Source organism: Cibotium barometz, chromosome 30 (genome assembly GCF_041138505.1).
Source record: "Cibotium barometz isolate CiBa-2024 chromosome 30, ASM4113850v1, whole genome shotgun sequence".
In the NCBI taxonomy this organism is placed as follows: domain Eukaryota; kingdom Viridiplantae; phylum Streptophyta; class Polypodiopsida; order Cyatheales; family Cibotiaceae; genus Cibotium; species Cibotium barometz.
The window spans coordinates 39,038,102-39,110,190 of record NC_141075.1 but is presented as its reverse complement, the minus strand read 5'-3'; the positions used below and the strand labels follow the sequence as shown (position 1 = coordinate 39,110,190).

General features: G+C 42.6%; 1 protein-coding gene across 4 annotated transcripts; it reads left to right on the top strand.

The window, feature by feature from the left end:
* Window positions 1–37,363: 37,363 nt before the first annotated feature.
* LOC147621468 (exosome complex component RRP41 homolog) lies at window positions 37,364–61,038 on the top strand. Of its 4 annotated transcripts, none has more exons than XM_086824572.1 (5): window positions 37,364–37,955; window positions 38,064–38,257; window positions 38,381–38,466; window positions 59,595–59,711; window positions 60,022–61,038. In XM_086824572.1, exons 2-4 carry the CDS (start codon window positions 38,200–38,202, stop codon window positions 59,709–59,711), a joined length of 261 nt encoding a protein of 86 aa, XP_086680698.1. In that variant the 5' UTR covers window positions 37,364–37,955; window positions 38,064–38,199; the 3' UTR covers window positions 60,022–61,038. The 4 variants fall into 4 exon arrangements, 3 of the variants coding, with proteins under 3 accessions (XP_086680698.1, XP_086680697.1, XP_086680696.1); XM_086824571.1 differs by having other exon boundaries at window positions 59,595–59,735; XR_015269889.1 differs by having other exon boundaries at window positions 37,364–37,668; window positions 59,595–61,038.
* Window positions 61,039–72,089: the final 11,051 nt, after the last annotated feature.

Genomic DNA, 72,089 nt, shown 5'->3' with positions numbered 1-72,089 from the left:
GAAGCTTGGTTGGAGCTCATTTGTTGGATTAAGAGCTCATTGAAGTCAATTATCAGTCATTTGCAGGTTTACAGAACTGTCTGCAGAAATAGAGTCCCACTAATCAAAGCATTAATCCCTACCTGTAGCAAATTAAGCTAATTCCTTTGGTACAAGCAAGGAGCTATGAGTTGCTAAACTTTTGATTCAAAAATTTTTGAATTTGGATGAGATTTGAAGAATCTATGAGCTTTTTAGTGACTGTTGGTCACTGACATATGCAGAAATAAGCAAACCAGAGAGACATTTTTTATTGTAGCTCACTCAACTTGAAGAATTTGGTCATTTCCGCTTAGGAGCACTTGGAGAAAAGTATTGGGAAGCTAAATCATACCTCAAACTTTGATTTCAACAACTTTTTGAAGGATTAAGGATCATTCTTTGACTGGTTTTTTTACTGGTTCTCTGGCGAGAAAAAACCAAAAAATTTCAACTAAACTTTTTTGAAGTGTAATGCCTTGGATGGTTGAGATACATGCATTGGAGAGTGTTTGGAGGTAAATGTGTATGCAAAACACATATTTGAAGCATTTTACAAAGGATTGAAGTCTTGGACAGCATTTGCAAGTGTGACATTACAGGGTACATTTAGTACATTGTTTCGAGTACAATCTGTAAGCAAACATGGGAGATGGTCCGGTACAAATTGTTGGAGAGAAGCTTGACAGAACTAACTTTCAAGTGTGGAAGTTTCGAATGAAGAGTTTTTTGAAAGGCAAAGGTTTATGGAGTCTCGTGTCGAATGAAGACCCGGAGCCATTTCTACCTCCTCAACCAAATAATGCTCAGTTGGTGGCTCACAAGCAATGGGTAGAGCGGTCTTCGAAAGTGTTGCATTACTTTTCAATATGTGTAATAGATGCCTTGCTTATTCACATCCAAGATGCAAATACACCGAAAGAAGCATGGGATATATTGTGCCGAATGTATGAGACAGACACTGGTGCAAGGAAGATACAACTAAAGCAACAGATTCACAGTGTAACACGAAGGAATAGGAGTATACATGAGTATGTTCAGGAAATCAAGGGTTATGCAGATTCACTATCATCAATTCATGCTCCAATGGATGATGATGATTTGGTTTCTCTCACATTGCGTGGCTTAGGTCGGGAGTACAAATCCTTTGATACTTCCATCTCAGTAAGGTTGGGAGGAATGCCAGACTTTAATGAGCTTGTGTCATTGCTCATTGTGGAAGAATTAAAGCTTGGACTTGGTGGTATGAATATTACAGGTGGTGCATCCTCATCCAGTAATGATGAGCATGCAAGGAATCAGGCTTTTTACTCATCTAGAGGCTCTCGAGGCAGGGGGAGATTTGCCCCTCGAGGCCGGAGGACGTGGTTGGAATAACAGGTCTACTCAACCACAATCAAATCAGAATTTTCAGAATTCACAGTCATCATTTGGACCACGTGGAGGTCGTGGATTTCAATCCCATAGGGGGAGAGTTGGAACAGGTGCTCGTGGTAGAGGACGATGGCAAGGTCCTCAACAAAATTTGAATGGAATTGAATTTCACTATTGTGGCAAACTTGGACATATGGCAAAAGATTGTTACAAAAAGCAGAATGATGTCAGGAATGGAAGACCACAACATGGAAATTATGCATCTACTAGTAACAATGATGGGAGTTCAAATCATCTTTTTGCAATGAAGCACATTATGGGGACAATGGATTCTTAGAATGCTGGAGATGAGTCATGGTATATGGATTCGGGTGCCTCAAACCACATGACATGTCATGGTGAGTGGTTTGAGAAGATGCAACCATTGGGTACAAATGGTTATGTGGTCACAGGAGATGATACTCAGCATCTTATAACACATGTTGGCAGTGTGCCTTTGAGGATGCATGATGGAAATGTGAAGAATATGTCAGAAGTGCTATATGTACCATCCATTACAAAGAATTTGGCATCAGTAGGCCAAATGGTTGAGCAGGGACTACAAGTAAGATTCAATGAGAATGGCTGTTTTGTGGAAGACTTTAAGCATGGCTGTAGATTGATTGCCAAGGGCAAGAAGGAAGGTTGTTCAAATTGGATGCAGGTATACCAGAGTTGAACTCAGCCATGTTTTCTAAAAGCAATGGGATTGTGCAAGACATTGATATGTGGCACAAAAGGATTGGACATGTCAATATACAGAGATTAAAGAACATGCAAACAAGAGGCATTGTCAGTGGATTGCCTAGATTCAAATATGATGGACATATGCATGTTTGTGAAGCCTGTCAGTTTGGAAAGCAGGCAAGGTTGAGGTTTCCTAGAGAAGGAAATATGAGTAACAGGCCACTTGAGATAGTACATAGTGATGTATGGGGTCCTGCACAAAACCCATCTATCAAAGGCAGTCTATACTATGTGACATTTATAGATGATTTCAGCAGGATGACATGGATATACTTTCTGAGAGAGAAGAGTGAAGTGTTGGAAAAGTTCATGGATTTCAAAGCTCTTGTAGAAAAGCAATATGGCTGTTGGATTAAATGTTTGAGAACAGATGGAGGTGGTGAATACACCTCAAAAGCTTTTGAGCATTTCTTGAGGAAGCATGGAATAAGAAGACAGTTGACTTGCAGGTATACACCTCAGCAGAATGGTGTGGCTGAGAGAAAGAATAGAGTCATATGTGAAGTGGCAAGGACAATGCTCAATGAAAAGAGCATGCGAGATTACTATTGGGCAGAAGCATGTTCTACTGCAGTGTATATACTGAACAAAACACCTACAGCAGCCATTCATGGTGGAAGCACGCCAGAGATGCGGCTTACAGGTTACAGGCCAGACATTGGACATCTCAAAGTTTTTGGATGCATAGCTTATGTACATGTGCCTGATGAAAGAAGAAGGAAGTTGGATCCTAAGGCAGAGAAATGTGTATTTGTTGGATATGCACAGGATCGAAAGGCATACAAATGTTATAACCCTCAAACTAGACAAGTGGTCATTTCACGAGATATGGTGTTTGATGAGCTTGCTAGTTGGTACAAAGCAAAAGATGAGGGAGTCATTGAGTCACTTAAGGCAGATGTGCGCCACAAGCAAGTTCTAGTTCTACTACTATGTCTGGGCCAGCAGAGCAGAAGCTGAGAGTAGCAGTGTACGTCCATGGTCAGGACGTTTGAGGCATGAGAGTGTGAGCACTGGGAGTAGTGCTATGGATAAAGGAAAGAAGAAGGTCGAAGGAATTGGAATCACAGGTTATGAGTCATCTAGTTCAGAGAGTTTGGATGAGGAGCTTGGCATACCTATTTTATGCACACCTGGTGCTAGGCAGCAGGACAGATATGTGCCACCACATGCTAGAGTTACAAGTGTATAGAGTGACCCGCATGCATTGCGGAGATCCCAGAGAGTCAGATATCGAGTTGACAGATTGACATATCGAGATTTTGCTATGCACTATGCATACATGACATCTATGGTGAAGCATGTGGAACCTACATGCTATACAGAGGCTATTGGAGAGCATGTATGGGAGAAAGCCATGGATGAAGAGATGGATGCTTTGGACAAAAATGATACATGGGAATTGGTTGAGTTACCACAAGGAAAGAATGCAATTGGTTGCAAATGGGTGTATAAGGTAAAGTGCAAGTCAGATGGTTGGTAGCCTAGAGAGACATAAAGCAAGGCTGGTCACTAAAGGATATGCACAAACTTATGGTCTTGATTATGATGAAAATTTCAGCCCAGTGGCTAAGATGGCTACTGTGAGGTCTATCATTGCACTAGCATCACAAAAAGGTTGGGCTTTACATCAAATGGATGTAAAAAATACTTTCTTGAATGGTGAACTACAAGAAGAGGTGTACATGCTAGAAGGATATGTACATCCAGAATATCCTACTTTTGTTTGCAGGTTAAAGAAAGCATTATATGGTTTGAAGCAAGCACCTCGTGCTTGGAGTGACAAGATCAGCAGATATCTTGTCAGTATTGGATTTGTGGTTGGAAATGCAGACTCTTCACTTTATGTGAAGAAGACACATGATGGTATCGTGATGATAGTCATTTATGTTGATGATTTGATTATCACAGGTGATTGTGGGAAAGGCATTGATGAGGTTAAGGCCTCTTTATGCAAAGAGTTTGATATGAAAGACCTTGGTGATTTAAGGTTCTTTCTTGGCATTGAGGTGATAAGAACAAGCAAGGGTATATGGCTGGTGCAAAGGCAATATGCACTTGACATGCTGGCAAAGTATGGTATGACAGCATGCAAACCAATGTTGACACCATTAGAGCAAAACATGAAGCTTAGGGCTGATTTGGGTGATGAGCTTGATGATATCACCATGTACAAAAAAATGGTTGGTAGCCTTATCTACATGACCATTACGAGGCCAGATCTCAGCTATGCAGTTGGTTTGGTAAGTCAGTTTATGCAAAGTCCTCGTAAACCTCACTTGGATGCTGTGACGTATTCTGAGATACGTCAAAACTACCGTGCATTATGGTCTTTTCTATGAGGCAGGAAAAGACATGCATGTCTATGGATATACAGATGCAGATTGGGCCGGTAGTGCATATGACAAGAGGTCTACCATTGGCTATGTTTTCAGCCTTGGTAGTGGAGCTGTGAGTTGGAGCAGTAAAAAGCAACCTACAGTTGCTTTATCTACCACAGAGGCCGAGTATCGTGGAGCAGCCATAGCTGCATGTGAGGCTATGTGGTTGAAGAAGTTGTCAAGTTACAGAGTGATATGAGAGTTGTCATTCATTGTGACAACATGAGTAGTATTCAGCTTGCTAGCAACCCAGTTTATCATGCCAGGACCAAACATATTGAGGTCCACTATCATTTCATCAGAGAGAAAGTGCTAGATGGGCATGTTGATTTGACATATGTACAGACAGATGAGTAGGTTGCAGATATCTTTACCAAAGCACTTGGTAAGGATAAGTTTGAGTATTTCCGTACTAGATTGGGAGTCCTAGAGATGGACATGTCGAGCTTGAGGGGGAGTGTTGAAATGTCAAGCTTGTATACAGCTGGAGGATAGCACATGGGTGCTGATAGAGTGACAGTATGGTAGATGGATATCATGTGGTGTGTTTATGACCGCGTCTAGCTGGTCATGTGTAGTGTGGACATTACATTAGGTTTACTTTGTAGTGTGGACATAACACTATGTTGTGTTCTCTTTTGTGTGTGTGAGAGAGATGATGACTATGGCTTCTCTCCTTCTTTATGATTGATGAATATGGATTAGGGTTTGCTTCTCTGAAATGTCAAGCTCGTATACAGCTGGAGGATAGCACATGGGTGCTGACAGAGTGACAGTATGGTAGATGGATATCGTGTGGTGTGTTTATGACCGCGTCTAGCTGGTCATGTGTGGTGTGGACATTACATTAGGTTTACTTTGTAGTGTGGACATAACACTATGTTGTGTTCTCTTTTGTGTGTGTGAGAGAGATGATGACTATGGCTTCTCTCCTTCTTTATGATTGATAAATATGGATTAGGGTTTGCTTCTCTTGTGTGTGCTCCCTTCTTCTTCTGTTTTTTATCATAACCACCCATGACTAATTATCCATTGATAACTCCATGCTATAACCTCGTAGTTGGCCGGTGTATTCCGAATACCATCTGGTACAAACAAGTCAAGTTTTTCAACACTACTATCCAAGATGTCTGAATTTTATAACACCTGACACAATGGGATGCAGGGGATAAAAGAATATATCACTAGGGTCTGTTAGTACTAAATTCCCCCAAAGAATACCCATTATTATAGTTGGGTTTGCATCTCATTCTGTATTTTTCTTAATTAGTGTTAAATCACCTAAGCTGAGGTCTTTAGATAAGTTTATTTCTTATTGAATTAATGAGAGGGTTAGTGTGGATAAAAATAGATTTAGAGTTTGAGAAGGGGCCCTAGGAGTTATTGGTAATAACGAACCTATCTCGGAGGCTCATTCAATCAGTAGAGTCTCAATTTGTCTAGCAGCTTTTGTCATGAACTTCTTTCTCTTATAGCAAGTTGGTGCTCCAATTCTCGAGTCTTTGTCTGACAGAAGAGCTGATATTACCAATCGTCAAACCATTCTACCTGCATCCAAGTCCTCAAACCTTCGTGTGGTAGCTTCTTGTGCTCTTCTCGCCGATGCTTCCAAACCTTGAGCCTCTTCAATCCTCTGAAGTCTTTTGTTTCCAACCCTTGACATCAAAGGCTTTGGCGAAATCCTTCACCATCCTAACTGCTTCGGCCATGGAAACTAGCTTGGCATTCTTGACTAAAGTATCCAATGGCTCGTTCATTCCCCGAATGAACCTGGCCATCAACTGCTCTTCATCCAATTGAGGGGAATATTTAAGGAGAAGGGCAAAATCCTGATGGTACTCTTCAATTGTCCGGTTTTCCTGCTTTAGTTCCAGGAACTCATTCATCTTAGTTTCAAGAAAGCCTGGGGGACAAAACCTCTTTCTAAGGTAAGCCTTGAGATTGATCCAGGTTTGGGTATTTCGGTCGAGATGGTTTGTCTCGCAGTGATTCCTCCACGCAACCCTGGCCGTTTCCACAATCTTTAACCTGGCAAGAGCCATCTTGCTTCTCTCATTGTAGCCAGTTACATCGAAATATTCCTCCATGGCCTCAATCCACTTTTTTACAACTTCACCTAACTGTTCCCCTTCACCCTTGAAGGGACCAGGCTGTGAACTATGAAGAGTTTTATGAACATCCAGGTCGAGCTCTTCTTCATCGAGTTGGGGGTTAACATTTCTACCACGACGACCTCGATCCATGTTCCTATCAATACGAAAATTCTTGTTAAGTCTCTTTATTTATGATTCAATCTGATTTTTTATTCAACTGATTTCGAGGTTCTCTAAATAGGTCGGCTCCCCACAGAATCAAGGGATAAAGATACTCATATAGAATGCATTATCAGTTAACAATTCATTCAGAATATCTCATTCATATCTTTAACACAATAATGGTCCATCAGACTAATGTTTTCCATCTGAACAGTCCTCCATGGGAATTTCAATTTTTCAGATTTTTAATTTATCATCCCTTCACTTGATCCACTGAACAAAAATTAATAGTAGCAATCTGCTAGCACAATCCACTAATCTCATAGTAGTGATTGGCTGAAGTTATTAACATCATTCCAGTTAAAAACATCATCACAGGGACTCGTCCCATTCATCCTCATTGCGGTTTCGCTCAATTACTAATTTACAAATTTCAGTTTGAATATCAAATTGTATGAATTTTATCACACAATTACAACCTTTTAGTGCTTCTTGATAAATTTTTGACAAATTTGGCTTCTTGATAAATTTTTGACAAATTTGGCTTCTCGGTTGATCCTTATTAGCCCAATAGCTCTGATACCAACTGTGACATCCCTGTCCCCACCGCACAACAATTTCAGGGGTGCTAGCAGTAGTAGTGCGGGGCAGGGTCCCACACTCGGGGCCTTGTCCACGGATATCCCGACAAGAGACTAATCCATCGGTTTTTCCAAAACCGAACCCGAAAAAACTTCCTTTGCCCGAAAAGCACGAGCGATTCCACCAGGATAACTTTTCCCTAATGTAGTCAAAAGCCTTAACTAACTGAGCTCATCTGACCGAACCCGTAAGTCCCATAGTCAGATCAGGGAAAAAGACTATACTTGGATCATAAAGACCAACGCTTTTTTCCTCATTGAGAGGCATAACCGTTGATTATTTTCCATAGAACAATTTTTGTCCGGGATTTACTTCATCTAGCGTACTACAATAGAAATTGAGTCTCATTTTACGGATCCATCAGTCTAGCCTAACCCCATCCAGTCCCATGGGTTAGCCAACCGCCCACCCACTGTAGTGATGGGATCCAATTTAGAATTTGGTTGGGTTTTGTCCCAGGTACCAAGGAAAAGAGTTCCCAGGCCCACTAGCCAGATGTTCATGCAAACATAAAACTAGCCACACCACTTACACCCCCAATATGAAATTGCCTTTTTTTCTTAGCCTCAGCTATCTTTAAAAACAATTCTTTAAAGAAACCATTGTGTCACTGATCACATTCCTCAAAATCCCTGGTTGAATCCTTATTCCTTCAATCATTCCTTCATCGGTGTACTTATCGCATCATTGGCAACCAGAACGCTCACCACCTATTCACACAGGGACCTTTTCGATAGTTCCTAGCTCATAGTAACCGACAATATATTCACATAACAAAATGGAATCTCCATGGAAGATCAGCAAGATCAACCAACAGATCCATATAAAAGAGCCATGGACTCATCCGTTGAGGACCAGCAAGGTCAATCAACAAGATCCATGCCCGGTTTCAGAAAACAACTCTTACTCCGTGTTCCAATATCTTCCATGATGCACGTGTGGGTATCTTCGGCGACCCAAAGCTCGAGCACCATATGGTCAGCACCCTCTAGGATCCTTCGCAGGTCACCTAGCGCTTCACTCATAGGCCGCTTCCTTGGTCCCTCATCCACCGTATTGGAAGCTCACCATTTAAATCAAACATAGGCTGGTCAAGACCTCGGCTGACCTTGCTGCACGAGACGTCCTCCATTGACTCTCTGTCCATTAGTTGCAACTTTAACAGTTAGGTCTCCACGACCTTAATCACAAGACGGTCAAAATGCTTCCCCAGCATTCTTGCTGCACGACGAGACGTCCTCCATTGACTCTCTGTCCATTAGTTGCAACTTTAACAGTTAGGTCTCCACGACCTTAATCACAAGACGGTCAAAATGCTTCCCCAGCATTCTTGACATAAAACAGTCATTTACAAACAGGTTACAAATACAGTTTCTACTCGTCTTTCCACATTATTCCACATCAATCCATGTTACTTAACCCAAATCCAAATCATATGCATATCCATTCTTAACCAGATACATCATTTTCCATCCCATCCCATCAGATTCATTCACTTCACATAACATCCATTCCTAACTTTCTTAAATTACATTACGTCTCATCACATCCATTTCTCATTACATCTCATTGATTCACATCTTATATCATTCATTCACATTCTGATTCACATGACATCTCATCTCATCCATTCACTCATTTCGACGTCATATCCATTCACATACATATTCGCATTCATTATTCCACATACACATCCACATTCGTACATCCACATCCACATCTACATCCACATCCACATCTACATCCATACATCCATTTTTACATCTACATCCATACATCCATTTTTACATCCACATTCATACATCCACATCCACATCCACATTCATACATCCACATCCACATCCACATTTACATCCATACGTCCATTTTCACATCCACATCCACATCCACATCCATACATCCATACATCCACATCGACATCCACATCCACATTCATACATCCACATCCATACATCCACATTCACATCTACATCCATACATCCACATCCACATCCAGATTCATACATCCACATCCACATCCACATCCACATCCATACGTCCACATTCACATCTACATCCATACATCCAAAACCACATCCACATTCATACATCCACATCCACATTCATACATCCACATCCACATCCATTTCCACATCCACATTCATACATCCACATCCACATCCACATCCACATCCATACATCCACATCCACATCCACATTCATACATCCACATCCACATCCATACTTATCACATACACATACATCCTTCACATTTATACATCTACATCCATTCTTTCACATACATATATCTACATCCATTCTTTCACATTTATACATCTACATCCATTCTTTCACATACATACATCTCCATCCATTCTTTCACATACATACATCTCTATCCATTCTTCGTTCAATTTCATCTATCTGATTCATTTCACATCCTCATATCTATTTATAGAATACAAGAGAATTCTTATTTTTGATATAAGATTTCTTTACGCATCTATTTATGCATAAATTCCATTTTAAGGAGAATAACATTTTCGAAATAAAAATCAATCTTTTATTTATCTTCCTATGCATAAATTCATTTTAAATGAGGATGACACTTTTAAATTAAAATTCAATCTTTTATGCATCTTATGCATAAAATCAAAATTGATGAAAATAACTCTTTTGAACTAAAAATAGATTTCTTTATGCATCATTCTATGCATAAAATCAAAATTGATGAGAATAACACTTTTGGATTAAAAGAAATTCTTTATGTATCTTTCCATGCATAAATCCAATTTAGTAGGAATTACACTTTAAGAATAAAAGAATTTCTCTTATGCATCTAATTTATGCATAAAATCATTTATGATGAAAGTCACACTTTTAATATAAAAAATATATCTTTATGCATACAAATCATTTATGATGAAAATCACTCTTTTAATATAAAAGAATTTCTTTTATGCATCTAATTTATGCATAAAAATCATTTATGATGAAAGTCACACTTTTAATATAAAAAAATATCTTTTATGCATATGTTTATGCATACAAATCATTTACGATGAAAATCACTCTTTTAATATAAAAGAATTTCTTTTATGCATCTAATTTATGCATAAAAATCATTTATGGTGAAAGTCACACTTTTAATATAAAAAATATCTTTTATGCATATGTTTATGCATACAAATCATTTATGATGAAAATTACTCTTTTAATATAAAAGAATTTCTTTTATGCATCTAATTTAGGCATAAAAATCATTTATGCTGAAAGTCACACTTTTAATATAAAAAATATCTTTTATGCATATGTTTATGCATACAAATCATTTATGATGAAAATCACTCTTTTAATATAAACGAATTTCTTTTATGCATCTAATTTATGCATAAAATCATTTATAATGAAAGTCACACTTTTAATATAAAAAATTATCTTTTATGCATATGTTTATGCATACAAATCATTTATGATGAAAATCACTCTTTTAATATAAAAGAATTTTTTTAATGCATCTAATTTATGCATAAAATCATTTATGATGAAAGTCACACTTTTAATATATAAAAATATCTTTTATGCATATGTTTATGCATACAAATCATTTATGATGAAAATCACTCTTTTATAATCAAAATAACAATTTCAATATGCTTCCTTCTATGCATAGAATTTAATTCTAAAGAAAGTAACACTTTTTTAATAAAATATTTTTTAGTATGCATTTTCTTATACCTAGGATGAAAATTAACACTTTAAGAATACATATACGATGGAAATTACTCTTTTTGAATTAAAAAAGTAAAACTTATTTTTTACAATTTTAGAAAATTTTGCCATAACCTCCTTTGTATGGCTGACCATTTTTTAATTTTTAATTCTCTAAAATTAATTAGAAGTTCACCAAGAGTATTTAAATCATTCTAATGTTAACATTTTCTACTTATCAAAGAGAAACATTATGAAAAACTTGATTTTATCTATTAATCATTCATCTAGGATAAAGAATGGTTGGATTTACTAAAGAAGAGAGGGGAATGCCTTTTTTCAATGAGGCATAACATCATAATCAAAACCATAAAATGAAATAGAAAAGAGAAGAATCTCCAACTTACAAGGAGAATTTGAGAGCTTTCCTTTGGCTTGATGGTTTGAGGGATCTACTCTTGTTTGAAACAAGAGTGGCCACCAATCTTTAGAAGAGGGAAGGTCAAAAACTAATGAATTATGAGTAAGTTCACAGTTTTTGGCACTTGGGAGAAGCAGGGTAACAGTGCAAAAAACACTATTAAGCTTCAAAAAAGGGAAAGATTTCTATTTATAGGAAAAAAGTGAGTCTCTAACCAAGCAAAATGATTCTAGAATTTTCCAGATCAATTTGGTCAATTTTGACCATTTTTAGGTCAGTTTAGCTCACTTTTTGGATCTAGTTGAAACAGGAGAGAGAAGAGATAAAAATATCTCATTATTTGGGAATTTAAAACTCTCCCACACATGTGAAATAGACACCTCCTTCATGAGGGGAATTCCCCCATACTGAGGTTTCAAAAATGCATCATTTCTTTTAAATATCTCTCTTTTATTACTATTAACCTTGTCCTTAGTCAACTCTTCATCTTATGTGAGTATTTACTCATTTTTGGGAGATTTTCCTTTTATTTCTCCATTTATCTCCTCCCTACATTTGGATGAACCTTATTGGTCCATAGGAACCTTAATTTAAAATTTTGAAAAAATCTTGACCCCTAGGATAATGCCTCTTGAACAGATTATACTTAATTTCTAATGCACCTTCTGAAAATCTTTTTGAACTTCTGTTTCAGGGGAGCTTATTTTAATAAGATGAGATATTTTTCCATCCAAAAATATTTAAAAATTGAATTACCACTCTCTAGAAGATTTTCTCTCTCTATGCCAAAACTGGTAAAAACCAGATCTTTTATATTTTTGAAGAGGGATTTGGTTACAGGGAAAGATGCTGGACATCTTGAAAGACTGGGGAGGAGGAATCTTACACCAAGGATGGCGTCTGCATAGGTCCACACAAGTCAGTGTGTACCAACTCCAAAGGTTTTAAATCTCGCCTGGAAGCATGATTTGAAAAAGATTCCCTATGCTGCTTACCATGAATGCAAGAACTACAGCGTCCCTGCTTGCTGCCAACATCTGGCAAGCGAACCACCATCTGGTCCTGAAAAGCTCACCGCAACGAAGTGGCCAAACTGAAAGTGCCACAAGTCACCAATCTGAGAGCCAATGAGGAGAGTGCTGAGAGTTTGTATATACCATTCTCCACTCCTCCTTTCCAAACAACCTAGCTAGTCTCTTGGTCTCATAGAGCAATAGAATGCTCCTCAAACTCCACCCGGAAGCCCATCTTGCAAACCTCATGCACTTACTATAGATGAAAACCAAGTGTGAGGACGTAAAGAACACGAGAGGAATGCTTCCCCCCTCTGCCATCGAGAATGATCTCCATCCGGCCCTCACTATGAATCGGTATGGTGCGGGTAAGTCATCGTTTCTATGCAGAAATTTGTTTTAATAACTGCAGAGAAAGACATATTGGTTGTGCAGACATTGTGTGTGCTCTGCAAGGAGGTCAACAGTTGCCATTGGGTGTATGTATGCACATTGAGGTCACTGGTTATGACATTTGAGTGTAGTATAGTACTCAAATGTCACTGGTTGTGACATTTGAGTGTAGTACAGTACCGCTGTAAAAAATATAGCAGTTTGTGTAGGACAAACCACCAGAGTGCTGTTTGTGGTAAATTTGTGTGGCATAAACTAGATTGTTGCTGAGAAGCTTGATAAGAACAACTTCCATGCTTGGAGGTTCAAGTTGACGAATTTCCTGATGGGAAAGGGTAATTGGGACTACATAGAAGGTGAGCATGAAGAGGCACCCGAGATACCGGAGATCAATCCGACTGCTGTGCAGATGTGAAAGACTTCAAGGATTGGAACCAAGGAGCTAGAAAAGTTATGTATTGGCTCTCTATCAGTATACAGGACACCATTATTGGGCACATACAAGTCCCCCAAGGAGGCTTGGGACACCTTGGTAAAACTCTATGAAACGAATACCAAGGCACGAAAGACACAGTTGAAGAATGAACTTCATACTGTGGAGAAAAAGAGTATGTCTGTGAATGACTATGCATTGAAGATCAAGGGTATTGTGGAATCCCTTGCATCTATTGGTGTTTCAGTAGATGATGATGATAAGGTGGAAGTCTGTCTATGTGGTCTCGGGCCACAATACAAGGCGTTCAAGACGTCTATAAAGACTCAAGAAAACATTCCCAATTTCATAGATTTGGTGTCTATGTTGATTATAGAAGAGAAGAGCTTGGGTGAAGACCAACAGTCTTCACAAAACAAAAATAGTTCAGAGCAACAGGCCTTCTACACAAGTTTAAGAAGAGGACAAGGTAGAGGAGGCCATGGACGCAGCCAAGGAGGTGGTCGAATAGGTAATCAGAATTATGGCCACAGGAGTAGCAACAACAACAGTCCCACAATTCACAACAACAACAACACGCAAGTGGAAGAGGCCAATTCAGAGGCAAGGGGAGTCAAAGAGGTCGTGTGGAAATTAGCAAAGGCAGTATAACGATACACGTGGATGCTTTTATTGTGGTAAGCCTGGACATGTGCACGCAAATTATTATAAGAAGCAGGCTGACATGCAAAATGGAAAATTGCAGCAAAACAACTATGCATCCTTGAGTAGAAACAATGAGGATAATGAAAGGTTGTTTGTTATGCAGCATGTCGTTAATGCCATGTCTGAAAATGTTGAAGCAACACATAAAGACGATGTATGGTACATTGATTCAGATGCTTCAAACCCCACATGACAAGTCATGGGGAGTGGTTCAAGGAGATGAAAAACCTTGAAAGACCAAGTTTTGTGGAAATAGGGGGGATGACACTGCTTATCCAATTGCCCATGTTGGAGATGTGCCATTGTCTATGCAAGATGGCAAAGTGAAGTACCTTGCAGATGTACTTCATGTTTTGAACATAACAAAGAATCAGGTTTGAGTTAGCAAGATGATTGAGCATGGTTTGTAGGTTCGGTTTAACCCTGGTTGTTATGTTGAAGACTTTAAAGACAAGTGCAGGTTGGTTGCAAAAGGCAACAGAGTGGGCAGAATGTTTACATTGAATGTAAACATGCCTCAAGTGAGTGCTGCGATGTTTGCAAATGATTCAGGAATTGTTGCAGTCACAGACATTTGGCATAAAAGAATTGGACATGTGAATGTGCAGAGAATGAAGTCTATGCAGACTAAAGGAATTGTGACAGGGCTGCCAAAGTTTAAAGTTGAAGGTATGTAGAAAATATGTGAAGCATGCCAATTTGGAAAGCAAACAAAGCATGTATTTCCACGTGACAGAAATGTGAGCAGAAATGCACTAGATGTTGTGCATTCAGATGTATGGAGTCCTACGAAGACCATGTCTATGGGAGGCTACAGGTATTATGTGACATTTATTGATGACCACACAAGGAACGTGTGGGTATACTTCATGAAGGAGAAGAGTGAGGTGTTCACTCATTTTCAGAATTTCAAAGTTATGGTTGAAAAGCAAACAGGGAAACATGTAAAGTGCCTAAGGTCAGATGGAGGGGAAGAGTACTCCAATGAGTTCTCTAAATTTTTAAAGAAGAATGGTATTCGGAGAAAGTTTACATGGAAATACACTCCGCAACAAAATGGAGTTGTTGAGCGAAAAAACAGGCACATTGCTGAGATTGCGCAAGCATTGATGGGAGAGAAGAATTTGCCGCATAGCTATTGGGTTGAGGCTGTTTCTACAATAGTTTACGAATAAGACTCCAACTGCAGCCATACATGATGTAACTCTAGAGGAGAGATTTACTGGCAGAAAGCCTGATTTGTCTCATCTGAAAGTCTTTGGATGCATTGCATATGTGCATGTGCCAGATGAGCTGAGATCTAAGCTGGATCCAAAAGCTCAAAAATGTGTGTTTATTGGATATTCCCTTGAGCAAAAGGGATATACCTTGCTACACGTGAGTTGAGGGGAAGCAAGGATGTTATTTTTGATGAGAGGAGCAGCTGGTATGCTGCTGAAAAAGAAGCTGTTGGGGCTGATGTGAGTGGAAATGTGGTTGCACAGAATGCAAGTCAGCAATCACAGTCTTTGAGTGGACCAGGAGAGTCCTCATCTAGTGGTTCAATGATAGACCATGGAGTAGGCTGCGTCATAATACCAGTCCTGCAAATGTGATTAGTACATCACATAAAGGCAAAGAGAAAGTGATTGAGCCCCTTAGTATGCCTGACATTTCTGCAGGGCATTCTCATCTTGATGGAGAGTCTAGTGGCTCAGAGATGAGCCTTGATGAGGATATTGGGATACTAGCTATGAGAACACCTAGTGCAAAGAAGGCTATGGAAGCCATGAATGTAAAGCTGCAAAGATCTGGGAGAGTGAAGAATCCTATGCAGAGATTTACCTGTGATGGTTATGTGGCACATCATTATGCATACATGGCAAAAGTTGTGCGGGTTGTAGAGCCCACATGCATTGATGAGGAGATGGATGCACTATATGGAAATGAGACTTGGGATTTAGTGCAATTGCCTGAAGGCCAAAAAGCCATTGGATGCAAGTGGGTGTACAAAGTAAAACATAACAGTGATTGAAGCATAAGCAGGTACAAGGCTAGCCAAAGGATATGCGCAGACATATGGCATTGATTATGAGGAAACTTTCAGCCCATTTGCCAAGATGGCAACAGTGAGAGTTGTCATAGTAGTGGTTGCGTCAAAGAATGGTCTTTACATCAAATGGATGTAAAGAATGCATTCTTGCATGGGGATTTGCAGGACGAGGTGTATATGTTGCAGCCACCTGGTTATGAGGATGTGAGTCACCCGGAGCATGTTTGCAGGTTGAAGAAAGCCTTGTATGGCTTAAAACAAGAACCAAGAGCATGGTCTGACAAGATTTCTGAATATGTTGTCACTATTGGCTTTCATGTAGCCAATGCAAATTTCTCGCTGTATGTGAGACACAGTGATAGAGGGGTTATGCTTGTTGTCATCTATGTAGATGACCTGATCATTACGGGGGACCATGATGCAGAAATCTTTGATGTAAATATCTTGCTTAGATAGAAGTTTGAGATGAACGATTTGGGGGAACTCAGATATTTCTTGGGCATTGAGGTGATTAGGTCACCACATGGTATTGGATTACTACAGAGACAGTAAGGCTTGGACATGTTATCCAAGTATGGTATGACAGGCTGTAAGCCTATCTCAGTGCCATTGGATCAGAATGGCAAGTTGAGTGCAGATTCAGGAGAGATTTTGGAGGATCCTACGATGTATAGGCACATAGTAGGAAGCTTGATCTACATGACGATCACCAGGCCAGATTTGAGCTATGTTGTTGGGTTGGTGAGTCAGTTTATGCAGGTTCCTCGAAAGCCGCATTTGGATGCATTGAGATGCGTACTGAGGTATGTGAGGTCTACTTTGCATTGTGGACTATTTTATGAAACTGGGACAGAGATATGTGTACATGGGTACACAGATGCTGATTGGGCTGGTAGTATCTCAGATAAAAGATCTACTAGTGGCTTCATGTTTTCTTTGGGGAGTGCTGCTATGACTTGGAGCAACAAGAAGCAGCCTACGGTTGCTCTATCCAGTACTATAGAGGCTGAGTACAGAGGTGCTGCTGGGGCAACATGTGAGGTAGCTTGGTTGAGAAAGATACTTGCAGATTTGGGTCTATCAGTGGATAGACAAGTTGTCGTTTTCTGTGACAACATTAGCATATAGAGGTCCACTACCATTTTGTCCGAGAGAAGGTTTTGGCAGGAGACGTTGACCTTGTTTATGTCAACACACAGGATCAGGTCGCTGACATCTTCACCAAAGCATTGGGTACATAGAAACTCCGCAGATTCAGGGCTTCGCTTGGTGTACATGAGATGGAGTTGAGCTCGAGGGGGAGTGTTGAGATATCGAGCTCATCTAGTGAGGCGGTGGACCCGCCTAGGGGATACGCCCCACACTTACACCACTGGCATGGTTGGTGAGATCCTGGGTGATATGCGGCCAGTGGGATGAGAGGCTGTGCGACAGCCATTCTAGAGACTGGCATAGATATAGCACCAGCTCATTTAGTTGGGTTCACACTATAGAGAACCCTAGTATGTATTTGGTTGAGTACCTTTTCATATGTGTGTACTCTTATCTTTGTATATGGTGTGTTGAGTGTTGTGTGAAGAAGAAGAAGAAGATTTTCAGCCTCTCACCTTGTGTGTTCTCTTTTAGGAGAGTGGGATCATGGTATCTTTTTCTCATCAACCCCCACAGAACTCTCTTTGCACCATTGTGTCTTAGATTGGTTGAGATTGTGAGGTCCCTATTCCCACCGCGCAATGAATTCAGGGGTTCTAGCATAGCAAAAGTAGAACTTCTTGCGCGGGGCAGGGTCCCACACTCGGGGCCTCGCCCACGAATATCCGGATAAGAGACTAATCCATCGGTTCTTCCAAAACCGATCCCGGAAAAACTTCCCTTGCCTGGAAAGCACGGGCGATTCCTCCAGGATAACTTTTCTCTAACGTAGTCAAAAGCCTTAACTAACTGAACTGATCTGACCAAACCCGTAAGTCCCAAGTCAGATCAGGGAAAAGATTGCACTTGGATCATAGAGACCAATGCTTTTTCCCTCATTGAGAGGCACAGCCATTGATTCTTTTCCATAGAACAATTTTTGTCCAGGATTTACTTCATCTATCGTACCATAACAGAATTGAGTCTCAATTTAAGGATCCATCAGTCCAGCCTAACCCCATCCAGTCCCATGGGTTGGCCAACTGCCCAACCACTGTAGTGATGGGATCCAATTAAGAATTTGGTTAGGTTTTGTCTCGGGTGCCAGGGAAAAGAGTTCCTAGGCTCCCTAGCCGAATATTCATGCAAACTTAAAACTAGTCACACCACTTACACACCCAATATGAAATTGCCTTTTTCTCAGCATCAGCTATATTTAAAACAATCATTTAATGAAACCATTGTGTCACTGATCACAATCCTCAAAATCTCCAGTTGAATCCTTATTTCCAATCACTCCTTCATCGATGTACCTATGGCATCATTGGCAAACCAGAACGCTCACCACCTGTTCACTCAGGGACCTTTTCGATAGTTCCTAGCTCATAGTAACCGGCAATATATTAACATATCAAAATGGAATCTCCGTTGAAGATCAGCAAGATCAACCAATGGATCCATATAAAAGAGCCATGGACTCATCCGTTGAGGACCAACAAGGTCAACCAACCAGATCCATGCCCGAATTCAGAAAACAACTCTTACTCCTTGTTTCAATATCTTCCCCGATGTACATGTGGGTATCTTCGGCGAGCACCGTATGGTCAGCACTCTCTAGGATCCTTTGCAGGTCACCTAGCGCTTCACTCATGGGCCGCTTCCTTGGTCCCTCATCTATTGTAACCAGAAGCTCACCACTTAAATCAAACCGAGGCTGGTCAAGACCTCGACCGACCTTGCTACATGAGACGCCCTCCGTTGACTCTCCGTCTGTCACAGCAGTTGCAACTTTAACAGATAGGTCTCCACGACCTCATTCACAAGACGGACAAAATGCTTCCCCAGCATTCTTGACATAAAACAGTCATTTAAAAACAGATTTCACATACAAATACAATTCCAACAATATTTTCATTTTTTTTCATCACTCCATACATCCTTTCACATTAGTCCCCATCTTCTCTCATCTTCCCATAATTTTTTTTTTCTTCATCGACCCCTATCGCATCATATCATTCCCACATCAAATCACATCTAATCGCATCATCCACACATCATACATCATCCATACATCCATCCACACTAATCCACATCATCCATACATCCCATCCACATCAATCCACATTATCCACACATCCATCCACACCTTCCATACATCCACATCAATCCACACGTCAATCCACATCAATCCACACGTCCATCCACATCAATCCACACGTCAATCCACATCATCCATACATCCATCCACATCAATCCACATTATCCATACATCATTCCACATCATCCATACATCCATGCACGTCAATCCACATTACCCACACATCAATCCATATCATCCATACATCCATCCACATCAATCCACATTATCCACTCATCCATCCACATCAATCCACATTACCCACACATCAATCCACATCATCCATACATCCATTTGCGTCAATCCACATTACCCACACATCAATCCATATCATCCATACATCCATTCACGTCAATCCACATTACCCACACATCAATCCATATCATCCATACATCCATCCACATCATCCATATCAATTCACATTATCCACTCATCCATCCACATCAATCCACACGTCAATGCACATTACCCACACATCAATCCACATCATCCATACATCCATCCACATCAATCCACATTATCCACTCATCCACATCCACATCAATCCACACGTCAATCCACATTACCCACACATCAATCCACATCATCCATACATCCATCCACATCATCCACATCAATCCACATTATCCACTCATCCATCCACATCAATCCACATTACCCACACATCAATCCACATTCATTTCATAAGTATTCCCATTCTCATCTAATCACATCTTTTTCTAACTCATCACTTATTTCCTCATTTATCCTTATCAAATCACATCTACTTGTATCTACCCATACATCTCATCACTTCACATACATTAACATCTATCCAGTTTACATCGCATCTTATTTCACATCACATCTCATTCATTCACATTCGGATTCACATGCTAACACATTCATTCACGTCCCTTATCGTTTATTCACATCCCGATTCACATGTTATCACATTCATTCACATGTTATCACATTCATTCACGTCCCTTATCGTTTATTCACATCCAGATTCACATGTTATCACATTCATTCACGTCCCTTATCGTTCATTCACTTCCCGATTCACATGTTATCACATTCATTAACGTCATTCTAGGTACGAACATCATCACACGAACTCGTCCCATTCATCCTCATTATGGTTTTGCTTAGTTTATTACATTTCAACCAAAATTCAAGAATCTTCATTTTTCAATTAGAATCCAAATCAACTCATCAGTTTTCAACCAGAATTTAAAATCATTTAATACATTCGAATTCATCATCTGGATAGTATTAATATTTATAATTTCAAGTCTTAGATTTACTCGTATATACTGCCAGTAAAGAGCTGCAGTTATACCCTCGTAGATTTACTCGTATATACTGCTAGTAAAGAGCTGCAGTTATACCCTCGGTATATATGGGTAGTCACGGTCCTTGGAGCTATAAGGTACATACCATCATGTTTAGGCCTCAAGCAAGTCAGGGATTCCATACAATTGCGGTACTTCCATCTGAAGATCCAATTACCAATTTACGAATTTCAGTTTGAATATCAATTCGTATGAATTTTTTCACACAATTACAACCTTTTACTACTTCTTCATAAATTTTTGACATTTTTGGCTTCTCGGTTGATCCTCAGTAGCCAATTCACTCTGATACTTCCCTATTCCCATTGCGCAACAAATTCAGGGGCTCTAGCAGCGGAAGTAGCACTTCTTGCGCGGGGGGCAGGGTCTCACACTCGGGGCCTCGCCCACCACGGATATCCGGACAAGAGACTAATCCATCGGTTCTTCCAAAATCGATCTCGGAAAAATTCCCTTGCTCGAAAAGCACGAGCAATTCCTCCAGGATAACTTTTCTCTAACGTAGTTAAAAGCCTTAACTAACTGAACTGATCTGACCGAACCCATAAGTCCCAAGTCAGATCAAGGAAAAGATTGCACTTGGATCATAGAGACCAACGCTTTTTTCCTCATTCAGAGGCACAACCGTTGATTCTTTTCCATAGAACAATTTTTGTCCAAGATTTACTTCATCTATCGTACCATAACAAAATTTGGAAATAAAAATAAATTTCTTTATGCATCTTTCTATTGCATAAAATCAAAATTTGATGAAAGTAACGCTTTTATTTTTTTAAAAAATCTTTTATGCATCTATTTATGCATAAATTTAATTTTAATGAGAGTAATACTTTTATAATAAAAAAATTCTTTTATGCATCTATTTATGCATAAAAATCAATTTTGATGAAAGTAACACTTTTACAATCAAAATATTCCCAATATGCATCTTTCTATGCATAGAAATTAATTCTAATGAAAATAACACTTTTATTCTAAAAATATTTCTAATATGCATTTTTCTATGCATAGAATAAAAATAACACTTTTAGAATACACAAGTGGTGGGGATTACTCTTTTTGAATAATAATAGATAAAACTTATTTCACAAAATTTAAGAAAATTTTGCCATAACCTCCTTTGTATGGCTGACCATTTTTCAATTTTTTTCATTCTCAAGTTGCTTAGAAATTATCCCAAATGGTTTAAAGCATTCTAAACTAATCAAATTTCACTTTTTAAGAGAAACAATATGAAAAGTTTAATTCTAACAATTCAATTACACATCTAGGATAAAGAAAGGCTGAATTCAAGAATGAAGGGAGGGGGAAAGCCTTTCCAACAAGGCATAGCATCATTTTTCATTTTAAAGAAAATAAAAATTAGAAAACCATTAAATGGAATAAAGAAAAAGTAGGATTTCTAGCTTACATGAATTTTTGTGAGCTTTCCTTTGGCTTGATGGTTTGAGGGATCTACCCTTGTTTTTGCAACAAGAGTGGCCACCAATTCTTTTGAAGAGGAAATGGTCAAAAACTAATGAATTATCAATAAATTCACTGTTTTTGGCTCTAGGGAGGAGTAGAGTAACAGTGCATAAAACACTATTAACCATTTACAAAGGGGGGAGGAGTAGAGTAACAGTGCATAAAATACTATTAACCATTTACAAAGGGGGAAGGCTTCATTTATAGGAAAAAGTGAGCCTCTAACCAAGCGAACTGATTCTAGAATTTTTCAGATCAGTTTGGTCAATTTTTAACCATTTTTTGGTCAATTTAGCTTACTTTTTGGATCTAGTTGTTGAAGCAGGAGAGAGGAGAGATAAAAATGAAAAGATGCAGGGGGAAGAGAGCTTGAGCTCTTGCAAGTACACACACACTCACAAAACCCTAGTAGAGAACACACAAGGTGAGAGGCTGAAAATCTTCTTCTACTTTTTCACTCAACACTCAACACACCATATACAAGATAAGAGTACACACAATATGAAAGGTACTCAACCAAATACATACAAGGGTTCTCTATAGTGTGAACCCAACTAAATGAGCTGGCGCTATAACTATGCCAGTCTCTAGAATGGCTGTCACACAGCCTATCATCCCACCGGCCGCATATCACCCAAGATCTCACCAACCATGCCAGTGGTGTAAGTGTGGGGCCTATCCCCCAGGCGGGTCATCAGTGTCCACCGCCTCACTAGACGAGCTCGATATCTCAACACTCCCCCTCGAGCTCAACTCCATCTCATGTACACCAAGCGAAGCCCTGAATCTGTGGAGCTTCTCTGTACCCAATGCTTTGGTGAAGATGTCAGCTACCTGATCCTGTGTGCTAACATAAACAAGGTCAAGGTCTCCTACCAAGACCTTCTCTCTGACAAAATGGTAGTGGACCTCTATTTGCTTCGTGCGAGCATGAAAAACTGGGTTCCTGGCCAACTGTATACTACTAATGTTGTCATAGAAAATGACAACTTGTCTATCCTCCACTGATAGACCCAAATCTGCAAGTAGCTTTCTGAACCAAGCTACCTCACATGCTGCCATAGCAGCTCCTCTGTACTCAGCCTCTGTACTGGATAGAGCAACCGTAGGCTGCTTCTTGTTGCTCCAAGTCACAGCAGCACTCCCCAAAGAAAACATGAAGCTACTAGTAGATCTTCTATCTCAGATACTACCAACCCAATTAGCATCTGTGTACCCATGTACACATATCTCTGTCCCAGTCTCATAAAATAGTCCACAATGCAAAGTAGACCTCACATACCTCAGTATGCATCTCAATGCATCCAAATGCGGTTTCCGTGGAACCTCCATAAACTGACTCACGAACCCAACAGCATAGCTCAAATCTGGTCTGGTGATCATCATGTAGATCAAGCTTCCTACTATGCACCTATACATAGTAGGATCCTCCAAGATCTCTCTTGAATCTGCACTCAACTTGCCATTCTGATCCAATGGCACGGAAATAAGCTTACAGCCTATCATACCATACTTGGACAACATATCTAAGCCATACTGTCTCTACAGTAATCCAATACCATGTGGTGACCTAATCACCTCAATGCCCAAGAAATATCTGAGCTCCCCTAGATCCTTCATCTCAAACTTCTATCTAAGCAAGATCTTTACATCAAAGATCTCTGCATCATGGTCCCCCGTAATGATCAAGTCATCTACATAGATGACAACAAGCACAACCCCTCTATCACCATGTCTCACATAGAGCAAGAAATCTGCATTGGCTACATGAAAGCCAATAGTGACAAGATATTCAAAAATCTTGTCATACCATGCTCTTGGTGCTTGTTTTAAGCCATACAAGGCTTTCTTCAACCTGCAAACATGCTCGGGGTGACTCACATCCTCATAACTAGATGGCTGCAACATATACACCTCTTCTTGCAAATCCCCATGCAAGAATGCATTCTTTACATCCATCTGATGTAAAGACCATTGCTTTGACTCAGCCACTGCTATCACAACTCTCACTGTTGCCATTTTGGCAAACTGGGCTGAAAGTTTTCTCATAATCAATGCAATATGTTTGCGCATACCCTTTGGCTACCAATCTAGCCTTATACCTGTTTATGCTTCCATCACTGTTATGTTTTACTTTGTACACCCACTTGCATCCAATGGCTTTCTTGCCTTTAGGCAATTGCACTAAATCCCAAGTTTCATTTCCATATAGTGCATCCATCTCCTCATCCATAGCTTTCTCCCAACACACATTTCCAATAGCCTCATCAATGCATGTGGGCTCTACAACCTGCACAACCTTTGCCATATATGCATAGTGATGTGCCACATGACCATCATAGGTAAACCTCTGCACATGGTTTTTCACTCTCCCAGATCTTCGCAGCTTTTCATTCATGGCTTCTATAGCCTTCTTTACACCGCTCCTCATCAAGGCTCATATCTGAGCCACTAGACTCTCCATCAACATGAGAATGCCCTGCAGAAATGTCAGGCATACCAAGGGGCTCAACCACTTTCTCTTTTCCTTTAGGTGATGTACTAATCACATTTGCAGGACAGGTATTATGACGCAGCCTGCCACTCCATGGTCTATCAAACAACAGACCCACTAGATGAGGACTCTCCTGGTCCACTCAAAGACTGTGATTGCTGACCTGCATTCTGTGCAACCACACTTCCACTCACATCAGCCCCAACAGCTTCTTTTTCAACAGCATACTAGCTGCTCATCTCATCAAAGACAACCACCCTGCTTACCCTCAACTCACGTGTAGCAGGGTTATAACACCTATATCCCTTTTGCTCAAGGGAATATCCAATAAGAACACATTTTTCAGCTTTTGGATCCAGCTTAGTTCTCAGCTCATCTGGCACATGCACATATGCAATGCATCCAAAAACTTTCAGATGAGACAAATCAGGTTTTCTGCCAGTAAACCTCTCCTCTGGAGTTACATCATGTATGGCTGCAGTTGGAGTCCTATTCATGATGTATACTGCTGTAGAAACAGCCTCAGCCCAATAGCTATGCGGCATATTCTTCTCTTCCATCAATGCTCGTGCAATCTCAGCAATGTGTCTGTTTTTTCGCTCAGCAACTCCATTTTGCTGGCGGAGTGTATCTGCATGTAAACTGTCTCCGAATACCATTCTTCTTCAAAAATTCAGAGAACTCATTAGAGAAGTACTCTCCCCCTCCATCTGACCTTAGGCACTTTACATATTTCCCTGTTTGCTTTTCAACCAAAACTCTGAAATTCTGAAAGTGAGTGAACACCTCACTCTTCTCCTTCATGAAATATACCCACACTTTCCTTGTGTGGTCATCAATGAATGTCACATAATACCTGCAACCTCCCATAGACATGGTCTTCATAGGACCCCATACATTTGAATGCACAACATCTAGTGCATTTCTGCTCACATATCTGTTACGTGAAAATATATGCTTTGTTTGCTTTCCAAATTGGCATGCTTCACATATTCTCTGCATACCTTCCACTTTAAATTTTGGGAGCCCTGTCACAATTCCTTTAGTTTGCATAGACTTCATTCTCTGCACATTAACATGTCCAATTCTTTTATGCCAAATGTCTATGTCTGCAACAATTCCTGAACCATTTGCAAACATCGCAGTACTCATTTCAGCATGTCTATATTCAATGTAAACATTCTGCCCACTCTGTTACCTTTTGCAACTAACCTGCACTTGTCTTTAAAGTCTTCAACATAACAACCATCAGGGTTAAACCGAACCTGCAAACCCTGCTCAATCATCTGGCCAAGTGAAACCAGATTCTTTGTTATGTTCGAAACGTGAAGTACATCTACAAGGTACTTCACTTTGCCATCCTGCATAGACAATGGCACATCTCCAACATGGGCAATTGGATGAGCAGTGTCATCCCCTGTTTCCACAAAACCTGGTCTTTCCAGGTTTTTCATCTCCTTGAACCACTTCCCATGACTTGTCATGTGGTTCGAAGCACCTGAATCCACATACCATACATCATCTTTTTGTGCTGTTTCAACATTTTTAGACATGGCATTCACGACGTGGTGCATAACAAACAACCTTTCATTATCCTCATTGTTTCTGCTTGAGGATGCATAGTTGTTCTCCTGCACTTTCCCATTTTGCATGTCAGCTTGCTTCTTATAACATTCTGCATGCACATGTCCAGGCTTACCACAATAAAAGCATTCAAGTGCATCATTATATTGCCTTTGCCAATTTCCACGTCCTCTTTGACTCCCCCTGCCTCTGAATTTGCCTCTTCCACCTGTGTGTTGTTGATGTTGTTGTTGTGTATTCTGGGACTGTTGTTGTTGCTACTGTTGACCATAATTCTGATTACCTGTTCGGCCACCTCCTTCACTGCGTCCATGGCCTCCTCTACCTCGTCCTCTACCTGAACTTGTGTAGAAGGCCTGTTGCTCTAAACTATTTTTGTTTTGTGAAGACTGTTGGTCTTCACCCAAGCTCTTCTCTTCTATAATCAGCATAGACACCAAATCTGTAAAGTTGGGAATGTTTTCTCGAGTCTGAATAGATGTCTTGAACGCCTTGTATTGTGGCCCGAGACCACGTAGACAGACTTCCACCTTATCATCATCATCTACTGACACACCAATAGATGCAAGGGATTCCACAATACCCTTTATCTTCAATGCATACTCATTCACATACATGCTCTTTTTGTCCACAGTATGAAGTTCATTCTTCAACTGTATCTTACGTGCTTTGGTATTTGTTTCATAGAGTTTTACCAAGGTGTCCCACGCCTCCTTGGGGAACTTGGCATCCTGAATGTGCCCAATCATGGTGTCCTGTATACTAATGGAGAGCCAATACATAACTTTCCTGGCTCCCTGGTTCCAGTCTTTAAACTCTTTCACATCTGTAGCAGTCGGATTTATGTCCGGTATCTCTTGTGCCTCTTCATGCTCTCCTTCTATGTAGTCCCAATAGCCCTTTCTCATTAGAAAATTCGTCAACCTGAACCTCCAAGCATGGTAGTTATTCTTATCTAGCTTCTTAGCCACAATCTGGGTTATCCCATCATTTGACATCTTGCCAAACACACAATTTTACCAGAAACAGCACTCTGGTTTGTCCTACACAAACTGCTGTATTTCCTGCAGCGGTACTGTAGTACTCTCAAATGTCACAACCAGTGACTTCAATGTGCATACATACACCCAATGGCAACTGTTGACCTCTTTGTAGCACCCACAGTGTCTGCACAGTCAATCTGTCTTCCTGCAGTTCTTAAAACAGAGTTCTGCAGAGAATCGATGACTTACCCGCAGTGCTCGAAATCACCTGCTTTCTGAAAAACAGAGGTCCAGACACGCCCAAAATGCGTTTTCGGCCCAGAAATTTTCTGTCCGATAGGACAATATAGCTTCCCTATAGCTTTACTCCCGCAAAGAAAGCTCCTCAATCAGAGATCGTTTGCTGGTGCCTCCCGTAGAGCTTCCGACAAGGGTGTAGTCACTAACACAAATAGGGAAGAGTAGTTGAAGCTCTTACCCTCGTACCGCTTCCTGTGGTTCTCTTACTTGCAGCTCAGCCCTTAGCATGAACCAGGCTCTGATACCATGAAAAGATGCAGGGGGAAGAGAGCTTGAGCTCTTGCAAGCACACACACACTCACAAAACCCGAATAGAGAACACACAAGGTGAGAGGCTGAAATCTTCTTCTTCTTCACTCAACACTCAACACACCATATACAAAGATAAGAGTACACATAATATGAAAGGTACTCAACCAATACATACACGGGTTCTCTATGAGCTGGCGCTATAACTATGCCAGTCTCTAGAATGGCTGTCACACAGCCTGTCATCCCACTGGCTGCATGTCACCCAAGATCTCACCAACCATGCCAGTGGTGTAAGTGTGGGGCCTATCCCCCAAGCGGGTCATCAATGTCCACCGCCTCACTAAACGAGCTCGATATCTCAACAGATGTGGATGTATGAATGTGGATGTGGATGTGGATGTGGATGTGGATGTATGGATGTAGATGTGAATGTGGATGTATGGATGTGGATGTATGAATGTATGGATGTGGATGTGGATGTGGATGTATGACTATGGATGTGGATGTATGAATGTATGGATGTGGATGTGGATGTATGACTGTGGATGTGGATGTGGATGTATGGATGTATAGATGTGGATGTGGATGTGGATGTATGAATGTGGATGTAAAAATAGATGTATGGATGTAAATGTGGATGTGGATGTGGATGTGGATGTATGAATGTGGATGTGAAAATGGATGTATGGATGTAGATGTGGATGTGGATGTATGAATGTGGATGTGTATGTGGAATAATGAATGCGAATATGTATGTGAATGGATATGATGTCGAAATGAGCGAATGGATGGGATGAGATGTCATGTGAATCAGAATGTGAATGAATGATATAAGATGTGAATGAATGAGATGTAATGAGAAATGGATGTGATGAGACGTAATGTAATTTAAGAAAGTTAGGAATGGATGTTATGTGAAGTGAATGAATCTAATGTGATGGGATGAAAAATGATGTATCTGGTTAAGAATGGATACCCATTTGATTTGGATTTGGGTTAAGTAACATGGATTGATGTGGAATAATGTGGAAAGATGAGAGTTCATTATAGAAACTGTATTTGTAACCTGTTTGTAAATGACTGTTTTATGTCAAGAATGCTGGGAACACATGGGCATGGAATAAACACCAAAGTACACATCTACATCCAAGAGTTCATCGAAACAAATGCAAGGTTACCTTGGCCAACGAAGGTTTTGTGGTCCCCCAAGTTAATGGTCTCTACAACAACAAGATCTTCTCTATAGGTCAGGGTTGTTTCCCAGAAGGAAATCACCCTTCTATAACTGGACCCCACTCAAATGTCCATAACAATAATATGTCAGATATCGCGTATCAAATGGGACAGCAAGGTATATGTCTCCAAGGTTTGTATCTCCATCTAAACCTCCCAAGAGATCAACTACTCTTGGGTTCCTCTCAGATCAGCCCTACCTAGTCCAAATCTAGTCCTTTAGATTTATCTACTAGATCTAGCTCTTTAGATCACTCTACCATGTTCCAATAATCAAGAAGAATCCTGGTCCATGTTGTTCAGTTAAGTACAACTCAAGAAGCTATCAAAAATCTTCTTCTCGGTACTTACTAAACTAAACTCACTCCACCTATGTCTGCTCCTCCTAGGTGTGAAACCCACGGAACCCTCTAACAGAGGAGACAATGCCATTAGGTCTCTTCAAGGAACCATCAAAATCAAATAGGAAAATCTTACTGAGACCTTCACCCATGCATCGTGCGATCTTCTATGTTTAGGTTATTGGCATGTATGCTATGAGTTATGCCACATATGCTATGAGTAGTGCCACATGTGAACATGGGCTAACCAAGGGCACTTTTCTCCCTTTGGGTTTTCCCCCTTGGATATTATGTGTGAAAGGACACCACACTTATTTTATTGTATTATGATATTGTGGAGTCAACTCCCTTGCTCCACACATCTTTGTACCTCATCTACTTTGAGTAGCAATCACCATCTCTCTCACTCTTGAGAGCTTGCTACTACTGTGTACTGTCTTTGTGTGTGTGTGTGTGTGTTTGTTCCTCTGAAACCCTAACCCCCAAAAGTGGTATCAAAGCCAGGTTGGAGTCCCCTGCCCGGTGGAGTTCCTGTCGCTCGACTTCCTGTGAATGCGACTCCTGCACCCTCAGTCGACTGCCTGCACATTTTCATCCGTCCGTAGTTCCGTCGTCGTCACCTCCAACTTTGCGGCCCTTCTCCCTGCTACCTCTTTTGCCACCCGTTTCAACCTCTTAAGGGGGCAGAGCTAGTGGGGAGGGATCCACCACCGCCCTGCCCCCATCGGCGAAGCTCGCACCTTGTGAGGCGGCCCGGCAGCCCCACCTTGGGCTTACGTGGCAGAGGCCACTTTTGGTGGAAATCTTGAGTCGTCTTTCCGTCGCCGCCGTGAGGAGATTCGTCCGTTCGTCACTTGCTCTGTCGCCATTGCCATTGCCATCGCCGTCCCAGTGCTCTTTGCACCGACCTCCCCATCGCCTGCTTCTGCAACTCGTCACCATGCCGGTAGCACCTAGTCGCCACCGTCAAGGAGGTTTACGCCTACCCCTGTTCCTTCGCTGGCAGCACCTGCTCCCGTCGCCTCCTCACCTGCACTCCACTGGTCCTACCGCTTGCTGCTCCAGCCCCTCCACGGCTCCCGCCATGTCAACCCACTAACATTAGTGCAAAACAAATTAGGAGTCTATTGCAGGAGACTTCAACATTCAGGAGCCTAACTACTCAAAAATTAGGGTTTGTCTAATCAGGTAACTAATTTTATTATTTTTTGGGTTCCCTTCAAGGGGATTTTGTGAATTCATTGCTTTGCAAGATTCAAGTGCAGGCAACACTGCAGAGGGCAACGTCAACATTAGGCTGCAGGATTCAGGAAAAATTTCAGAATTTGCACAATTGCATTTACAGGACACAGAGAAAATTGGGGCTTTCGTGAAATCATTGCTTAATCGCAAAACTGAAGCTCATTGGTACCTAGATTTTTGGGGCTTTTGTCAATCATGTGCAATTGACACATAAATTAGTCCATCGGTGCTCAAAAATTAGGGGAGTTTCAGCATTGTAGCCTGAAATTTGGGGCAAAACATTTGTACAGGACATTGTGGTTACCTGGCATTGCACTCCGATGCATTTTGGATTTTGCCTGTAGGTGCTTTTTACAACATATTTGGTTGCACGTGTTTGCATATCTTTTGGTAAAGATATTTGAGCAAATGGCTGGAAATATGATTGATATATTCGGGGTTTTTGTTGAGATATCGAGCTCGTCTAGTGAGGCGGTGGACACTGATAGGCCCCACACTTACACCACTGGCATGGTTGGTGAGATCATGGGTGATATGCGGCCAGTGGGATGACAGGCTATGTGACAACCATTCTAGAGACTGATTCTAGAGACTGGCATAGTTATAGTGCCAGCTCATTTAGTTGGGTTCACACTATAGAGAACCCTAGTATGTATTTAGTTGAGTACCTTTTCATATTGTGTATACTCTTATCTTTGTATATGGTGTGTTGAATGTTGTGTGAAGAAGAAGAAGATTTTTAGCCTCTCACCTTGTGTGTTCTCTTTTAGAGTTTTGTGAGTGTGTGTATGCTTGCAAGAGCTCAAGCTCTATTCTCCCCTGCATCTTTTCAGTTTTGTCCCAAGAGGACAAATTGGATGGCAGTAATTACTCTCTATGGACTTTCGTGGTCTGAAAGTTACTTATGGCCAAAGGATTATGGGGTTATGTGTCAGGTGAAGATGTACACCCTGTAAACATAGCACCTTATCACGCCTGGTCGTGGTGCTCAACAAGCAGCAGTACCCACTCCAAAAGAAGAGATGGGATACTCAAGATGCCCAAGTGATGGCTTTGATTGCTTTGTCGATAAAGCGATCAATCATACCACATATTCGTCAGTTTGTACGCTTGGGATGTACTTGAAACCATGTATCGGGCAAAGAATGAGGCCAGGGTTGCATTTCTCAAGAAAGAGCTTGAGAACTTGGACATGAATGAAGGTGATAGTATGGCTGATCATCTTACGAAGATCCAGGCTCTTCAGAAGCAGCTGCTCAACATTGATGAGGTCATTTTCGAGAAGGAGTTGGTTTCCAGAACACTATCATTCTAGAGACTGGCATAGTTATTTCCAGAACACTTGAATTTGCACACATCACTCACTCTATCTATGCGGGGTAACCCTGAACCAATCTTGTTTGAAGAGTTGGTTGGTTTGTGTCACATGCATTCTGCACTGTAGTGCATGGTGACAAGATGGTTCATCATCATCAGTGCAACATTGTACATTATTAGTACCCTTTAGGATGATAATTGTCTTACGTCGTGATCCCATTGTAATCCTCAATCCAAGATAAGTCAGACACGAGCTACATAGGTCATTCCTCAGCCATAGTGAGTGAGTGAGTCAGTCAAGTCTCTTAACCCACTTGAAGAGATTCATTCATGCATGTAGAGTTAGTAGAAACCTTAGGGTTTGCATTAGAAAGCACTCTGCATATTGCATATCATTCATCCATTACATATAGATCATTGCAGAAGCCTTCAAATAGCATCTAGCATTTTTAGAATATTTATTAGCATTTATTTGGTATTTTTTCATAATTTACAGCATTTAAAATTATTATTTACATGAACAAGTTGTGTAGCTTTTTATGCTAGAGTCGGCCAACATTAAATGCTAGCTGACCAGCTCCTTGTTCATATAAATAGGCATGCTTTTGCATCATTCCTCGCATTCAATCATAATTTAGCCACCATCAACGATTAGAGCCTTCAGCCCAAGCGCATAAGCTATTGAAGCATTCAACCCCTCAATCTCAGCATTTCATCCTTCAGCATCTAGGAGCATCAACGCATGAGCATTCAGCCATTCTTCATCAAAACACAGCATCTATAGCATTCAGCCCTTCAGAGCACCTTGCGTTTTTAGCATAGGAGCAGTATTCAACATTCTTTTCATCGTTTTCCTACTTCACTTTGGTGAAGGTAAAATTTGGCATTCATATTCATTCACAGCCAATCAGCCCTACCTTAGCCTCAGATTTGCAGCTTCCCTCATTCCATTGGGAAGAGTGCATAGGCTTGAGATTGGTCATCATTGGTGCGTCTACAGCCGTGTACACCTCCAAGATCTTGCATTTGGCTTATCGTCCGTCCAAAGTTAGTCTCTTCAAAGTAATAAAGCAAATATTATTCCGGTTAACGGGATAGGGGGCCCTTCAATGGGTGATTCGGGACCCCATACGGTGTATAGTTTCTATCTCTCTCTCTTAATCTCTTGAAGTTTGAAGTCATAAAAGTGGATTGCTAAACTCGTGAAACTCAGGATACAGAAGGCGGTGTGAGAATTTTTGTGATAGGAACCTTAATTACGAATACTTCCGCTGCATGTTATAGTTTGTTGCTACAAGAGGAGCAGAATCGGAAGAACAGATCTTCCAACATGCATGGTGACGGGGCTTTTGTTGCCCAAGACAAGGTCAAGGGAAAAGCCAAGCATAATTTTCAGCCAAAGGCTGATTCGGGACAGCGTTCACAAAAGGCTAAAAATGATGGAGGCAAGCCCAAAAAGAAGGGCAAATATCACTACTGCAAGAAGCCAAGTCATTACTTGAAAGAGTGCAGAAAGAGGCTTGCAAAGGAGAAGAAAAAGGAAAGCAGCATGGCTGTAGATTCTTCTTCATCACCTGCAGGGAAAGATGATGCATCAGTAAATCTTGTGTAGGATGAATGGACTTTCATGATTTGCAGTTATGGTGCATCTTTGGAGCATATGTCTCTCAGTGTCAATGAAACACACGACACATGGTATTTTGACAATGGTGCTTCTAAACACATCACGTCACAGAGGGATTTGTTTAAGAAGCTTATGGCTGCCCCAGAAGGCAAGCAGGTAACATGTGCAAACAATTCTTCTTATCCAGTTCAGGGTGTTGGTGAGGTGATCCTCATAACAATAGATAGTGAAGACTTATGTCTTTCAGATGTATTTTGTGTGCGAGGAATTAAGAAGAACTTGTTGTCCATCTCCTCTTTTGCTAAAAGAGGATATGCGATGAACTTTGAGGACGACAGATGCACAATGAAAGACTGTGAAGGTGGCTATGCATTGGTCACTTCCGGCACATTGTAAAATGAGTTATATCAACTTGGTAGGTTTGACAGGAGAGAGCATGACGCTAATGTGGTTACCACTCTTACACTTGCCATGCACGAGGCAGAATTGTGGCATGCCAAGTTTGGGCATGTTAATTATGGCAGTTTGATGCTATTGCAAAGGCATAATATGGTACAGGATATGCCTCATGTAGAACTGCCACCAAAACATGTATGTGAAGGGTGCATATTGGGTAAGATGCACATGAATGCTTTCCCAAAAGATGGAACAACAAGGGCTATCCGAAAATTACAGCTTGTGCACAATGATGTGTGTGGTCCTATGTGGACACCATCTTTTGGAAAGCATCTATACTTTGTAACCTTTATCACAATGACTACTCCAGATTTGCATGGGTGTATCCCTTGAAGGCCAAATTTGAAGTATTTGCATGTTTTCAACATTTTGTGGCTCAAGGTGAAAATCAAACAGGTTGCAAAGTGTAGACCCTCCGTACAGTTCGAGGTCCATTGCTTTCAAAGCGTTTATGGTGGCAGAGAAAGGCATAAAGCATCAATGCACGATGCCATATTCTCCTTAGCAAAATGGTGTTGCTCAGAGAAAGAATAGGTCTTTGATGGAAATGGCTAGATGCATGGTTAAAGGCAAAGGATTGCTGCCTTCGCTTGCCCAATTGCTGCCTTTGCCTGCCCTTCTGCAACCCCCCGCCTGTCCCTCTACAGCCTTCGCTAGCCTTTCCTCAGTCCCCACCTGCCTTTCGCTAGTTTCTTCAGTCCCCGCAGCTACCCCCGCAGCCCCTCTACAGCCCCCCGCGCCTGCCCCCTGCCTCCCCCTTTTGCTGCCCTTGCCTGTCCCTTTTGCTGCCCCCGCCAACCCCTTTTGCTGCCCCACCTCCCCTTTGCTGCCCGCCCCCTACCCTCTGCTGCCCTCGCCTGCCCCTTTGCCCTTGCTTCCCCAACTGCTCCTGCCTTTGCCCCCCTTCCTCTGCTCCCGTTTTCCCAGCAACTATTTTATTTCGATTCAAGTCGGCTGCCCACTTTTCTTGATTGGTCTTATGGCTTTTTTTGCCGCAGCCAATCTCTCATCACCCCCACTGGTCGGAGAGAATCATCAATTTTTCACAAGACAAGCTCACCTCTCTTCAGCACGACATTGACCTTGAGGTCCAGACTACCCTTGTTGTTGCGAGAGTTTATGGTTCCCACCCCTCTCGTTCGTAGGCCTGTGAATGGCTTCTAGTAGCAGCTCTCCCTTTGGAGCTGATTCTGCACTTTCAGGATACTCGTTTACTTGGTCGAGGCTTCTTCCAGGTGGACTTTCATTCTTCAAAAGCTACTTCTCAGACTTTGGCTAGCAGCCCCTTTCCTCTCGGTCCTAGGAAGATTTTCTTCTTTCAGTACCAGGTGGGCTTTCAGGAAGATTTTCTTTCAGTATACCAGGTGGGCTTTGATCCAGTGGTGTAGGATCAACGCCTTACCCCGGTCTCACTACGGTCCCCTGCTCTTCCTCAGTCCTATTGGAAGCTTTTAGCTTCCATAGGGGCATGCTTTGGCTAGGTTCTAGAGGTACCAATCCTCTCGAGCTCTCCTGCCTCAGCTTGCGCGGCCGTTACTGCCACTCTTGATGGTGTACCCCGGGTCCTTGTGCTTGTTTTTATTGATCCATCGATTTATGCTTTAAAGACCTGACGGATCTCATTTTCGTTAGAGGATGGAGATTACAGGCAGACCTGACCAGTGTCGGAGTTGTCGACTTGCATTCTATGCAACCACACTTCCACTAACATCAACCACTAACATCAGCCCTAACAGCTTCTTTTTCAGCAGCATACCAGCTGCTCATCTCATCAAAAACAACATCCATGCTTACCCTCAACTCACGTGTAGCAGGGTTATAACAACTGTATCCCTTTTGCTCAAGGGAATATCCAATAAACACACATTTTTTAGCTTTTGGATCCAGCTTAGTTCTCAGCTCATCTGGCACATGCACATATGCAATGCATCCAAAGACTTTCAGATGAGACAAATCAGGTTTTTTGCTAGTAAACCTCTCCTCTGGAGTTACATCATGTATGGTTGCAATTGGAGTCCTGTTCATGATGTAAATTGCTGTAGAAACAGCCTCAGCGCAATAGCTATGTGGCATATTCTTCTCTCCCATCAATGCTCATGCAATATCAGCAATGTGCCTATTTTTCCACTCAACAACTCCATTTTGCTGTGGAGTGTATCTGCATGTGTCTTTGAATACCATTCTTCTTCAAAAATTCAGAGAACTCATTGGAGAAGTACTCTTCCCCCCCTCCATCTGACCTTATGCACTTTACATGTTTCCCTGTTTGCTTTTCAACCATAACTCTGAAATTCTGAAAATGAGTGAACATAGTATAGAGGAAGCTCAAACAGCCATAGATAAGCAAAAAAGACCATTACCTATACCAAAAAAAATATTTTTTTTGAAAAAATTTATATTTTTTTAAAAAAAATATTTCGAAAAACTTTTTTTTCTGAAAAAAATCCGTACGAGTACGTACGGTATCATACCTTACGGTATTCCGTGTACGATAAGCTGTCATACGCCGGACGGAAACAACCCTGGTGCATATGCCCTATCAACTACCTTTTTGTTGTAATATTTCTGTCTATTTGTTATGATCCTTGGTGCTAGGCTTCATTATGGTTGAGTCTACCCTATATCTCCAGAGCTCTAATAGAAACTTAGTACACAGACCTTTGTATGAATGTATGATGTGTGTGTGCGTGGGGTGGGGTGTGTGTGTGTGGGAGCATATATTGATACCAAGTTCTACACCCACTATTTGGCACTGATGACATTAGTGGGGATGTCATAGTATCTAGTCCATACTATGCATGATGGCGTTGATGGTTTATTGTCTTGTGGGTGACTACCATGAGGTTATAAATTGCACTTTCTTGTATGGTGAATTTGGGCATGTTCTTGGATTCATTTAGGTATATATCTATCATGTGCATGTCTTCCACGATGTACATCAAACCTGCTCGCTAGGCTTGCCTTCTTGAATGAGCATTCTCAACACTACCTGTGTGGTTTACCTGTGTGGTTGGCCATAATGCTTAGAAGCACTACCAGTTAGTGTATGCAAGATAGGATCGTCTTCCACACGAAAAGGAGGAAGATCCTAGGCTCTGATACCAATGAAATACCTGTGGTTGGGGTTGAGCACAATCTTGGCACACACTTAAACTATTAATACAATTAAATAGTAAGGAAATGGCAAACACAATACATAATAGCAATGCTGAAAATTAAATGACATAGGCAATAGGGCGAGAAAGGGTAGACCTCCCCCTTGTAATATATGTATTAACAAGGAATTTATGAGATACAAGCTTCAAGGGCAATGAATGCGAGTTTTTCAACGACATATGCAATGGAAATAGATACCAAACATGATTGTGTGTCGATGCCGATTGTGGAATTCCAAAGCTTTAGGCAAGCTGCCAAGCTGCAAGCAAACCCTCACTCCTCAGCTTGCCAGATATCTAGAGGGAAGATAGGTAGATGGAGCCCCTGCAATTCAATGCAACGGGCCCGAAGGTAGGAGCTCATCACCTCTGCTACAAAGAGGAAGAGGAAAGGTGCTAGTGGGCATCCCTAGCGAACGGAGCAGGATTTTGCAAGACGATCCCCTGGCGCCCCCTGAGGAAGAACTTGGATGTAAGCACTGGAATAGGGAGCAGAAACTTGTCGTACCCACCCAATCCACTGTGTCGTAGGCCTTCTCAAAGTCGAGAAGAAGCATAGCAAGATCCTTCCCTTTGGGGCCTGGGTGTTGTTGCCCGTTGTCTTTCACCTCCCAGAAAGTGAAGATGTTATCCAAGATGCTCTGATCTCAGATATCACAGACCCTTCAGAAGGCAATAGTTCTGCCATTGTAAACCCTAAAGCAACTTGTTGGATCCTAAACACTATAGCCAATCTAGTCTCATTCCCTCTGATGATGAGTGAGGCTATTTCATTGATGAGTTCTCTAGTTTAGTTTCTGTTCTCAGGTTCCTAGAATTAAAGCATTGGTGGATGCTGGTTTAATTGCCTTTTGTTTTTGGTTTCAGGGGAACTGGGATGCCTGATTTAACACATGACATTTCAAACTCGAGCTGAGGGATCCCTGCATGCCTATGAACTGCAGGAACTCGTGCTGCTTGCATTAATGCGGCATCCCTGGCGTTGGCAGATGCTGGGATTCCAATGCGGGACATCGTAGCATCTTGTGCATCAGGATATCTGAATAACACTCCATTGCTGGGTAAATCTAGACAGTGTCCTGCTCATGCTCATGGAAGTTGTTTTTCACTCAATACCTTAAGCATGAAGATGGTTCTGGATGTTTCCAGGACAAAAATTAATCATATTTTCTGCAAAATTACAGATTTAAACTACTTGGAGGATAGTGGTGGTGGTCCAGATGTCACTATTGCTTTACTTCCGCAGATAGACAAAGTTACTCTTTTGCAAGTAAGCTCTGATTCCCTCATTCTTTGTGCTCTCTGTTTCTCCCCAACTTCTTGTCTCTTCTCTATTCAGAGAGGGCTTTAGACCCTTATCCCGGATAATGGAGTACCCAGATCAGAGGTGCCTTGGACCTTTCCTACTGGAGCTCAGCTGACACATAGAGTCTCTGCTCACAGATCCTCAACAGCCCCCTTCTCAGCTTACCCTCACCAGTTTTTTCCAGCTTAGAGGGGTGGATAGGGAGGCTATCACAGTGGATATAGGAGCCTCTACCACAGTGCCCCCTCGCACAGCAGGCCCATGGGAATCACATCATATCAGTCACACACACTCCAGAGAGCTAGACGCTCTCGTCCTGTTAGACCTTGACCACCCCCAGAAGGATATCCTGGCCTGCCATCGAGCAGCCTCATCCTCACAGAAGACTATCGACATCTCTAGCCTTCTTGTATCACCCATGATGGACATCTTGGATGGGCCCTTGCCCGGCCTACAGGGTTGATTGACTGTTTTTTTCAGTTACCTGGCATGGTAGGATCTAGATTTTTCATCTTGTATAATCTTAGAGTCTCAGATCTTAGCTTTCAATTTTCAGCTTTAGTTTACTCTTGACATAGTGGTTGCCGTTCACGCTCACGTCACCTTAGGAGGATCAGAGCCATCATTTCCCACCACCGTAGAACTTTCTCCCGCCGGCTCAGCGTGACTACATTGGGTACCACGTTGTAGTGCCCTATGCGAGATATTCTTGGCTGATGCGAGAGCTTGAGGTTCTTTTTGTTGTCTTTAAATGGATATTTTCTTTTAGTTTTACTGATAGTACCATGATGATGTATTCCATGGACATGATGTAACATTTTGATCTCATAGGTCATTTTGGCCTTTTGAAGACGTTAATACAACTTTCGTTCTCTCTCTCTCACAAAAAAAAAGATTTTCTTTCCATCTTTCTTGCAAAACTCCAAAAAAAGGAGAACATAAAAAAAGAGACTAATCTTTCATATTCTCTCTATCTCTCTCACACACACACATATTCTCTCTCTCTCTCTCTCTCACTAATCTTTCATATTCTCTCTCTCTCTCACACACACACAGTCCCTATTCTCTTATATGCCGATGAGGCACTACATATATTTTGTGAGCAACAAGTGCACCTTGGCAAGACCGAGGTGATGCATGATCTTGAACACCTCACATGCAGGGGCATCCAGACATCACTTCACATATATAGGAGATGCCGTGGATATAGTGACATTTTATGCTTTTGGCCCGCTTTTTACCATGTGCCCAGCAGTCCAAGCTAAAATATGCAGCTTTAGCCTTTCTTGAAAGAGAATGCTTTGAGAGAGACTTTCAGGAGCCTAGTACAAAGGCATGGTTATGCGATGCCGTACTGTCCCCACAGTGATGTATGGGGCCTCTTTTTGGGAACCATATCTGGGAGAGGAGGATTGGAGGAGGATAGGTTATGATATTCTCATGCATGATCAAGAGCAAACCTTTAGTGCCTCGTTTCATCATCTTGCAAAGTCCCGAGCAACACCATTGATCATGGATGTACTTTTTTAGACATTGACACACATACATCGCCTCCACACCTTGGACATACATAGGCTCCTAAGGATAGCGCTAGAGTCATATTGACAACTGGTAGAATAGGACATGATAGACGATGGTATGCAAGTTACTCTATGATTCTTCACGCAGGGGCTTCAATGGATCACATGCCGCCTTCTACTTAGCCTGGATGCGCCATCCCTTCACCTTACCCATTAGGATGTCAACTAGATTATCTGCTCTAACCTCCTTGGCTTGCATACTCATACTATATGGTTACTCCCAAAGATGTAGTTTTACTGAGATCATTTCTTGTAGGTTACACCATGTGGATTTATCTAGAGGCCTGGACCAACACATGTCACATCCCATATGCGGAAGACAATTGGGAAGATTGAACTCTTGTCTCATCGCCTTAGAGTGGAGATGGGGCGAGCAGAGGGCATTGCCAGGGATAATTGGAGCTGCTGGATCAATTTTATGGAGGTAGAGAAAGAGGAGCACTACATTTGTAGATGCCCATCATATTATGAGATCAGAGGGAGATTCCACTCTTTTTCGAGATCGATTTGGCCCACTTGATTTTCTAGATTTTCTAAATCAATTTTGACTAGTGCTCTACGTGATGGAGATCCACATACTGACAGTCTCTCTTTTGCAAGATAGCTAAGCCATGTACCTACTACGTGCTAGAATTGTGCATCTCAGTGGCATGGGACTCTGCCTATTTATTGGCCATTTATCTATTTTTTCCTTGATTTAGCAGTCGGCCAGCTCTAGGAGCAGTCAGCCAGTTCCTCATATCACTATATAAGGGCCTCCCCATTATTCACTTTATCATCCAATCCCTTGCACAAGTTCTTCACAGTCTTGCTGGCCAATTGCCATTGTAAAGCCTATTGCTAATATAAAAGGTGATCTTGTCCACAAGCTCTCTCTACTCTCTCTTGTTCAGTTTATACTTCCGCCCGTGCATTGTGAGTCAGGCTTGCATACCCTTGTTGTTTGTTTGTTTGTTTGCAAGTTTCGAGTCTCGTACCAGGAGCATTCCACGAGGAGATCCGGTGGGGATTTGGCAGTGGTATCAGAGCATGCCTCGTGAACAAGCAAGTCGGTAGGTAGAGAAGATGAGGTCGAAGAAAGGTATGAGTTCAAGAAGCTTGCTGTTTTTTGTCTATGCATACTTCTGTTTTTCAGATTAGTATGTGCTTTTTTCATCAAAGAAACCCATGATGAGGGTGTAGGTGGTTAGCAGGGTTGTTTGCTTTGCAAGAAGAAGGCTGAAGATGTGTTTTGCAGTCGTATGAACTGTTGAGAGAGAAAAAAGAAAAAAGCATGTTCGCTTTTGTTGGAACGAGATAGAGAGCGAGAGAAGCGATCGCCGGTTGTTTGTGGGTGCCGGTCGAGTACGGCTGGCCGGGTACAAGCGTTGCTATTGGTTGTTGTAGGCGCAATCGTGTAGGCAGCCAGGCCTATGCAGGCGGCCAGGCTGGCAACTGGCCAGGCCTATGTAGGCGGCCATGCTGGTAGGCGCCTAGGCCTATGCAGGCAGGCGCCCAAGCCTACGCAGGCGGCGAGGGCTGGCGGCCGCCTGGGCCTACGCAACCAGGCAGCCAGGCAGCCAGGCCTGTGCAGGCGGCTAAGCCCAGGCGTAGGCTGGCGCAGGCCGCCTTGGACGCCTGAGCGAAGGCGGCGCTGGCAGGAAAGTATGCGACGGCAGCAATGTAGGCATTGGCAGGGCTAAATCCAAGAGGGGAGAGAAAAAAAAACCAGTAAAAGCATTCACGCCAACTTCCGTTTGCTTTTGTTTTTTTTAGATTAAACTTTTTTTAAAAAAGAGTGTAAAGGCCCCCTAAGGTTTAAAAGTGTTTTTTAAACAATATATATATATATATATATATATATATATATATATATATATATATATATATATATATATATATATATATATATATAAACACAAAAGCAAAAGCTCAAGTTGCTTTTGGGGAAGATTATATAAACCCCTTAAGTGGGCTTCTTGCCACACATCTCTCAAGTTTTCAAGCTCTCAAGCTCTCAAGTTCTCTCGCACTTTTCTTGTGCGAGATCGAATTCTCTCTCCACTTTCCCTCTTCTCACTATGTTAACCCAAGAATCAGAGTTGGAGCCCCTTGTCGAACGCGAAGACTTGCCGACTACGGAAGATACCGATGCCGATCTTTTTGACGATTATGTGTCAAAATCAGATTTCCAAGAGTTCAAAGAAGCTATCGAAGCTTCTTCTTCGAAACGTCAGGCACAAATCGCCGCCCAGATACAAGCCTTGCAGAACTCCATCTCTCTCTTGACCACTATCCTCTCTACTCTTTCGGGTATGGATACCTTGGCCTCTGCTTTAGGCCCCAACATTACTCCGGAACCGTTCAGGGGCGAGCAAAAGCAGCGTACTAAGGAGATCGTGGACACATGGCTACATAAGTGGCAGGTCCATTTTCAGTTTCATCCATATGATGATGGAAAAAAGATCCAGTTAGCAGACAGACCTCCGGCAAAGCCTTGCTTTGGTGGAAGGAACTCAACCCTAAGCCAACAACCTGGGCACAATTCGAAGACGTCTTCAAGAAGGAATTCCTCAAGAAAGAGGATGATTATGATGTTGTTGCCCGATTTTCCGCTTTGACCATGACCTCGCAGCACCTCACTTATGAGGTCTACCTCCAGAAGTTTAGGGACTTGCAAATGAAAGCTACAAAGATGGATTCCACTACTCTTTTGGGGTTCTTCGTAGCCGGTTTACCAGACTCATACTGTTTATAGGTTAAAAATAACAAATGCAAAACTTTGGACAAATCCATTCATTTAGCTCGTATCTATGATGATACAATGGTCTCTTCCAAGTCTAAACTCGTTACCGAGTAGGGGAACAAGCACAAAAGGAAGTTCTCCGCACCAATGGCTAACACAACTGAAGGAAAGTCTTCGGACCAACCTTCAAAGAATTCAAGTTTGATACCAACGAAGAAGAAATGACTCCTTAAGGCTTTGAAGCTCAAGAAGGAGGGACGTTGTTTCATCTGCGAAGAAAAAGGACACATGCGTAACGAGTGCCCGAAGTAAAAGGATGCAAAGACCAACGCAGGACCCAAGCCAAAGGCAGCTAACCAGTTGTCTTTGACAGGTACGTTTTTCTGTTCAACTCTAAAGTTTTTGGCTTGCATGATCTTCTCCGAGTTTATGGAGAAGTAAATGCCCATAGAATCCACATTCTTCTAGACCCTGGCAGCTCACACAATTTTGTTAACTACAAACTTGTGCAGAAATTGAGTCTTAATACATCACCCATCGATCATACCTACGAGGTACGCCTACCTGCGGGTCGGCAAGTATAGGATCGAAAGGTGGAGATGCTACCAATCCAGATTCAAGACTACAAAGATATTCTGGAATGCTATATTATGCACCTAGAACACAAGTATAGGATCGAAAGGTGGAGATGCTACCAATCCAGATTCAAGACTACAAAGATATTCTGGAATGCTATATTATGCATCTAGAACATGTAGACTTGTTATTAGGGATTGAGTGGTTTAAGACTCTTCAAGTCCAGATAGATTGGTCTAGTCATATTTTTTCTTTTCAGCATAGGAACACCCAGTATAGTATTTTAGGTGATTGTATTCATCCCTCTCAGGGACCTCTTGTAAATACAATTGATTTTGGAAATATAATGGATTCTTCTTTGTATACTGCTTTCCATTGTGTATTGATTCCACTCTCTTCATTTCTCATACCTTCTATGGATGTCAATGAATTAAGTGTATTTGAAAGCAAAGAATTACAGAAGATACTTGATTCGTTTCAAGATGTATTTTCTAAGGAACTGCCATCGGGTTTACCACCTGAAAGGGCAGTAGATCATCGTATTGACATGATCCCTGGTACTCATCGTGTCAGTATTCCACCTTACAGGATGAGCCAAGCTGAGGAAGATGAGTTGGCTAAACAACTCGAAGATTATTTGAGGATGGGCCAGATCCGTCCAAGTAAATCACCTTGGGGTGCACTTGTGTTGCTTAGGAGAAAGAAGGACAACACCTGGAGAATGTGTATAGATTACAAGAGATTGAACAAGCTGACCATTAAGAACCGTTATCCTCTCCCTAGATCAGATGATCTGATTGACCGGTTAGCAGGAGCGAAATATTTCACGAAGATAGATTTACGTACTGGCTATCACCAGATACGTATTCATGAAAGGCATGTCGAAAGAACCGCCTTTCGAAACTGCTAAGCTGGTAACCATCTTGATGGTCATGGCTCACTGAAGCTCTCGTCCCCCCCCGGCTCGAGCCTGCTGCCCGCCCTCGCCCTCGCCCTCGCCTTCGCCATCGCCTTCATCCCTCGCCTTCGCCCCTGCCTTCCTGCGTTCGCCCGCGCCCTCGCCCTCGCCTTCGCCCTCTCCCTTCGCCCTCTCCTTCGTCCCCGCCTGCTCGCGCCCCCCCTCTGCATCCCGCCCTTGCCCGCCTGCCCCCTCTTCCTTTCGCGCCCCCGGCCCCCCTTTCGTGCCCGCCTACCCGCCTATCCCCGCCCCCCTTTCGCGCCCTTCTCACCCCTTTTTCGCCCCCCCCCCTTTCGCGCCCTTTTCGCCCCCTATCGCGCCCTTCCCGCTCCCCCTCCCTCCCCGCTTCCCCTCGCCTCCCCCCCCTTTTTTTCTCTCCTCTGTCATCCGCCCCTCCCCTCTCGCTTTCGGTCTTTTCCTCCCCACTCCGCGCTTCCCCCCGTTTTCGTGCAGCTTGGTTCTTGGAGGACCCTCCGTCTCCGCTTCGCCCTCGACTCAGCTTCAGACTCTGATGGAGGCCCCTCCCGCCTCACCTTAGAGGGACTCTTCCACAGCCCCCTCGCTTGCCCATGAGGATAACCCCATCAGGCTTTCTCTTTCGCCAGAAGAGGAAGCGAGCCTCGCCGCAAAGGTGGAACGCCTCCAGGTACATTCCACCATCTACCGTATAGTTGGCACCCGCCTGAGCAGAGGGGAGATCCGGGATCTTCTCCAGGCCCACCTTCTTGCAGATGTGGGCAAGATCCTGGACGTTCAGTTACTGGGCCGCGGACACTACCAAATTGAGTTCGAGACAGCCCAGAGCATGGCCCAGGTCCTAGCCATGAGTCCCCTTGACATCAGGGACGCTCGGGCCTTCTTCAGACATTGGCAGCATGGTTTCGACCCAACAGCCGGCCGGGCAGGGAGAGCGCCTATTCCATGCCACAGTTTGCTTTCCTGGACTTCGCTGCGAGTACCTTCCGCTCCTTTCCACAGGATAGGATCATTGGTGGGCTCGGTGCTTGAGACTGGCCCCACAGCAGCTTTAGTGGTGGCTAGAGCAGCTGGCCGTCCTTTGGTCAGAGTTTTTGTTCTTGACATCTCCTCTTCCGAAGGTCATTCAGTTACCTAGGATAGGGGGGGGATGGATCGATCAGAGAGTGGAGTTTTCGGGGCTCCCGAACCAGTGTTTTATATGCAGGCAGGTCGGCCACGTGGCCAAGGCCTGCCCTCGCAGGAGACCCTGACCTTCATCGCAGTAGCAGACCTCCAATGACCCGTCCACAGATGCGGCTCGACAGGCAGCCTCTGGGACACCTGCTCAGCCCGCAGAGCCTCTGATTGACAGCCTGGGACAGGGCGTCGTAGAGGGAGACAGCCACAGCAGCATGCCCAGAGACCAACGCAGCAGCAGCAGACACAGCCTCAGCATCATTGGGTTCCAGTGAGGAACAGCTTTGCTCCCCTCCAGGAGGAGACCCTAGCGCAAACTGAGGATCAGGAGATGCCAGTGCCCCCCTCTTCACCTCCACCCCCCCTCCCCCGTCCCCCCCTCCCGCCTCGCTTCCACCCTCGCCTCCTCCCGTTCCCGCTCCTGCATTTTCAGCGTCTCCTTCCCCACCCCCTTCTCCCCCCCCCCTCCTCCCCCTCCGCTCGTCTCAGCTCCCCGGGAGGCACTGGCAGTGCCCTGGCGCTCACCTGCAGTCCGGCGGGCACTGAGCACCGACCTTGCTCGTGTACCGCAGAGGAGACCTACCATGCCGATTCGTGCTTCACGGATATCCTCTATCCGCAGTCGGCTGAGTAGTCTCGACACTAGACAGCGCTCAGAGGCTTTCGACTACTCCTTTACACGCCTATTTGGAGCAGAGGGCCCCCATGAGCCAGCACCTATCAGAGTTCATGTGGTGATACTTCCGGCCCGAGGGGAGGAGGCACTTGATTCAGTGGTGGCCTTCTCCTTCCCTCTCTGCGGCACTCGCGACCGGGAGTGGACTTTGGATCTTGCTCTTAGTATTTTGCAGACACAGGCAGTTGAGTTTTCTCACCATGTGAGTGACTTGGAGATTACAGACATGGTAGGCCGACTCTAGGAGTTGGCATGTTTCTTTGATACCGGGAGTGCAAATGCCTCCGGGAATCGACACTTGGTGGTTCGCATAGTGGCAGACCTAGCGCGAGACCCTGGCTATGTATGCATACATGAGGATCCTTTCTCCGAGCGGGAGAGGCAGTCGCTATGGGACACAGCCACTGGCGCCTGGTCCGAGACTCTTGTAGCACACCGGGTGGGCAGATTCGTAGTCGCTTGGACGGGGATTACTCTCCATCCAAGCCGCTTGTGAAGGCCCACCGTATGGCTGAGACAGCCTCCACCTCAGCAGGTCATCCATGAGGATCATCTCATGGAATAATGTACAGGGCCTTGGCGGTGCACACTATGTACGTTATCGTGATTGCTTGAGGCAGGAGCTTCAGAGATGCCTGGTTGGGGGCAAAATTGATATTCTGATGATACAGGAGTACCATTTGAGTGAGAGCAGGATTCCGAGATATGGTTCGGTGATGCCTGGTAGATGGGACACTTTTTGGTCTGCAGGTTTTGGCCCCTTGGGTGGATAGAGAGGAGTATGTATGGTCATTGCGGATGCATGGTAGCAGGCCATTGTGGATCGCGGGGTCACTGTGCCTGGTAGAGCGCAGTATGTTATTCTAAGGATGCACGATGAGCACATTGGTGTGCTCAATGTCTATGCGCCCAATCATGCTAGTGCCAGATCAGAGTTTTGGACCCTTGTTACAGATGCATTGCCCGAGGCCGCACATTGGTGTGTTGGGGGAGACTTCAGCATGCTTGAGGACCCGGTCGATAGGGTGGGAGGCAGTCATGTTACAGTGCACAGCACGGAGCTTGCAGCTTGGGAGTGATTTTGTATGACACTGTGGATCACTGATGCATGGCAGCATGAGGCTTTCTCCCGATCTCAGGACAGTCTTAGTTTTTCTCGGTCGGATCGCCGGCAGGGAGGGACTAATCTATCACAGATTGATCGCTTCTATGTGGGCGACAGGTTCAGGGAGGGACTAATCTATCACGGATTGATCGCTTCTATGTGGGCGATAGGTTCGGGGAGCGTGGTGGCTCCGTTGGCATTCTCGCTGGCACCTCTTTCTCAGACCATGCGCCAGTTATTTTGACTCTTGAGGAGAGGACACGGGAGACCAGCTTGTAGTTGAGGATCCCAGAGAGGATACTTACAGACCCTAGTCTTTTTGAGGACATTGAGAGGATATGGCAGGATAGCCAGAGCTCTGACCTGGATGCAGCAGGCCAGTGTGCCCAGGGGCTCATCGAGCTCAGCTCTTTTTTGCACGCTACAGCCTTGACACGGCTGGGAGAGACACGAGAGCGGGAGCGTCGCTTGAGACGTAGCCTTGCTTCGCTCCAGCGCCTTCAGGAGCAATAGCCTACATGTGAGTGGGTGGCATCCCAGCTGAGCCAAGCACGCCATGAGGTTAGAGAGGCAGAGGAGCAGAGACACGAGTTTTACTATCATCGCCAGGTCTCTCAGTGGACTCAGCTTGGTGATAGAGTGAGTGGAGGGTTTTTTGAGATCATCGGACCCCGCCATGCTCGAGCAGGAGTACGCCAACTCAGGAGGCAGGATGGATCGTTAGCCACTGAGCTCGAGGAGATTAGAGCTATTGCCACTGAGTTCTACAGAGACCTGCTTTCAGCGGAGCCCGCCCCACGGAGGCACGTGATGCTTGCAGACAGACTGTGTGGGCCCATGTGTGGGCCCATGTGCAGAGGAGGGTCACAGATCGTATGCGCATAGCTTTGGGTGAGCCCCTTTCAGAGGATGAGCTTGGTGAGGCTTTGAGGGCCCTCCCGTGTCATAGTTGCCCTGGGGAGGATGGATTGACGCCTGCCTTTTTTATGCGCTATTGGGACCTTTTGGGGCCAGGCCTCCGCAGGGGTTTTCAGCATGTTTTGGACACTGGGGTGATGCCACAGAGTTTTTTAGCGGGCTTGATCTTTCTTATCCCCAAGGGGGAGGGAGTGTCAGATGATATTCGGCAGTGGAGGCCTATTACGATCCTCAATACTGTCTACAAGGTCCTAGCCAAGGCCTTGAGTTTGAGGATCCAGCCCTTCCTTGGGGATTTGATTCATGCTACCCAGACAGGATTTGTCAAGGAGCGCAGTATCCTTGACAACATTTTCACCTTCTGGGAGGCGACGGCCCGAGCTAGATTTCTCGGCGAGGACTTGGTCGTTATGCTTCTCGATTTTGAGAAGGCATACGATAGAGTCGACTGGGTTTTTCTGGAGGGCACTATGCTTCGCCTGGGTTTCGAGCCAGACTGGATTCGAGGGGTGGCGGCTCTATATTCCATAGCTCGTAGCCAGGTGTTGATGGCAGGAGGACGAGGGCCGAGTTTTGAGATGACCATATTAGTCCGTCAGGGATGCCCTCTCGCTCCGTTCCTTTTTCTTTTCTTTGCAGAGGCTATGAGCATGTATCTGACAGCAGAGGAGGTTGGTTTGAGAGGACTCCAGCTTCCCGTCCGGGTGAGGACTTGCTTGATTATGAGTTTGCTGATGACATGGGATTGTTTTTGCATGGCCAGGAGGCCAATCTACAAAGGGCAGAGCAATCTCTACAGGTTTTTGGTGTGGCTTCGGGAGCATTGATCAATTGGCGCAAGACAGTGGCTTTTTGGATTAGTAGCGCCCCCGCTCCGGCATGGAGCCCAAACCCGGGTTTTAGATGGATTCCTCCTGGCACAGCAGTGCGGTATCTGGGATGCCAGATTGGACTTGATTTGTCACCTGAGCAGCAGATCGCCCCGCTTCTTTTGAGCATTCGGAAGAAGCTTTTATATTGGAGTACAGCTCAGCTTTCCTTGGCTGGGAGGGTGGTGGTGACAAATCAGGTGCTTTTAGCGACTATGTGGTATATCACATCTTGTTGGATTTTCTCGAGCTCTTGCATCAGCCAGGTGGTACAGAGACTGATCAGGAACTTTCTTTGGTCTAGGCGGGATGGTCAGCCGAACCGGGCTAAGGTTGCTTGGGCAGTTATTACTCTTCCGCTGGCCCAGGGGTGCTTGGGCATTATAGATCCAGCTGATCAGAGTAGAGCCTTGTTGGGGAAGCTTATTGTTCGGGGGCTGCTTCCAGGCGCTGAGTCTTGGAAGGAGCTTCTTTTTCAGCGGCTACAGGCTAGAGCTCCCCCAGCAGGGGGCACTTGGGCACTAGAGATACGGTGGATCTTCACAGAGATGAGGAGGACATGCCTCAGTAGAGGATGGGAGGACAGATTTGCCTTGAGTATCCTACGAGCTTGGGAGTTGCTGAGATCGGGGCTTTCTCAGAGACCTCCCACTTGTGAGGAGGAGCGGGCCAAACAGCCGCTCATCTGGAGCCCCGCGGTACGCACAGAGCAGGGTCATATGCTGGGTTCTCGGCCTCGTCTAGCCTGGGGACCATTGGCAATAGGCCCAGCACGTAGTTTTGGAGATTGGCAGGCCTTTTGCAGTCTCCCAGAGGAGATCCAGGCGGAGAGGCTGATTCACTTCAGAGGGGGGCTGATTATGAGGGATGACATTCAGGAGGCTCTCACTGGGGAGTGGTTCACGTCTTTTGAGCCAGCGGCCCCACGGTGGATGGGAGCCTTTACACAGTTGGAGATCCTGATTGCTGTCAGAGCTTGCACTGAGGATGGTAGATGCCTCTACTATGAGATACAGGATGAGGGCAGACTTTAGAGAGTGGAGGCGGAGTCGCCATTGGTTGCAGAAAGCATCTTTCAGAGGATACGGGTAGTGTCCGCCGCTTCTCGGAAGTGGCATATTGATCTAGACCCTGCAGATGTGGACTCTGATTTGTGCATATGGGCATATGCTGCGCGTCCCTTGGCCCGGCTCTAGTGGGACCCTGGCGAGTACGAGTGGCATGATCCTTATGCATCCCGCGAGGCCACAGAGATCACCTTTTTCCAGTACACTGTTCGGTTGGGGAGGCATATTTTGACTGCGAGGAGGACGGTCGCTCCAGCTGCATCGGAGCATTGGCAGCTACAGGGACTCTCACAGGAGTTCTTGGAGGATTTTTGGACCAGGTTCTGGGCTAGCAGACAGGCACACAGGATCTCGGCTTTCCAGTGGGGGCTGGTTGCCCACAGGGGCTCTGCAGTTGGCACCTGGCTTGTCTACAGTGGCCTTCCGTCGGCCTGCGTCCGATGCGGCCACCCATTGGAGACACAGCGACATTGCCTATGGGACTGTCCACAGGTGCAGCAGATTTGGCTAAGGATTCTGCGCATTTTGGCCCCCCTCTCTCCAGAGGGAATGTATACATGGGGAGCCGCTGCTTGGTCAACTTTGTCAGGGCTAGTTCTGGGATACGAGACGGAGCAAGCCAGCCATTCCATCAGATTCATTGGGGGTCAGCCTTGCCTTGTTCCTTCACCGAATTTCCTTGACAGCCGGCTGGACACAGGAGAGGGATTTACGATGGGAGCTCCTCAGCAGCCTCACCATATGGTTCACCTGGAGAGCCCGTTGTTTCAGGGCCTTTGAGGGGAGACTGGAGCCACCAGCAGAGACTGTTCGGGCTATCTGGCAGGAGTTGATTAACACCCTGCGAGGCCAGTATGACCGCATCCGGGGCGACTCGGATCGAGCGATCTTGCGACGCCAAGCCTTCTACACCACTTGGCGCAGCGGCTCTTTCTATACTCTACACGCGGGTACCCCTTGCTTGATCTTCTTTTTCTCTTCAAGTAGAGAAGTCTCTAAATCCATTAGTTTTGGAGAGGGTAGGTTGGTAAGTGTGGTAACAATGTTAACATACTCATCTTGTGGTAAACTCTTTAGAAGCACTGTAGTAACCTCATCATCTTCAATGTGTTTGTTGATTCCTGCAAGTTGGGTTAAAATTCTCTTCATGTAGTTCAGGTGAGTGGGAAGAGAACTCCCCCATATTCATTTTCAAATTAAAAAACTTTATAAGAAGAGAGATTTTGGAGTTTTTGGTTTGTGCCCCAAACAGTACATCAAGTGTTTCCCAAGCTTCGTTTGAGGTGTCCTTCCCATCTATGTGATGGATCAGATTATCACTTAAACCTAAGGCTATAATGGCAAGTGCTTTTTCATCTTTAGCCAGCCATGTAGCTTCTACATCCCTAGTACTGGGCTTCTTGTCTTTTCCATTTGCAATATTCCATAATCCTTTCTTTATTAAAGTGAATTTAATATTAGTTTGCAAAGTGTGGAAGTTTTGGCCTTCAAAGTTATCTATTTTCATTGAATAAGCCATTTAGGGAAGGTCCCACCTTTGGGATGAATACCCAAAAAGTAGTGTCTAGTCCCTTTACAAATTTAATAGAAAAAAAATAGAGTTCACCTTCTCCATACATATGCATGTTATTGCCCAAAAATTCACTTAAACCCATATCTCTTGCATAAGCATAGTAGTGTGACTTCTTCTTGATCTTTTTAATATAATTCCTATTAGATGACTCACTAGAACTTCTCATTTTGAGGATGCAATGTCATCATGCCCATCATTGTAAACAATAACTAGGACTAGCATTGTCATCAACTTTAGTCACGGATATTTTGTTGAGGGGGGGTGTTGGATTAAATACACCAAAATATCTTATATAACATTAGGGGACAAGGGGATGAGGTTCAAAGTTGTTTTTATCCATGTCAAAGCAGCACCAGTATAGATGAGTAAAATGTTAAACCCCATGAGTTATGGAGATGTGGAGATATTCTAGGCTTTATGGAGGAGGTTTAGGAGAAGATGTAGGAGATACTCCCTCAGATCATTCCCACCACGAGTTTCCTTGATGAATCAATGTATACATGAAGCCTATGTAAGAGGAAAACTAGTTAATACAAAGTATGCATGATTATGCTAATCATCCTTGTTGTGATTAAGTTAATCTATATATTAATCTCTCTAGCTTAAGCTCTCCATTACACATAATCATGATGCTCCTTGATCACTAAGTTCCTCCATGATGTTATTATTTTACTGTTAACATCAATGGATCTTGAAAAAAAGGATTATGAATGACATTGAATGGAATACCATAAGCTACAAAGGTTTGAGTCCATTTCAAATGCAATCGCAAGTTCCTTTGCTGCTCAAAACCTTCTTTCAATTTATTTTAATTGCCAAGTTTTGTTGCTTTCATCCCCACATTACATTGTGATTGCATATTTTCCTCTAATGCATGAGATACATGATCACTTTAGTTTCTTTAATAACCATTCTATTATTATTCATATTAGAGGTCATACAAAGTTTATAGAAAGGCTTCCAACACGTTCAAACTCCCATATCACGCTGTATTGAATTCACAATGAAGGAAACTCCAACACATAAAATCGGCTCAAATGACCAATAAGGATAAATTTTTAATAAAAATCACTACAACGCGCGATATGCAAACAACCAATATATTGAAACCCATACATCATGTTGTACTACATTCACAATCAAAGAAACTCCAACACACAAAATAGGCTCAAATGACAACAAACAACGAAAACATTTTGGATAAAATTCACTATAATGCGATAAGAAGACATCCAACACATTGAATTCCCCATATCGCGTTGTATTGAATTCACAGTGAAGGAAACTCCAACGTGCAAAATCGGCTCAAATACAACATGATATGCAAACAACCAACATATTCAAACCAGTACATCGTGTTATATTGCATTCACAATAATCAAAGAAGCGCAAAACAGGCTTAAATGATAAATAAGGAAATAAGTTTGGATTGAATTCACTACAAGGCAATTGGAAGACTTCCAACACATTGAAACCCCTATATTGCGTTGTATTGACTTCATAATGAAGGAAACTCTACACATGTAAAACACCTATTTTACAAGTACTGGTACCAATCATCAATACAACACGAGACGAGAGCCCGTAAGTGTGATGTCCTTGTGTTGTAGTGATCATACTATAGGGAGAGCGGTGTTGGAGTGCTATGTTTTTTTGTTAAGAATCTCTCGGGAGTCCACATAGAAAAGGAAGAAAAAGACATGATGTAAATTAATAAACATTGGATTGAGAAATGAAAACTTAACTCATTAAAATAGAATGTCGTCCACGAGGGGATGTCATGGCGTAGACGACGGAGAGCAGATTATGTTGATGAAAATTAATGAAAATAAGCTACTGTTTATGAAAAGCTCGCTTCTTAATTTGACGATTAAGGGTTTAACAGAAGGGGTCCCACCTTAAGTAGGTGTGACGCTGCATGATGACATCAGAAGTAATGGTGTTAGGTGTGGCATGCAATGATGATGATCGAATGCATGAGTGACACATGTCTATCACTTGAGTGAAAGAATGTGGGCAACCACCAATGTAATCTTGTCATGTTTAAAGACCGTGGGATAATGCACGTGTTCCCACATGCATTATTTACAGTGTGAGTTTCAAAAACTCTTGGTATTTTTTTCGTGCAACTATTTTCTTGCTTTTGCTTGCTCCTCTTGGCAGTGCGATCGCTGTTAGCGATTCTCCTAGGTGATATAATCTTCCCGACACTGATCCGTGATAGTCTCCAACCCTAAGGCAATTTTAAGGTGAGTTCTCAAGTACCCCACTATGTAAATGAACAAAGTGGGTAGCTTAATCTACATGACCATTACTAGGCCAGAGTTGAGCTATGCTATTGGACTTGTGAGTCATTTTATGTAGGCCCATAGGAAACCACACTTGGATGTGGCTAGACGGGTTCTCAGGTATATAAAGTCCACAGTTGATTATGGACTTTTCTATGAGGTTGGTACAGAGATACAACTATATGGGTACACAGATGTTGATTGGGCTGGTAGTGTCGTAGACAGGAGGTCTACCAATGGCTTTATGGTTTCGTTTGGGAGTGTTGTGAGTTCAAGCAGTAAGAAAAAACCAACAATTTCTTTGTCGAGTATAGATGCAGAGTACAAGGGTGCTACTACTGTGGCAGCTTGTGAGGTAACTTAGTTTTAGAAGCTACTTGGTGATATGAGTGAAACCATGGATATGACAGTTGTCATTTTTTGTATAACAACATGAGTAGCATACAATTGGCCAATAACCTAGTGTACCATGCTAGAATGAAGCACATTGAGATGGATTATCACTTTGTGAGGGGGAGAAGGTTCTAACATGTGATATAGATTTGGTATATGTCATCATAGAGGATCAAGTGGCTTACATCTTCATGAAGACATTGGGCACAAAGAAGCTCCACAGGTTTAGGAGACTACTTGGAGTGCAATGTGTGGAGTTGAGCTCGAGGGGGAGTGTTGAGATATCAAACTCAACTAGTGTTGTGACATTGATGGCCCACCTGGGTGATAGTTTCCAAACTTATGCCACTAGCATGGTTGGTGAGATTATGGTTGATATATTGCCAGTGTGGATGATCGGCTGTGTGATAGCCACTTTGGAGTACTAGTTATGGCATAGTTATAGTGCTTGCTCATATAGCCAAGTTCACACTATGGCTTGACCATTGTATGTTATTGTAGGAGAGTAATTTTCCTTAGAGTATGTACTCTTAGCTTTTTAGTTATATGGTTGTAGAGAAGAGAAGAAGATAGATGAAAATTTAGCTATCCATCTGTCTCGTGTGTCTTTCTCTCTCTTGTGTGTTTTCTTGCAAGAAACTTAAGCTCTCCCTCTCCCCCACATTCTCTATAGAGATGAGCACACCAAGAATCGATAGTTCTATGCTTATCTTCCTTCCTATGGATCATGTGGATACATTAGTTTATCATGAGGGCATTCTAGAGGATAGTGTGTATTCGATTTAGTGATACATCCATTATAGCACATGAGTTTAGTGATACTTCACATGTGGGTTCTCGGGATACTTATGGGCATAGCTTGAGTTCCTTTTGTGCTAGATAGGACAAGCTATTATTCTTGGATTTTCACGTGGGGACATTCACAATTCGACCTCTACCACTACTCCTAGTTCTTATAACTCACTTGGCACCATTTGGGCGGATATAGTACACATATTAGAGGAGTCAGGCATTGTGTATGAGAGTTGTGTGGACTTTATTGAGGTGGGGCATTGAAGGAGATTTGAATTGGAGGTTGAATTTCTCTTGATACATAGAGATTTGGACTTGAGTCAAAATCTCCCAAGAAAGAATATCATATACAAGGAATCAAGACTAAATCCATAGGCATGATGAAAGACTTGTACTTGAGAAACCTCCCTCATTGTGTACAGAATTGTACTTGAGTTAATAGAAATTTGGACTTGGACTAAAGTCATAGTCTCTAGGCAATATGGGAGATTTCCTCAATCTCTAGGCATTGAGAAAGAGTTGGACTTAAGTCATTATTTGCCTCAATCCTTTAAAATTTAGACTGAAGTCATAATCTTTAGGCATTACGAGATATTTTGGCTCAAGTCCAAATCTCGAGGCATTGAAGGAGATTGGATTTGAGTTCAAATCTCGCTCAATGCATATAGATTTGGACTTGAGTCCAAATCTCAATCCCTTTAAATAAGATTTGACCACAACTCCCAATCTCTATATTGATTATTGTAATATATAAGAAAAAGTAATGGACTTACATCCCATTCTACTCATTTGTGTACTTCCCTTTGTCAAGCCTTGTTGTAGTTTTGGTGGTGGTCGATCAAAATCTATCCATTGATCCTTGACCGATTTTAGAACATAATGTTATGTGATTCTAAGTTTTCCATCTTTGATATTTCCAGGCATTCCTTGGAAGGACAATTAACTAGAATCCTAGCAGTCCTAGTCATGTAGTAACTTTTTCTTTGCTCCATGGCTAGATTTACTGATAAACAACACCTTTGCCTTTGCAGCATAGATAGATCTAGAAAGTATCTAATATTAATAAATGTCCAGCTTCTCCTCAACTAGTCTCTCCAAGGGTATGTTTTTACTACCAAGTTTATGAAATGGCATTAGATTTGTACAAGAGGATGGTGATCGAGAATTGATGCCAAAATCCAAAGCTAGATTATTAACGTGTTATATGTTTAGCTTTCTATACACATTGTGTGGGTTCTTGGAAGCAATTAGCTACAAGGATCTTAAATTGTGTTCCTGATCTAAAAATATATATTTTTATCATACTCTATTAAGCTTGATTGCGCAGCACTATTCTTAGAAGATAGTTTCTTCTTTGTTTGTTCAAAGTTAATAGATAACATAGTATCAAAAATAGGAATTGGAAATGTTGTGTTTATCTTAACTTCAGTACCACCTTCTTTAGCACCAAAAGATGTCCCTTGACCTCATGTTTATGGTTTCTTTGGTGGTTTATGTGATCCTTTTGTAGGAACATCTGGCTTGAGCTTTGCTTTCACCTTATCAATGCGATTATTTGCTTTATTGGTGCTTCCACACCCTCACCCTCCTCATTCACATCCCAACCCATTTTTATGATACTATCAGTGTTATTTGTCTTCATGTACATGTTATCATAGTAGATTGGGTCAAGCAAAAAAGCTTTATCTTTTTCCACATCCACGTGAACACACGACACACGTTGCTCTCTCACAGTTCCTTCTTGCACTCTGTCCCCACTACCCGGACATGTTTGTAGGTAGTAGTGTTAGGCTTGAGCACAAAAAGCTAGATGTTCTCCATACATATTCATTCTTTATTATAAAAATCCAAGTACCAATCCCAAGCATTGGTATCATTAACTCTATCAAAAAATTACACTCTTGCTTGTGTTGACTTAGCAATTATCTTAGACATGTTTGAGAGTTGTCATCAATATCAAAAACCATGTAACTTGTTAGAAAGATACTATATACACAACTAGACTAATGTGAAATGTAACTTGTTAGAAATATAGTATATACACAAATAGACTAATGTGAAATAAGAAATTAATGCTTTCTCACTTGTTGCAAGATTATTGTGCATATACGTGGACAAGGATTTGGATTCAAGTTCAAATCTCCCCTTAATACATGGAGAATTAGACGAGTCAAAATCTCTAGGTATTTTCAAATGTGATATTTTCAATTTGACGTTGAAATTTGACATTGAGTGATATTTTCAAATGCTAAACCTAGGCATCGATGGGGATTTGGAATCTCTCAGTATTGAGGGGAGATTTAGAATCAAGTCTAAATCTCTGAGACTTAAGGCAAGATTTGGACTTGAGTCCCAATCTCTAGGCGTGAGGGCGAGATTTGGACTTGAGTCCCAATCTCAAGGCATTATGGAGAGTTTTGGACTTGAGTTCAAATCTCTAGGCATTGAGGGGAGTTTTGGACATGAGTCCAAAACTAAAGTCTAAAACTCAATGCCTAGAAATATGAGTTTTGGACATGAGTCCAAAACTAAAGTCTAAAACTCAATGCCTAGAAATATGAGTTTGAGTTTAAATATTTAGGCATTGAGTACAAATCTATAGATTTGGACTTAAGTCCAAATCTATAGGCGCGTGGATGCAAGATAAGGGTACTCACTTTCACTGAAAGTAGGGCATCCATGCAAGGAGAAAAAATCTTGGGTGGAGTATCTTGATCAAGATATCACCATTGATAATAACTTGACGCGTGCCCCCAAGCCAAAAGCCTAATATCTCGATCAAGATACCACAACCACCGCCATGCAAACATGCTCGAAACGGTCATCATAGTCCATGTCACTAAAACACATTACCGTCACCTCGATATCTCGATCGACATATGTAGTCCACTAGGATTAACATCAATGCCACAAGGGATCTCCATCAACATGCTCACTCGGTGTACAGCATAAACAATGATGCCATCTCCATTGTCCATGTATCTCAAATGAGATTTGGAAATGGGATCTCCATTGTTGACATATCTCGATCGAGATAGTGAGATGCAATCTCACCCGTTCATATATCTCGATTGAGATACTAAGATGCAATCTAAGCCGTAAATATATCTCGATCGAGATACATCGTTATAATATGATCTGTCCATTTACCTCAATGTGGAGATGCCATCCCAGCTATAAACTGTATCTCAATCGAGATATATAGTTCGAATCAAAGTTATCCATTTATCTCGATCAAGATACTCTCAACAAATCAAAGCCGTTTATTTTACCAACCCTAAGTCATGCATACATTGGGGCCATTCATTTCACAAACCCTAAAATCACACATGCACCAAGGCCATTCATCTCACAAACCCTAACATGTATGCCACGTGACCTCGATCAAGATTATAGTGACCCCTAAGTCCCCCCCCCCTCATTCTCTTACATCATTTTCACTGTTTCATTCTCATTTCTCTCTTGGATTGAAACGGATTTAGTGGATTATGAATCCAGCATTAGTGGTGTTTTAGAGCTTCATTAGTACTAGTATTTTCTTAGCACTAGGCATTGGACCTTTCATATTAGCCTTTCATATCAACCCACCCGTCTGTGTTAGGCTTAGGGTCTAGCATGGAGTCACAACGAGGAGGGCTGGTCTTCTATTGTGGACCTCATTGTCAGAGATAGACTTTCTGGCTATCCAAAGGAGTGCTCGAGACACACCGTCTACTTTACATATCGTGTTGGACTTGGAGGCAATGCTCTCATCTCTTTGTAGAATTCATGATGTTGTTTATGTAGATGAGTGGAAAACACACATCACCATACTGCTCCAATATCACATGGCTTGACATATCGTCAAGTGTGTGAGCTTGGTCATCCTATTAGAGATGGAGCATACTTGGACCTTTTTCTTGAGAGCTGTGCGATGTGGCTTGGGGCAGTGGCTTGGGGCAAGGAAGCCCCTTACTATTTCATGATGTTCGCATCCTCATATGGCAACACTTATCTATAGTCGATATGTTGCCGTATATGGGAGGATGCCAAACAACCGCCATATCCCCATTTGTCTTAGGGGAGTAGATTGACTACACTAACCCATTGGCCCGGTGTCGGTGGTGTTGATTGAGGTCATCTCCAGACCAAGGGAGGTGGCCTCCACCCAGCCCTATGTGTAGTTTCTACTATAGATACTCCATTTTTACCTTTGTCTACTATCGTTGCACTAGGCACTTAGGTGGGGATTGACATATGTAGTACCATTGAGAGCATCTAGCATGTGGTGCATCTTTTTTCATGATCAATGCCAACAAATGTCAAGGTATTTATACATATTCATTGTTTCTTTAGGTTTTTCATAATTGTTTGTTTACATCTTTATATCTACTTTTCTATATTTTTAAAATTAATGGTGGTTAATTGTGTCACATAGGGTCCCATATCTACAAGCAAGAGACTCACACAGGAGTTGCTAGAGGCAAGAGTAGACATTGACCATCTTAGAGCATCATTGCAAATGGCAGAGGCAACCACTACAAAGGCGCGTTAGGTGAGAGAGATTGACATCCACCCGGTAGGTCTCTCTCTTTGTATTTAAAAGATTTATAATTAAGGTGTAAACTTATAAATTTCTTTAAGTTATATCTAATTAGAGAGACTAATCAAATTTTGTATGCTTTACTTTTTGAGTAGACCAGGGCTAAGGTAAAGAGTGCTAGAATTGAGACAGAGCAGCATATGATCATGGAGAGGATTGTGTAACATAGGGAAGAGTAGTTGATCCTACATATTCAGGAGCTCCGCAGGTCTTCTAACATGACAGTGTCTTACTTTTCCTTGTATTCATGGCATGTGTACAGATGTCTATTCGGGAGTTCGGCAGATTTTTCGGTGACCTCTCCCTCAAGATACACCACCATTTCTTGCAATGCATGCTGTGCTCTATGTCTCAAGGACATAGATAGTACTGACGGATATGTTCTGGGATGTGGACATTTTTTTCATTTGTCCTACATTACTCAGGAGCTAGTATTTTCTCGGCATGTCCCTCTTGTCGACAACCTGGCCACATACAGATTTCTTGACATTGATGACCTTCACCCAAGCTTCACTCACTTCGATGCTAGGATTGGCAGGCCTCTAGATTTTACATCAGCTAGTGACTTAGGAGTCAATGCCAGTGACAATAAAGTTCCTCTAGAGATTGAGTGGAGTGCACACAAGTTTGATGGATACCAGACACTCCTTTAGAAGAGTTGGCTCATAGCACACGAGCATGTGGGTGGTGATTGTCCCAATGGCACCTCGAGCGATGGTGGTGGTGGTCACCACCATCATGTCCTTACAGCAGCAGAGGAGCTTACACATGCAGAGTGGCAGGCATGGACCATTGTTAATTATAGATTTTGGGTTTATAGAAAGAGACATCTTGCAGTAGCATAACGTTGATAGAGGGAGAGGGTTGTAGGAGCAGCTTATGGGACTCATGAGCTTCTAAGTACACCAACACTAGCTCACGATCTTAAGGTAGACCTCTCTATAGAGATTCGCAACCCTTGTAGAAGCCGGCACAGCCTCCTTGACGTGCAGAGTATTCTCAATGTGTATGCCCACCAGTCAGATAACAATATTGATTGGGTGCCCATTGTTAATGACTAAACGCAAACTAGCTGGTTTAGCTCACTTAAAATATACTTAGATTTATTGGCAATGACTAATCTTAGACTCGCTGGGATAACTCATTTACATTGTACTTTGATCTATTGTAATAGTGGCTAAATCCAGACTAGCTGGGTTAGCTCACACTTTATTATACTTAGTTGATGTTTATATTTTGTGAGTTATGTCTTTATTGAGGATCATTGCATTTTAGTTGATTTAGTTTGCACTTTGGCGATCATATCGTCTGTTGAAAAATCGTGTTATTCCCAATGCCAAGCCCATGCCATCGTTTCCAAACATTGTTCGATGGTGACCAAAGGGGGGACCCCCCACATCCTCACAAATTTTGGTCACCATCGGACGATGTTCGCTAAGTCAAAGAGCACCCTGTGTGAAATTTTCACGTCTTATAGTGCTCGAGAGGCCATGGAAAATCCCACTCTCCACCATGTCATTGTACCCCAATATGATAGAACTTTGTGAGCATGTAGGGAGATCCCCTCCACATGCTCACAAACTTCAATCACCATCAAATGATGTCCCCTCCCACATGCTCGCAAAGTTTGATCACCATCGCGGACGATGTTGGCGAAGTCAATTAGCATCCCCTATACATTTTTCAAGTCTCTTATCGTGCTCAAGAGGCCATGGAAAATCCCGCTCTTCCACATGCCATCGTACCCAAACATTTTTCGATAATGACCAAACTTTTCGAGCATGTAAGGGGGAGTTCCTCCCCCCACATGCTTGCAAAGTTTGGTGCTCACCATCAGACAATGTTCACTAAGTTAAGTATGCACCCACCAGTGTGCATTTTTAAAGTCTCTTAGTGCTCAAGAGGCCATGGAAAATCCTTCTTTTCACCATGCCATCGTACCCAAACGTCATGCGATGGTGACCAAACTTTAAGCATGTGGGGATCCCTCCCCACATGCTCGTAAAGTTTGGTCATCATCAGACGATGTTTGCTAAGTCAAGTAGCGTCCCGTGTGCAATTTTCAAGTCTCTTAGTGCTCAAAAGGCCATGGAAAATCTCGCTTTTCACTATGCCATCGTACCCAAACATCGTTTGATGGTGACCAAACTTTGCGAGCATGTGGGATGGGTCCCTCTTCACATGATTACAAAGTTTGGTCACCATCGGATGATGTTTGGTATATCAAGTAGCGGCCTGTGTGTAATTTTCAAGTCTCTTCATACTCGAGAGGCCATGGAAAATTTTGTTGAAATGTGCAATGTAAAACGAATGGGTTATTTGGTTGAGTGTGTGAAAGCACCCTAGAGGTGCAAGATATTGTGGTAACATAAGAATGCCACATGTATGGTGTGTGAGTGTTGATGACCAAAGAAGTGGAAAAGGGAGTGCCACATGGATGATGACATGTAAAGAGGGATAAGGCTAGAAAGCCTATATCATTGTATGGATCACTTGAGATAGTATAATAGAACTTGTGTTGAGTGTGCAATCTCTCTCTCTCTCTCTCTCTCTTATGGAGTTCTTAGTGTGGTTTAATCCACCCTAATTATGTTACTTAATCTATGTCTATCACCATGATCAATCCCATTTTAGGATTGTTTACATGGTATGAGAGCTTGGGTGGGCTCTTGGTCATGGTGAATATTTATGTATAGATTTCTTGGTTAATGAGTTCTTTGATTAAGCATTATTTTCAATTATTATGAAAAAAAGTTTATGCACTCTCATATTATCATTTGGATTTGCATTTGTAAGGATTTGAGAGAGATTTAGAGATGCCATTCTCAAGTTTGAGAGAAGATTTGCAACAAGGAGGTTACATAGAAGCTGCCCAAGAGAGTTGCAAATGGAAGTTTTGCAACATGGAAAGCCTACTCATCATCAAAGAAACTGAAAATGAAGATTTCAGCAAGTATGAAGGCTATGGAGTCTTCGTTGTCAACAAGGAAGTTGCCACAAGGAGATTTGTGGAGGTAATTTGTGAAGTTTTTGCCTCATTTCAGTTTTGGTTGAGCATGGATTTGCTCAAGTTAGAAGGGTTGCTATGTGATGGGATTTGCGAATCCCATGTCCCTTGCATATGGCAATGAGGACGAGTAGGTGCATGTTTGCTTGGTTGTGGCAAGCGAGCTTATGGGCTCATTTGGGAGTCCATGTCTATGCATGAAGAGGAGGATGCAATTGTGTGTTGCTCATAGCAGATGGGCTAGGAGTGGAGGCATTTGGGCTTTCACATGTTTGGCACCTTGTGGTCTCAATGAGAGACTAGATTAAAGCACCCTTAAGGAAGCATGCAGCAAGCAAAAGGCATGTGTAGTGTAGAGCTCCAAGCTGCAGGTAAATCAACATCGTTTACAGAGAAGAAGTAGCAAAAGGAGACTACATATGGTGATAGCAATGTCACCATTGCTAAAGCAGAGTAATGTCGCACAACCATGAAATGACATAAGTAACAACTATGGCGGACTGAACTGCCACACGACACAACGGATATGTGGCAGTTGCAATAGCACACCAACGAGCAATAACAATAGCATATGTGTTAGGTTTGCCAACAATAGGAACATGGGCTGATTGGAATAGCGCAAAAATGAGTAGCTATGGCATGAGTAACAGCAGCAGCAGTAAGAAGAGAGATGGAAAAGCTTCTTCAAAAGTGGGGTGGGGTGTCAATTGTCAACACTCATCGCCACCAACCACAGCTAACTTGGAAGGGCCCTCAGGTTGCCATGCGCTCTCGTCTTCTCACCCTCTATGCATAGATCCCATTTCTGTGGCATTTTCGAGGTCGAACTTACCGTTCAGTTTCACGATGGAACCCAATGTAGGACTCATTGCTAGCTCTTACAAGCAAAATGAGCTCGTCTTCATCGCACCTGAAGCTCATGCACCGAGGTCCTCCTTGCAGCATTCCAGTAGCCAAGTGTGCCAGAACCACAACGGTGAACTGTTTATGGCTTGCCCTCAGTGCAAGACAAGACAACAAAAGATCATGGATATGGCGAGCTCGGAATGCAGTAGATGGTAGCATGACAATAACTATGGCATACACACAGAAAGGGAGCTTAAGAGGAGCCGATGGAGCAGAGCCGCCATCGCTATAGCAGTGAAAGTGAAATGTTCACATGTTTTTAATTTAAGGGATAAGATAAAAGATAAGGTTCAAACCTAAGGCTAAAAATTGCCCTTATTAAGCCCCCATTCACACACATGGGGCCCAGATGCACACAAAAGCAAAAATATAAGTCATGCACACAAAGGTTTAAATCGGCTTGAAATATTGGACAGTATTGGCTTTGGTGGCAAGAGCTGTGGATGTTGATTATTTTTTTGAGACGGATTCCCTGCCCTTGCATAGCTCATAAAAAGGTTTGTAAAATCATCTCACCAAGATTTATGAGGGTAACCATACCTGAGCCTACGTGCTCAAAACAAGAATATTTTGTAATCACTCACATTGGTATGAGGGTTGCCCTACCCGAGCTCACCTAGAAGCTCGAAATGGTTGTCGCCATGATGTGTGCATAAGCCATGCACGTGTGAGGTGCATGCGCATGGGTTGTTGTTGGTTCCCACCTGAACTTATATGTTCAAATTGGACTCAGTGGTTCCGCTGTGAGGAAATCGGCTCAAAATGGACTTTGTGTCTAGATTGGCTAGGCACATGCACACACACTTGTTGAACACTCCAATTTGCATTGAGGGGGAGTGTCGAGATTGGCAATGCCAAGTTAATGGGATGAGAAGTGAGTGATCAAATTGATTGGAGAGATTGTATGCACACAACACCCAAGTTTACATTGACGAGGGGTGTTGAAATGTGCAATGTAAAACGAATAGGTTATTTGGTTGAGTGTGTGAAAGCACCCTAGAGGTGCAAGATATTGTGGTAAGATAAGAATGCCACATGTATGGTGTGTGAGTGTTGATGACCAAAGAAGTGGAAAAGAGAGTGCCACATGGATGATACAATCTCTCTCTCTCTCTCTCTCTCTCTCTCTCTTATGGAGTTCTTAGTGTGGTTTAATCCACCCTAATTATGTTGCTTAATCATTGTCTATCACCATGATCAATTTCATTTTTGGATTGTCAACAAATTTCGCTCTTCACCATGCCATCACACCTAAGCATCGTTCGATGCACTGACCAAACTTTGCAAGCATGTGAGAGGGGGGTCAACAGCGTCCGATGGTGACCACTTTGCGAGCATGTGGGGGTCCCCCCCCCACATGCTCGCAAAGTTTGGTCACCCATCACACAATGTCCGCTAAGTCAAATAGCTCCCTATGTTGTGTATTTTTCAAGTCTCTTAGTTCTCGCAAGGCATGGAAAATATTGCTTTTCACCATGCTATCATACCCAACACCGTCCGATGGTGACCAAACTTTGCAAGCATGTGGGGGGGACCCACATGCTCGCAAAGTTTGGTCACCATCGGACGGTGTTTGCTAAGTTAAGCAGCATCCAATGTGCATTTTTCAAGTCTCTTAGTGCTTGAGAGAGGCCAATAGAAAATCCCGATTTTCACCATGTCATTGTACTCGAACATCCTCCGATGGTGACCAAACTTAGCAAGAATGTCGGGGGTCCCCCCCACATGTTTGTAAAGTTTAGTCATGATTGAACGATGCTTGCTAAGTCAAGTAGCATCCCCTGTACAATTTTTTAGTCTCTTAGTGCTTGAGACGCCATGGAAAATTCTTCTCTTCCACATGCCATTATACATAAACATTGCTCGATAATGATCAAACTTTGTGAGCATGTAGGGGAGTGTTCCCCCCTCACATGCTCACAAAGTTTGCTCACCATCATACGACGATTTTTATTATGTCAAGTAACCGCATTATGTATTTTTCAAGTCTCTTAGTGCTCGAGAGACCATGGAAAATCCCGCTCTTCACTATACCATTGTACCCAAACATCGTGCGATGGTGATTAAACTTTGCGAGCATATGGGGGGGGTCCCTTCCCACACGATCACGAAGGTTGGTCACCATCAGATGATGTTCGCTAAGTCAAGTAACGCTCCATGTGTAATTTTCAAGTCTCTTAGTACTCAAGAGGCCACGAAAAATCCGCTCTTCACCTTGCCATTCTACCCAAACGTCGTTCGATGGTGACCAAACTTTGCGAGCATGTGGGGAGGATGCCCACCCACATGCTCGTAAAGTTTTGTCACCAATCGGAGGATGTCCACTAAGTCAAGTAGTGCCCAGTGTGCATTTATTAAGTCTCTTAGTGCTCGAGAGGCCATGGAAAATCGTGCTCTTCACCATGCCATCATACCCAAACATCATCCAATGGTGACCAAACTTTGTGAGCATCTCCCCCCACATGCTCAAAATGTTTGACCACTATTGAATGATGTTTGCCAAGTCAAGTAGCGCCTCGTGTGCAATTTTCAAGTCTCTTAGTGCTCGCAAGGCCTTGGAAAATCTTTCTCTTCCCTGTGCCATTGTACCCAAACATCATCTGATGGTGATGAAATTTTGCGAGCATGTGGAGAAGTCCCCCCCCCCCATGCTCGCAAACTTTGGCCACCATTACATGATGTTTCCTAAGTCAAGTAGTAGCGGTATGTGAGTATTTTTCAAGTATGTTAGTGCTCAAGAGGCCATGGAAAATCCTTCTCTTCCCCATGCCATTATACACAAAGATTATTCGATGGTGACCAAACTTTGCGAGCATGTGGGGGGGATCCCCCTTCACATGTTTGCAAAGTTCGGTCACTATCGGATGATGTTTAGTATATCAACTAGCACCTCATATGCAATTTTCAAGTCTCTTAGTGTGCGAGAGACTATGGAAAATCCTGCTCTTCCCCATGCTATCGTACCATCGTTCGATGGTGACAAAACTTTGCAAGCATATGGGGGAAGTCCCCCCCCCCCACATGCTCGGAAAGTTTTGTCACCATTGGACAATGTTCGTTAAACCAAGTAGCGCCCCCGTATGAAATTTTCAAGTCTCTTAGTGCTCAAGTGGCCATGGAAAATTCCACTCTTCATCATGTCATCATATCCAAACATCATCCGATGGTGACCAAACTTTGCGAGTATATAGAGAGGGTGTCCCCCCACATACTCACAAAAGTTTGGTCACCATCGGACGATATTAACTAAGTTAAGTAGTGCCCAGTGTGCATTTTTTAAGTCTCTCAGTGCTCAAGAGGCCATTGAAAATCTCACTTTTTACCATGCCATCGTACCTAAACATAGTCCCCGATGGTGACCAAATTTTGCAAGCACTTGCATGCCCAAAAAGTTTGTTTACCATCGGATGATATTCGCGAAATCAAGTAGCACCCAGTGTGCAATTTTCAAGTCTCTTATTAGTGCTCAAGAGGCCATGGAAAATCCTGCTCTTCTCTAAGCCATCATACCTAAACATCATCCAATGGTGACCAAATTTTGCGAGCATGTGGGGGGGTTTCCCCCCACATGTTCACAATGTTTTGTGACCATTGGATAATGTTCGCTCAGTCAAGTAGCGCTCCGTGTGTAATTTTCAAGTCTCAGTGTGCTCGAGAGGCCTGGAAAATTTTGCTCTTCCCCATACAATCGTACCTAAACATTGGTGGTGACTAAACTTTGTGAGCATGTGGGGGGTCCCCCCCACATGTGTGCAAAGTTTGGTCACCACCATCGGACTATGTTCCCTAAGTCAAGTCGCCCCGTGTGTATTTTTCAAATCTGTTAGTGCTCAAGTGGCCATGGAAAATCCCGCTCTTCCCCTGTGCCATGGTACCCAAACATCATCCGATGGTGACCAAACTTTGCGAGCATATGGGAGGGATCCCCCTTCATATGCTTACAAAGTTTAGTCACCATCGGACGATGTTTGGTATATCAAGTACCACCCGGTGTGTACAATTTTCAAGTCTCTTAGTGCTTGAGAGTCCATGATGGAAAATCCGCTTTTCCCCATGCCATTGTACCTAAACATCATCTGATGGTGGTGACCAAACTTTGCAAGTCCCCCCCACATGATCGCAAAGTTTTGTCACCATTTGCGAGCATATGGGAGGGGTCCCTTCCCACATGATCACGAAGGTTGGTCACCATCAGATGATGTTCGCTAAGTCAAGTAACGCTCCATGTGTAATTTTCAAGTCTCTTAGTGCTCAAGAGGCCACGAAAAATCCGCTCTTCACCTTGCCATTCTACCCAAACGTCGTTCGATGGTGACCAAACTTTGCGAGCATGTGGGGAGGATGCCCACCCACATGCTCGTAAAGTTTTATCACCAATCGGAGGATGTTCACTACATCAAGTAGTGCCCAGTGTGCATTTATTAAGTCTCTTAGTGCTCGAGAGGCCATGGAAAATCGTGCTCTTCACCATGCCATCATACCCAAACATCATCCAATGGTGACCAAACTTTGTGATCATCTCCCCCCACATGCTCAAAATGCTTGACCACTATTGAATGATGTTTGCCAAGTCAAGTAGCGCCTCGTGTGCAATTTTCAAGTCTCTTAGTGCTCGCAAGGCCTTGGAAAATCTTTCTCTTCCCTGTGCCATTGTACCCAAACATCATCTGATGGTGATCAAATTTTGCGAGCATTGGGAGGAGTCCCCCCCCCATGCTTGCAAACTTTGGCCACCATGACATGATGCTCCCTAAGTCAAGTAGTAGCGGTATGTGAGTATTTTTCAAGTATGTTAGTGCTCAAGAGGCCATGGAAAATCCTTCTCTTCCCCATGCCATTATACACAAAGATTATTCGATGGTGACCAAACTTTGCAAGCATGTGGGGGGGATCCCCCTTCACATGTTTGCAAAGTTTGGTCACTACTATCGGATGATGTTTAGTATATCAACTAGCACCTCATATGCAATTTTCAAGTCTCTTAGTGTGCAAGAGGCTATGGAAAATCCTGCTCTTCCCCATGCTATCGTACCATCGTTCGATGGTGACAAAACTTTGCAAGCATATGGGGAAGTCTCCCCCCCCCCCCCACATGCTTGGAAAGTTTTGTCACCATTGGACAACCAAGTACCGCCCCCGTATGAAATTTTCAAGTCTCTTAGTGCTCAAGTGGCCATGGAAAATTCCACTCTTCACCATGTCATCGTATCCACCAATGGTGACCAAACTTTGCAAGTATATAGAGAGGGTGCCCCCCACATACTCACAAAAGTTTGGTCACCATCGGACGATATTGGCTAAGTTAAGTAGTGTCCAGTGTACACTTTTTAAGTCTCTCAGTGCTCAAGAGGCCATTGAAAATCTCACTTTTTACCATGCCATCATACCCAAACATAGTCCCCGAATTCATGGTAACAAGTATATTGATCCCTAGAGCTTTTAGATCAAAAGTTTCAATATTTGATTTTCTGAAAATAAATTACAATCAATTTAATGGGCCACTAAGAGTCATAACAAATTTTATAAAGTACATCTACAAAAATCCAACCATTAGATTTGTAATTTTACCCTAGATCCACATTCTACTAATCTTCCCAATCCAATCATCACTAGATCCATACAAATTGAGCATTTTAAATGGTAGATGTGGTGGGAGGACAAAACAGTACGTTTTTAATAATTCTAACACCTTTTAAATAATATAGAAAATAGTAAAACACATAAAAACTTACTCGATAAATCAAGTTAAGCTCTATGTTATGTGAATTTATGATATTCAAAGTAGAAACATCATATGAGTAATAATGTAAAGTTATATGCAATTTACTCACATTTAGCGTACCTATCTAAACCTACAAGATAGGGCCTGTATACAATTTTTGTGCCCAAATAAAAGACGCTTTGCAATTATTAGATATTCGATCGGATTATAGTTTTAGTTGTCTAACTTTACATTTGATATTTCCTTAGGAGACCTTGAAGTAAAACTGCTTGGCAAACTAAGAGAGATTGGCTATTCTTCTTGAAAAATTGCATGTTTTCAGGCTCAGCCCAAGGGCACCCCACTAAACAAAACTAGATAACCTATTCTTACAACCACGCAAGCATTGAGTTCAAATCTATAGGCATTGAGTCCAAATTTCTCATATTTGGACTTCAAATTTTCCCTCCTTACCTAGATATTGCCTGAACTGTGATATTTTAAAGTTTGACATTGAGTGATATATCAAATGCTAGATCTAGGAATTTATAGAGATTTACAATCTCTCAGTATTTAGGGGAGATTTGTAGTCAGTATTAAGGGGAGATTTGGACTCAAGTCCAAATCTTTAAGTCTCAAGCAGAGATTTGGAATCAAGTCCAAATTTCTAGGCCTTGAGGGAAGATTTAGACTTGAGTCCAAATCTCTAGGCATTGTGGGAATATTTGGACTTGAGTCCAAATATCTAGGCATTGAGAAGAGATTTAAACTCGAGTCCAAATCCTTAAACATTGTGGGGAGTTTTGGACTTAACTCCAAATCTCAAGGCATTGAGGGTAGTTTTGGACTTGATTCTAAATCTTAGGCATGGAATCAAAATGTACAGGCATTGAGTTCATATCCCTCAAATGTGGACTCCAAATTTTTCCTTTAAATTCTTAGAGATTTTCCTCAAATGTGATATTTTCAATTTTGACATTCAAATTTCACTTTTAGTGATATTTTCAAATTCTTGATCTAGGAATCAACAAAGATTTGGAATCTCTTAGTATTGAGGGGAGATCATGACTCAAGTCCAAATCTCTAAGCCTCATGAGGAAATTAGAACTTGAGTCAAAATCTCTAGGCCTTGAGTGTAGATTTTGACTTGAGTCAAAAACTCTACGCCTTGAGTATATATTTTGACTTGAATCCAAATCTCTAGGCCTTGAGGGTGGATTTGGACTTGAGTCCAAATATCTAGGAGTTGTGGGGGAGATTTGCACTTAAGTAAAAATCTCTAGGCATTGTGGGGAGATCCGAATCTCTAGGCGTTGAGGGTAGTTTTAATCTTGAGTCCAAATCTTAAGGCATTGATTCCAAATCTATAGATTTGGACTGGAGTCCAAATCTCTAGGCATTGAGGGAAAATTAGGACTCCAATGCAAATCTATAGATTTGGAATGGAGTCCAAATCTCTAGGCATTGAGGGAAAATTAGTACACGAGTGCAAATCTATAGATTTGGACTGGAGTCCAAATCTCTAGGCATTGAGGGGAAATTTGGACTCGAGTGTAAATCTTTAAGAAATGAGTCCAAGTCTTTAAGAATTGAATCCAAATCTATAGGCATTGAGTCAAAATCCTCAAATTTGGACTCCACATTTGGACTCAAAATCTTTCCTCAATGCTTAGGGATTGCCCTAAAATATGATATTTTAAATTTTGACATTGAATTTAACATGGAGTGATATTTTCAAATGCTAGATCTAGGCACTAATGTAGATTTGGAATCTATGAGTATTAAGAGGAGTTTTTGACTTAGTATTAAGGGGAGATTTTGACTCAAGTCCAGAGTCAAAATCTCTAGACCTTGAGGGGAGATTTGGATGTTGAAATCTCTAGAGCTTGAGGGGAGATTTAGACTTGAGCCAAAATCTCTAGATATCTTAAGAGGAGATTTGGACTTGAGTCCAAATTCGTATAGGCATTATGGGTAGATTTGGACTTGAGTCCAAATATTTAGGCATTGAGGGGAGATTTGGACTTGAGCCCAAATCTCTAGGTATTGTGGGGAAGGATTTGGACTTGAGCCCAAATCTCTAGGTATTGTGGGGAAGGATTTGGACTTGAGCCCAAATCTCTAGGCATTGAGGAGAGTTTTGGGCTTGAGTCCATATATATAGGCAGTGAATCCAACTCCCTCTAATTTGGACTTCAAATCCACTCTTAATGCCTAGAAATTTCCCTTAAATATGATAATTTCAAATTTGAATTTGACATTGAGTGATATTTTGAAATGCTAGATCTAGGCATTGATGGAGATTTGGAATCTCTCAATACTGAGGGGAGATTTAGACTCAAGTACCAATCTCTAAGCCTTGAGAGGAGATTGGACTAAAGTCCAAAACTTAAGTCCAAATCTATAGGCATTGTGGGGAGATTTGGATTTGAGTCCAAATATCTAGGCGTAAAAGGGAGAATTGGAATCTTAAGGCATTGTGGGAAAAGTTTGGTCCAAATTTCTAGGCATTGTGAAAAGATTTGGAGTTGACTCCTAATCTCTAGGCATTGCAGGGAGATTTGGACGTGAGTCCAAATGTCTAGGCATTGTGGAGAGATTTGGACTTGAGTTAAAATCTCTAGGCATTAAGGGGAGTTTTGGACTTGAGTCCCTCAATAAATGTGTTATTTTCAAATTTGACATTGATTGATATTTTCAAATGTTAGATCTAGGC

Excerpts from the sequence above, each read along its gene's own strand:
- LOC147621468 (XM_086824572.1), top strand. The coding sequence starts at position 38,200 with ATGCGGGACATCGTAGCATCTTGTGCATCAGGATATCTGAATAACACT. Across the intron at positions 38,258-38,380 it reads GAATAACACTCCATTGCTGG|ATTTAAACTACTTGGAGGAT; the intron begins GTAAATCTAGAC and ends GCAAAATTACAG. Across the intron at positions 38,467-59,594 it reads ACAAAGTTACTCTTTTGCAA|GGTCCCATATCTACAAGCAA; the intron begins GTAAGCTCTGAT and ends TGTGTCACATAG.